The following is a 72,089-nucleotide window of genomic DNA, read 5'->3' as shown; positions in this document are numbered from 1 at the left end:
GGATCTTGACATGAAGAGGTCATCCTTGATAACTGAAGTGGGCTGTAAATTCAACTGCAAGTGTCCTTATAAGAGAGAGGCAGAGGGAAACTGGACAAGAAGAAGAGGAGAAAGGCATGTGAAGATGGTGACAGAGATTGGAGTGATGTGACCACAAGCCAAGGCGTGTGGCAGCCACAAGAAACTGGAAAAGTAAGGGAGTCGATACTGTCCTAAGGCCCCTAAAGGAAGGCTAATGTGGCTTTTAACATTAATAGTAAGGGACAGTGACCTAAGATAAAGCTGAGAGAGAGTCAGGGACTAGATCTGGTAGGCCATGTTAGGATTTCTTCATCCTAAAGCAAAGGTACAGTTGTTGGATATTTTAAGCAGGGGAATGATCTAAACAATTTTGCATTCTAGAGAGATCACCCTGCCTAGAGAAGGGCTGTTGTGTGGAGGGCAGCAAGAGAGGATGTAGAGAGCTCAGTTACAAAGTACTTGTAGAAGTTCAAGTAGGTTATTTGGTCATGCAAGCAGAGCCCTCATGAATGAGATTAATGCCTTTTTATAAAAGAGACCCTGAAGACCCCTCCCTTGCCCCTTCTACCATGTAATGCCATAATGAGAAGATGGCAGTCTATGAACCAGGAAGCAAGTTTCCACCAGGTACCAAATCTGCTGGACCTTGATCTTGGGCCTCCTAGCCTCCAGAGCTGTGAAAAATAGTATCTGTTGTTTACAGGCTACCCAGTCTATGGTATTCTGTTATAGCAGCCCAAAGGGACTACAACAACTGGCCAATGAGCAAGGAAGGAGTTGGTTTCAAAGCCCTAGATTCTTTGCTTCCATATGGGACATGTTAGAGAGGCCAGTGTATGTCTAAGGAGATATGTCAGCTTCAGAGCTCTATATGGCATCAATTGAAAGCCTTGTTGCAACTTCTCCTCTTTTCAGTACTGCTTACCTCACTATTTTAGAGGTGCTATTTCAGTGAGTCCTATCCAATAAATGCATACACAATAAGTGTCTGTCATAGAGTTTATTTTCTGGGAACTTATGAGAGAGAATCTCTAGCTTTTAAAATAATTTAATTCACTTATACTTATTTGATTACTCATATATCTAGCTGTTTATGCCATTTTTATGACTTTGCTATGCTTAATTTGCTTTTATCATTTCTGCTTTATAATAGATGGAGCATATTTCTTTATTTCCATCATTTCCTAGGTGGCTTAGAGATTACATCTTATTTCAATTTATGTAATTATTACCTATAAGTTTCTAGTAAAAATTTGAACATTTTTCTCTATCATTCGTGAGACTGAATAGTATCTATAAAAGAAGAATTTTAGCACCCTTTGTCAACTAAAATGATTTGAGATTTTATTTTCAGAATTCTTTTTTGTTTGCATGTTATAAAAGAAAATTATAGGAAGTTAACCAGGTTTTCCCAGTACCTTTTAGTAATCTCTCTTTCTTTGATCCTAGGTAGTTTTTGTAGTGTACATTAACAACAAAAAGCCTATATGTTTCTTTTACCACTTCAAGGACAACTTTGGAGCTCTACTCACACCACAAGTAAATTTTAGGAGCTAAATGTAAATAAAAAGTGGGGCATGTGGGTGGCTCAGTTGTTAAGCGTCTGCCTTTGGCCCAGAGCGTGATCCCAGCATTCTGAGATCAAGCCCCACATCAGGCTCCTCTGCTGGGACCCTGCTTCTTCCTCTCCCACTCCCCTTGCTTGTGTTCCCTCTCTCACTGGCTGTCTCTCTCTGTCAAATAAATAAATAAAATCTTAAATAAATAAATAAATAATAAATGTAAATAAAAAGTAAAATGATAAAGATGATAGAAAAGAATGTAGAAAACTTTATACATTTTTTAATGTAAAAGACTTGCTAAGCAAGACACAAAGCCTAAAAGTGATAAAGAAAAATAACTGAGTTTGACAACGTAAAAAAGTGAAACTGCAATATGATAAATATCATTTGCAAAGTTAAAAGAGAAATGACAGACCTGGTGGGGGGAGAGAAAGCCTTACTGTGTATGTAAAGGAAAAAGGATTATTTGGGTGCCTGGGTGGTGTAGTTGGTTAAGCGTGGGGCTCTTGTTTTCAGCTCAGGTCTCAGGGTCATGAGATCAAGCCCTGCATTGGGCTCCATGTTCAGTGTAGAGTCAGCTTGAGATTCTGTCTCTCCCTCAGCCCCTCCTGCTTGTGCTCTCTCTCTGGGAGACACAGAGACAGAAAGAGAGAGGGAGGGGGAGAAGAAAGGAAGGAAGAAAGGAAGAAAAAAAGAGAGAAAAAAGAAAGAAAGAAGAAAGAAAGAAAGAAAGAAAGAAAGAAAGAAAGAAAGAAAGAAGAAAGAAAGAAAGAAAAGAAAGAAAGGAAAAGGATTACTTCCATAATATATAAAGGGATTCAACATATCAGTATTAAAAAGACAAATACCCAGTAAGGAAAAAAACAAAACGAAACAGTAAGCACTATAAACAGACAATTCACAGAAGTACATGGAACAGTAAAATTTTGGAAAATTATTTTGCCTTAATTGAGTTGAAAAAGCTTAATAGTTAATGAAATGCAAATTAGAACAATTAGGATATTATTTTTATTCATCAGATGGGGGGCTGAAAATGTTGAGAATGCAAGGAAAGTAGTATTATCATGCATTTTTAGGTTGTTAAAATCTATACAGGATTATTTTACAGTACATATCAAAACTTGGCAGTGACATTTCTAGCTATCAATCCTATTCAAACATTTTCAAATATGCATAAAAACGTATTACAAGTATTATGGCAGAGACCAATAGCTACCCAGTAAAATCCTTCTCTCTTTCTAGCTGCGTACTTTCCAGCCACTGTGGTACTTAGGAATGAATGTAGTGATTTACTCTCCAGTGGCATGTGAGCAGACCTGGTGTGTACTGCACTCTTCTGGTGCAGGGCTTTTAAGAGAAGCAAGTGTGCCTCCTCCATGATCACTTTCTTCTGTAGGCTGAATACAAAATGAGAAGTGTCTCTAATGGATAGTAGAGCTCCACGATGGAAGCATCCTGGGTCCCTGAAACCCTTTTTGAAGAAAACCGCTTGGTGATCTGGAACACCTGCCTTGGACAATCATGTGAGCAAGACATAAAGTTCTATAATGCTTGAGCTATTATACATTTTTGCTTTGAACGTTACAACAGTTTTGTGTTACCTAACAAACACAATATGTTCCCTGCGGCATTCTATTCATTAGAGTAAACCAGAAAGAGCTACAGCCGTCTATCAATACAGGAGCCGTTAAATTAATTATAGTAAATCTAAGTAATGTTTTCAGCAGCTATAAGAATGAAATTGCTAAAAGTTGAAATTTTCGTGTTGGATACCTAACAGTTTCCTTATGGATCATTAACAAATTACTTTTAAGTGTCATTTTTAGTAAGAATGAAAAACAGATGAAGCAATTCTCATAAAACACACAATGAAACATTTTTAAGAGTTATTTTAATTCTTGCTTGCCACTTTTTTTTGGCCCTTACAAAGCAAACATCCCATACATGCCCCATGGATCCTCACTGAAGATCAATTGAAGATTAAAATAATAGCTACACGATCTTCCTCTACCCAAAAAACAAACAAACAAACAAACAAAAACATATCTTTGTTCAGGAAAGAGATAATAACAACAAAGGCTGAAAGATACTGTGCCAGTTGTTTTATTTTTTAAATTATAGCAGCTGCTGGTTCATTTCTACACCTAAGTCACGTAAGAAAACTACATGGGCCTTTTGTGAAGTTTATGATCCAGGAATACCTTTCTCAAAGACCTGAGAGACTTATCTTTGAGATGTAATTATCATAAGAGGTGACATTCCCAGCTCCCAGTTTCTGTGGGAGGGTAAGAGCCTAACTTCAGGGGCACCTTGATCCTATTTGCAAAACAACATCCTGTCACAAAGATATGGAAAGTTCATTTTTCTCTGGATAAAGCCAATTAGCTAACACAGATGATCACCCCAATTACCAGGTAAACTTAGGATGAACCATGTCTGACAAATAGAACTTTCCAACCCCAGACAAAATCCAAGAGAATTCTAGAATCTGCTTCTTTTGTCAAGACTTAACATCAGTAGTAAATAGTGAAGACTACCTTTCTCTCCATTTTCTGCCAATCCTGTCTTCTCTCCCCAATTTACAGGCAGCAGTTTTACTCTCCTCCATACTCTCTTCAGACGTAAGTTTCACCACATATAGACACTGCTGGAAATGTGAGATTTCAGCAAGTAATATATTGTCTATTTAAATTCTGGAAACTGGGGCGCCTGGGTGGTGCAGTCGTTAAGCGTCTGCCTTTGGCTCAGGGCGTGATCCCGGCGTTTCGGGATCGAGTCCCACATCGGGCTCCTCCTCTGGGAGACTGCTTCTTTCTCTCCCACTCCCCCTGCTGTGTTCCCTCTCTCGCTGGCTGTCTCTCTGTCACATAAATAAATAAAACCTTAAAGAAAAAAAATTCTGGAAGCTGTTATCTCAATATTCCCGTGTTTAGTATGGTTTAGAAACCTAAGAAATGGAAATTAAATTAATAAAATAATTAAACATCTAAAATATTAAGAGAAGAGGGATCTGCATTTATGGGTGTTATGTGGTCTTTTAGCATCTACTATAAAATAGCTTCTGTGTTTCTTCTCAGTCTGCTTCCTTTTGCAGGAAGAAACCTGAATATCAGTAGTGTCTATTCACTTACACCACCCCAAGTGCGAGCACTAATAAGAGAAATATTCTAGTGCTGATAAAGGCATCATTGCTGTGTGTGATTTCTGTTATAAGTTTTTTCTTTGAAAATGTTCTGTGACTTTCTTGAATGTCACAAAATTAAATTATTAAACTCTATATGCTTACATAAAAGATGTTAAGATAATAGCCCTGTTATTAATATAGTGCCTTATTGTATTAGAATATATGATTGGCCCTACAAAGTTTCTAAGTGGCCAGTGGTTATGTAGGAAGACAATGCAGCAAGAGTGGTGGTAAAAGTGGAATTTGTGCACCAAAGGAGGTTAGGGTCAACAACTGATATGTGTTTGCATAGTAGACTATATAAGATTGAGGAAAAAATGGGAAGCTACAAACATTTTGGTGCTATACTAACTTCTTTTGTGTGTTGCCAACAAGATTGACTTTACTGCCTTCAACACACTTCACAGGATTGTGGCTACTGTGGTTCTGCCCTGTATCTTGTTCCCATTCTATCTTGCATCATGTAGCTACCCGATAGGATGACAATTTATATCAGGAAAAAAAAATAGGTAATGTGTTCCGCCAGGTAATGCATGCATGTTTTAATAGTAAAATATCAGAATTGATACTAGAACTTCTTTTAAAAAGTATTAGTGAGTCATTCTTTTAAAAAAAGTCAAGTTGAAAGATAACTGGTGACAGATCTTTCAAAACCGCTTTGATTAGCACATCGATTTCTGCCAAATCTGCCAGTAAGCCCACGTTCATCAAAGAGTGATCCACCAGTAAATGATTATTTAAAATGCACTATCCTAGGCACCCCCAGCCCAACTGTATGTGGGTTTGGGGACGGGGCCCAAGACAAATTGTTGACAAATATGCCTGGTAAGTTTATAGACAAAAGTGTGAAAAACATTGCTCTAAGAGTATTCAAATGAATTATAACAACAACAACAAAAACCCCAGGAGCTAAAGAAGTCAGCGAATTTCCTTTAAAATTGTAAAGGGTTTTAATTCCGAAAGGATGAGACCAGTGGTTTTTGACATGTACTGAAAGTAGTAAAAGAATTATTAGTATACCCTTGGGTACCCAGCTGCCACATTTTTTTAAGAATCCAAATATGGTCTGTAGCTTAACTAATAATATTGGACTAATGTTATTTCCTGTTCTTGGTAGTTGTCCTACGGTTATACAAAATATTTGTGTTAGACATGGTGGGGCGGGTAATTTAAGAGAACACTTTTTACTATTTTTGCAACTTTCTGTAAGTCAAAAATTAATTTGAAATAAAAAAATTTTTAAGCCACTAACACCTTTGAATAATTCTCAGTAAATCTTATCACAGGAATAATAAAATAAGCCCAGTATTTTGAACTACTATGGCTGTACTGTCAACCTTAAAAATGAAATGGCTGGTTATTTTACCAGCAAAATGAGTTTATGAGGAAATAGAGAAATTGCAATTCAGGATAAGCAAACTATGGCACACCTTAGGCAAGTCTGAAAAAACAAAGGGAAGTTTTTTCTAGGTTCATCCCTTTCTACCATACCTAGTTCATAGTATAATAGAGCTATGGTGACAGTTCTCTTCCTAGACTAAGTCATCCTTCTAAATTCTTTTTAGGCAGGTGAGGAAGGGAAGTAAATAGCTCTTCCTGAATCTGCTGGGTTTTGGTTACTATTTATTTATTATTTTTTTATAATAATTTTTATTTTGATATGTTAGTCACCATACAGTATATCCTTAGTTTTTGTTGTAGTGTTCCATGATTCATTATTTGCGTATAACACCCAGTGCACCATGCAATATGTGCCCTCCTTAATATCCATCACTGGCCGATCCCAATCCTGCACCCCCCTCCCCTCTGAAGCCCTCAGTTTGTTTCCCAGAGTCCACAGTCTCTCATGGTTCATTCCCCCTTCTGTTTCCCCCCCCTTTCATTCTTCCCTTCCTTCTCCTACTGATCTTCCCATTTCTTATGTTCCATAAATGAGTGAAACCATATGATAATTGTCTTTCTCTGCTTGATTTATTTCACGTAGCAAAATCTCCTCCAGTCCCGTCCATGTTCCTGCAAATGTTGGGTAATCGTTCTTTCTGATGGCTGATAATATTCCATTGTATATATGAACCACATCTTCTTAATCCAGTCATCTGTTGAAGGACATCTCGGCTCTTCCACATTTAGCTATTGTGGACAATGCTGCTATGAACATTGGGGTGCATATGGCCCTTCTCTTCACTACGTCTGTATCTTTGGGGTAAATAACCAGAAGTGCAATGGCTGGATCATAGGGTAGCTCAATTTTTAACTTCTTAAGGGACCTCCACACTTTTCCAGAGTGGCTGTACCAACTTGCATTCCCACCAACAGTGTAAGAGGGATCCTCTTTCTCCACATCCTCTCCAACATTTGTTGTTTCCTGCCTTGTCTATTTTTGCCATTCTAACTGGCGTAAGGTGGTTTTGATTTGAATTTCCCTGATGGCTAATGATGAACATTTTTTCATGTGTCTGTTAGCCATTTGTATGTCTTCATTGGAAAAGTGTCTGTTCATATCTTCTCCCCATTTTTTGATTTGATTATTTGTTTCTCATGTATTGAGTTTGAGAAGTTCTTTGTAGATCTTGGATACTAGTCTTTTATCTGTAGTGTCGTTTGCAAATATATTCTTTCATCCCGTGGGCTGCCTCTTTGTTTTTTTTGACAGTTTCCTTGGCTGTGCAGAAGCTTTTTATCTTGATGAAGTCCCACAAGTTCATTTTTGTTTGTTTGTTTGTTTTTCTGCATTTGGAGATGTGTCATGAAAAAAAGTTGGTGTGGCCAATGCCAGAGAGGTTGCAGCCTATGTTCTCCTCTAGGATTTTGATGGATTCCTGTCTCACATTGAGGTCTTTCATCCATTTGGAGTTCATCTTTGTTTATGGTGTGAGAGAGTGGTCAAGTTTCATTCTTTTGCATGTAGCTTTCCAATTTTCCCAGCACCATTTATTGAAGAGACTGTCTTTTTTCCACTGGATGTTTTTTCCTGCTTTGTCAAAGATTAGTTGCCCAAAGAGCTGAGGGTCCATTTCTGGGTTCTCTATTCTGTTCCATTGGTCTATGGGTCTGTTTTTGTGCCAGTACATGCTGTCTTTGTGATCACAGCTTTGTAGTATAGCTTGAAATCTGGCAATGTGCTGCCCCCAGCTTTGTTTTTCCTTTTCAACAATTTCTTGGTGATTTGGGGCCTTTTCTGGTTCCACACAAATTTGTGTGGTTGCTTTTTAATTTGAAATAATCTTCATGCCAAGGTAGCGCATCTTGGGACCACCTGCCATTGGCCCTTATAAAACCAAATATGTATTAATTATTAAAAATCACAATATCACAACTGGATTAAGAATATATTACTAAAATTAAGAATATATCATTTCACATGTTTCTTTTCACTTTTTTAAAAATGTGTCTACTAGAAAATTAAAATACATGTGTGGCTTACATTATATTTGTTAGATAGTACTGATCTAGAGATGATAGCCACTTTTATTATTTTGGTTTTTTCTTTTATTGAACCTTTTAGAATGTAATGAGAATTTTGAAATTCATCCTAAGTTTGGTGGAAAGCCATTATAAGTTTTTAAAACAGAAAATGATGTGATCAAACTTATATTTCAAAAACCTCCAAGTGGCTGCTGTGTGAAGCAAGAAACTAAATGTCAGGGCTGAGTAGGAGCAAGAAACAGAAAGTTAAAAGGCTGTTGTGATTGTCCAGGTGAGAAAAATGGGTTTTGGGACTGCAAAGGTAGTAAGAAATTGTTGAAGTCTGGTATATTTGAAAGTAGAGCTAGTGGGATCCACTGATGGATTGAATGTTGTGGGAAGTTTGGGGCCTGAGCAATTGGGTGCATCATGGTGCCATTGAGGTAGTAACACACTCAGAAAAAAATATGGAATGAAAGTTGGAAATCAAGACCTCATTTTTAGACATGCTCCATTAGAGAGGGCTTTTAGGTCTATTGGGAGCTGTTGAATAAGCAATTGCTTAAATAAGACTGGAGTTCATTGAAAAGGTTGTAGCTGAAAATAAAAATTTTGGCAGTTGAGAAAATTGGAGAACAATTATTTTCACTAAATACCCAGACAAGTTGACAGGTTTCCAGTTACTGAATGAATAAGTCACAGGGTTGAAAAGTACAGCGTAGGAAGTACAGTCAATAGTATCGTAATAGTGTTGTGTGGTGACAGATGGTAGCTACACTCGTGGTAAGCATAGCATGATGTATAAACTTGTGAATTCACTATGTTGTACCCCTAAAACTAATGTAGCATTGTGTGGCAACTATATTTCAGTAAACAAACAAAGTAAACTGCAGGCTAACTGAGGCGCCTTGACAACCATGCACAGGAAGCTAATTGTAAATAGCAGAGGCTCAAATGAAATAAAATATTTTAGGAAGCTACTCTGCTATTATTAATGCTTTCATGTTCATTTTTCCAGAATGAGCTCTATTCCACGGAAGTAAGAACAGTTAAAAATGGCTACTGAATGAAAGAAGCTAATGTCTCTAGAATTTTGGAGCTTCAGAGAATGAAAGAAGTAGCCAATGATAGTCTTTTCAAAAGGAAGCAGATGATTAATTTACAAACAATTAACAAGTGAGGTTGGGTTTAGGCAAAATTCTAGACAATGTTACTATACTAGAAAATTTTTAGATGTGAGATGTGAGAGAAACAGAGGAGTCAAGAGGTTTAGGGCCCGAACAACTGGAAGAATGGCATTGACTGAGGTGAGGAAGATAGTGGGTATCACATGTTTGGAGACAAGACACATTGTGTTTGAATTGGTTACCAGACATCTTAATGCAGATAGAATAAGCAATTGGACATAGGAATTTGGATTTGAGGGAGAGATCTGGGCTAGAGATAAAAATCTGGAAATGTCATCATGCAGATGGTATTTAAAACCATGAACTGAATGAGTTCACCAAGGAAGAGTAGCAAGGTCTTAGCCCTGGAGTCAGCCAACATTAGGAGGTGAAGGACAAGGAGGGCAACCAGAAAATGAGACTAGCCTGCGAGTACAAAGTCTGAGAGTAGTAGGAAATCAGGAATATGCAATGCCTTCAGAGAAAAAGAAGGTTTAGGAAGGAGGAAGCCGAGATCAACTGTGCTAAATGCTATTGATGAGACATTTAAGATGAGAACTCTACAATTAGATTTAGCAACATGGGGGCTGTTAATGTCCTTGCCAAGAGCAGTTTTAATGAAATTTCAGAACAGAGTTTGATTGAAATGTACTTAAGGAATAACAGAAGGAGGGGGGCCTGAATGGCTCAGACCGTTAAGCGTCTGCCTTTGGCTCAGGTCATGATCCCATGGATCTGGGATGGAGCCCTGCATTGGGCTCTGTGGTCAGTGGGGAGCCTGCTTCTGCCTCTCCTCCCCACTCATGCTCTTTCTAACTGTCTCTGTCTCTCTCTCTCAAATAAATAAATAAAATCTTAAAAAAAAAAAAAAGGACTAACAGAAGGAGAGGTATAGGAGATAGTAAATATAGACCAATTTCTTCAAAAACCTTTCCTGCAAAGTCTTGGAGCAGCAACTGGTGGAGAAAGTGGAGTCAAGATCATTTTTTGGGTGTATGCGTGTTTACTGTTTGGTTAAGATTGAGGAAGTAACAAAACGAAATGACTAAGAAGGAAAGGGAGAGAAGAGTTGCTGGAGCAAATTACTTAAGTAGATGAGAGAAGATGGGATCTAGTGTATAGGTGGAGGGATTGGCTTTCAATCAGAGCACCTGGGGCAACAAGTAGGAAGGACAAAGGTGCAGGAGCAGCTGCTGACGTGTGAGTAGAGGTGGTGGAGGGTTTCTTCAGAATGCTTCAATTTTCTGTGAAGGAGGTGAGAAGCAAGACCATCTGTGGAGAATGGGATGGAGAAGGAGGTGTTAGGGGAATTGAGGAGAGGAAAAGCTGTGAAACAGACATATAAGAGGATGGGAGGATGAACAGCAAAGGATCATGTGATGTTGGGGAAACGCGGAGAGTGTACTGGAAGTTTGTGATCCTGAATTTGAAGTTAGACCTGTCCGTGTGGTTTTGTATTTTTCTTCAAACATGTTCAGTGGCATGGTATAGAAAAAGAGTAGGTGGAGATTTGGATTTTATCAGGGTTGTGGTAAAAAGCAAGTTTCATAGGGTAGTGAAGCAAGAGAGAAGTATAGGAGTCAAAGGCGTGTGCGGAGCAGTAATTACAGTGATTGTGGTATTTTTTCAAGCTGGCTACAGCTGTGCCAAAGAGGTATTGATTAATGGATCAGTGTCAACTAAGGAACATCTAATTGCATGTCAAAGACCGCATGTCCACTTGAGAGTTGTCCACTAAAAACTTCATTAGGACAAAAAAATTATAGTCATGGTTATTAAAATTGAGACCAACAAATATTTATGAAGTATATCCTTATACTGGAATCCATTCCACAAGTACCGTGTAGAAATTGATACAGATGTGTTAGAAAACCATTAAAGACAGTATGTATCAGGAAATAAACAGGCACAAGGATAGGATCATCATATAATCCATGTCTTTTAATCTGTATTTGATTGTGTACCATGTGGGAAAATGTGGAGAGCAAGATTATTTATCAAGCAATATGAGTTACTTGGAGGTACTGTTGTAAAACCCAGAGTTATAAAAAGTAGGGCATAATGCCAGTTAGAATGGCAAAGATAGACAAGGCAAGAAACAACAATTGTTGGAGAGGATGTGGAGAAAGGGGATCCCTCCTACATTGTTGGTGGGAATGCAAGTTGGTACAGCCACTCTGGAAAACAGTGTGGAGGTCCCTTAAAAAGTTAAAAATTGAACTACCCTATGACCCAGCCATTGCACTACTGGGTGTTTACCCCAAAGATACAGACGTAGTAAAGAGAAGGGCCATATGCACCCCAATGTTCATAGCTGCATTGTCCACAATAGCCAAATCATGGAAGGAGCCGAGATGCCCTTCAACAGATGACTGGATTAAGAAGCTGTGGTCCATATATACAATGGAATATTACTCAGCTATCAGAAAGAACGAATTCTCAACATTTGCTGCAACATGGACGGCACTGGAGGAGATAATGCTAAGTGAAATAAGTCAAGCAGAGAAAGACAATTATCATATGATTTCTCTCATCTATGGAACATAAGAACTAGGATGATCGGTAGGGGAAGAAAGGGATAAAGAAAAGGGGGGTAATCAGAAGGGGGAATGAAACATGAGAGACTATGGACTATGAGAAACAAACTGAAGACTTCAGAGGGGAGGGGGTGGGGGAATGGGATAGACTGGTGATGGGTAGTAAGGAGGGCACGTATTGCATGGTGCACTGGGTGTTATACGCAACTAATGAAGCATCAAACTTTACATCGGAATCTGGGGATGTACTGTATGGTGATTAACATAATATAATAAAATAAAATTTAAAAAAATAAAAAAATAAAAAAAAATAAAAGCCACTCATCACTAATTGGAAAAAAAAATTAGGGCATAATACATTCATGAATGCAATATTGTTTTTTTTTTCTGCCCAAAGTAATTCCTTTTTAAAAGTTTCTCATGCATTGCTATGTTTGCTTACTTTTATTACTACCTTCATTCTTTATTTAATAAATATTGAGTATGCACCATAAAAAATATACTTTCCTATGAACTGTGAAGATTATAAAAATGAATCCGTCATGGTACCTACCCAGGGGACTAGTTGAAATCAGATCTATTCACACATATCTAAGAGAGTGTATGTACAGAGATATTTTAAAAATGGTAAGAAGCCAGCTGCAAAGAATTTGGCAGTTTCTTAAAGAACTAAACATGTGCTTACCAAATGACTATTAATGCACTCTCGGCTATTAATCCCAGAGGAATGAGTGTTCACACAAAGACCTACACACCAACACACAAATGTTATAGTAGCTTTATTCTTGATAGTCAAAAATCGTACATGACTCAAATGCCCTTCAGTGAGAGAATGGTTAAACAAATCGTGGTACATCCATGCCGTCGAATACTACTCAGCAATAAAAGAATGAACTCTTGACACACACGACTTGGGTTAATGTCAATGGAATTATGTTGAGTGAAAAAGCTAACCTCTAAAGTCTCATACTATATGATTCCACTTATATACCGTTATTGAAAAGACAAAATAATAAAGATACAGAAGATATTAGTGGTACCAGGTGTTAGAGACTAAGGACAGGGATGGGGAGGAAGCCCAGTGGCTATGGGTAGCTTGAAGGATCCTTGAGATCAAAGTATCCTGTATCTTGTCTGTGGTGGTAGTTACACACATCCACTCCTGATAAAATTACGTAGAATTAAATACACACATACACATATAATTGCATGTTTTCAAAACCAGTGAAATCTGAGCAAGATTGATGGATTGGAGGATTATCTCAATGTCAGCTTCCTGATTGTGGTATTACACTGTAGCTAAGCAAGATGTTTACCATCGTGGCAAAGTAGGTAAAGGACACACGGACCTTTCTGTATTATATTTTACAACTGTATGTAAAACTATGATTTTCTGAAAATTTTTTAAAGTTTTTTTTTTTTTTTTAGATGGTAAGGAATTTCAGGAAAGAGGATGCTATATCCTATCCACTTGAAGGAGTCAAGGGGGGCTTCAAGGAGGAGTCATCATTAAACAAGAAACCAGCCCATTCCGTTAGTCTAATTATCTCTTCATTTCAAAAATATTTATTCAGGGGCGCCTGGGTGGCACAGCGGTTAAGCGTCTGCCTTCGGCTCAGGGCGTGATCCTGGCGTTATGGGATCGAGCCCCACATCAGGCTCCTCCGCTATGAGCCCTGCTTCTTCCTCTCCCACTCCCCCTGCTTGTGTTCCCTCTCTCGCTGGCTCTATCTCTGTCAAATAAATAAATAAAATCTTTAAAAAAAATATTTATTCAAACTATTATGATCAAGTACCAATTGCTTAAAACAAGATTATAGTTTAATTACAATAGTTATAATAGCTACCATTTCTTGAACATCTACTATGTTCTAAGAGCTGCGCTAAGCACTTTCAAACAATATCTCATTTTAACCCCTGCGATCAATCATTTGAGGTACATATCATTATCCCTGTCTTACAAGTGTGTATATCAGGGCTTAGTGTGTTTAATCATCAGGCTTAAGTCACACAGTTAATATAAAATCTGGATTGTTTCTTAAAATCAATGGGTAAACAATACTAAAGCTATGTTTTCTGTGTAATAAAAAAATAGAACAACACTAATTGGAAGCTTATTACATACAGAGCACTTTACTAGGTACCACATGTGGGAAGAGGGATAAAAGATAAAGAAGGAATTCCATACCTCTTGTACAATTAATAAATATTATTCCAGTCACGACTTACTTCTTAGCTTTCTCCAGCGAGACAGTTAAAATAGACATGTTCAAGAATGCAAACCCTTTACATGTTATCTTTCAGAAGAAGTTATTTTAAAAGTATGATATACTATATTATCTATTTCTCTGTGCACATAAAGTTTGAACTGTTCCCATATTTTTACTGTGACCCAACCTCTGTTTCTCAAATTTTTTGTAGAAGAAAGTATCAAAAATATTTCTCTGAGGACTATGATGCCTTTGTCAAATTAAACTTCTAAAATTTCTCCTTAATTTAAGTCTCTTCAAGTTTGTTTGCAGAAGAAATTACTCATATCACATGTTATAAATTTTTAGTTTGGAAACTCACCTCCAGAAGTCTGGAAAATATTAATCATGACATCAGTTTATACGTATTCATTTTTAAGTGACTTCAGAAAGAGGAATTGTATTCTTTTGGTTTTATAAGACCCTAAGACAAAATTTCTGCTAGGGTTTTTATTACTTGAAGATCCATCTTTTCCCCTAGATCTTCCTACAGCTTGCAGGTGCCACCTAGAGGCCCAACTGCAGAATGTACTGAAACAGGGAAATCCATTTGGAAAGGAACAGAGTGATTTCGTTGGAAATGTACTTAAATCTTTGTTTAAAATTCACCACTTGCATCAATTTTGTTTTTTTCAAAATATCTATTAAATGAAACAAAAATAATTTATGCAAAATATTTCACACTGCCAACTCATGTCTTTCCATTTTATTTTAGCCAAGCACTTAAATCTTACCAGTTCATATGCCAATATTATTTGGGTCAGTAAAAGTCAAATTTTTCCTACTGATGTTGGTTTTCAAAGTTGTTATAGTCCAATACAGAACTTGGATGAGTGGCTGTATACAAGGAGGCAAGGGTAATGGAAAATCTCACCATGTTAACATAGCATATACAATGGCAAGAGTTGTAACTAACTTTATAATGGCCTGGATCATTCACATGCTGTGTCTCTAACTGCTCAGCAGTTATTTACCAAAACTAAAAAATGAAAGTGGTTGATATTTGGCTTTTACTCTTCAGTTTTCTCTGCAAGCAGTTAGCAATTCAGTGCTATAGTAGACATAACAGAGAGGCAGCTTCCAGGATAAATTCCTATGATATCTTCCCATCTAAGCCCAGAGAAGTCTAAGAGGCCAGTGGTCCAAGCATGGGCCAGAAATGCAGCAGCAGGCAAAGATGTGCCATCATATCAAAATGGAGCTCTGGCCTCCATTTGCATGACTGCAACTGCACGCTAACACCTGGACCTTATTCCCTTCAAGGCTTTGTTTTTGAAAGAGCTTTAAACACAAATACAGAAGCACTTGGTGATAATCCTATTTCATTCAATAGTTTGGACTGATTCCCTCTTCATTCTCTTCTATTCAACAATAACAAAAAAATCTTAACACATAAGGTATACTATTATTCTCAAGTGAATTTTCATAGCCTCAGATTTTAAAAGAATTTGCAATACATTGAGTAGTATTATTTTCCCAACTTCCCCTTCTTCATGAACTATCATAATATCAAGTAAAGGGATGATATTTTTATTATTATATATTGATATCCTCAACAGTACAATATTAAATAAATATTATTTGCTTTAACTTAGAACAAGTACATTATATAGAGTTTGTATAATCATTATAGGCCACAGAAAAACAGAATCGTCCCCACATATATCTCTGTAGTTGTTAGCTAGAAATGAAAATAAAATTATATCTTGGTTTCTGTGCATTTCCTTAATTCCCAGTCTTTCTCCGTCATTAAGTATTTGGTGTTTTGCGGTCAGTTTGCTTGACCTCTCATAATGAATGTGATAATTTTCCTCATTCCATTAAGGGAAAAAAAAAACTCCTAATGCTTTCTGTACATAAAAATGTCGTTCTTTCCTTTTTACATTTCCTTTTACTCTGTCCTGCCCCTTGAAAGGGGAGATTTACTGAGATGAGAGAAGCTGGGGAAATGAAAGAAGGAATCACTTCAGATTGTATATATGCATAAGAAATTTATGTCAACAAGTCAAAATTTTGATGACAAAACTTCTAGAAAACAAATGACTGTAAATTGGGACAGAATCTCTCTGCAGAAGCAGGATGCTCAGAGTGGAGGAGAGCTAGGAAGGAAATACATGTATCGAGCAGTTTAGTTAGATGGGTCAGGTCCGGGTGACCTGCAAGACTCCTGTGATTCTGTATCTCTGAGAATGGCCCATACACAAAAATGTGTTCTATTTTACTAGGTTTTCTCTCTTAGATGCCAGTTTTGGAACGGATCCAGTCCCGGAAAGCAGTCACTCTCGTGTAGACCCCAGGCTTATTGGGTTGTGCACATTCATCTCCCCAGCTCACTATTCCAGCAAGATACCAGATATCTCTAGCATCTGGACTAACCAGTGGTCCTCCAGAGTCACCCTACAGGAGAAGGGAGAGGTTAGATTAGTAATTAATAATTCAGTTCTTTATGGCAGTATTCTTCATTTTTCTAACTTGAGTTTAATGAAAGGGGTGGTTTTCGAAAGTTTTCAGTGCGCTCAAATGCAGAGGCAATCCCCCATGTCAGTAATTCACATAAGGCGCTCCACTACCTAGAGAACCGGCTTACATTCAGGGGTCAGTACGCTGAGATTAAAGGCACCATCTCTTGGGAGAACAGTCCTCTTATCTGGTATATCTGAGAAGATAATTCCTCATATTCCTTATCAGTGTGACACAGCTCCCAAAAGAAGGGTGGAGAGTCTATTGCTGATAAAAAGCACAGACACTAGAGTCGGACACCTGGTTTTAAATCTCAAGTTTGGCTCTTCCAGCTGGTTAAGACCTTTAATTTACATATTTAATGGTCCTAATAATACCTACCTCCAGTGATAATTTTGAAGATTATGTAAGACAGTAAGTATAAAGGGCTTAGATAGAGCCTGGCATAAAACAGAACTTAGTAAATACATATTTAAAACCAGAAATTCCAATTGTTTATGCCTGGTGAATTCTAGAGGGCTGTTTCTTTATACAGGTCATAAAAACAAGATACAGGCTGATTTTTCCTCAAAATCGTGGGGTCTCTAATCCTGACCACCCTTTAAGTGTTCAGCACTCTATGGAGTTCTTAGTTAATTACATATTTATCTCATTAACTCGTGTAATTATGGCAACAAAATGTGGAGTGAGGTTTCGTTTTCTCCATTTTTAGCAATAAGGAAACCAAAGCTCACAGAAATTAAATAATTTGCCCAAGGCATATGCTATTCAGTGGCAGAAATGAATTTGAATCCAGAGTGATCTAAGTCACAGGTCAGATTTCTTCACCTGCATTATATTAACTTCCTTGTGCATTTTCTTTTGTTCATGTAAAAATATTAACTAATACCAATGCTAACTGAATTTGTAATACTGTGTCTGCAATTTTTAAATCAATTAACAAGAAGTGTTTACCTATACCCTCAAAGTCACAGGAGTTGTCAAAAGAGTGTAAATACATGGGCCTTGCCCTCAGGTAGCCTACAAATCAATCATTTTGATAATTGAACCCCAAGACTATATGAAAACAGAGCAGATTAGGATGAAGAAATGGAAAATTCCAGAGATCACAAAATTTAAATCTATTTAAAAGAAAGGTGCAAAGGAGTCTGAGAATAAAATATTAGAGAAAAACGAGAGCAGTGTACCTAACAGCCTTACTTACAAGGTGCATCAGGTGACATCCACCAACAGGTATCAAATAGGAAAAGATAGTTTGTCCTGCTAAAACTAGTTAGCTTACACATGACTAGTGGATGGGGGAGTTATATCAGTATAAGATATAGATTGTGATGGTTTGTGTGTTGTGTCTTAGGCAGGGAAGCCAGAACCATGAGAGGATAGTTATGATCTTCAGAAGAGGAAATAGCTCTCAACTGAGCTGTTGCACAGGCGGACGTCCTTGGGGCTCAACCTCTTTTTTTTTTTTTTTAATTTTATTTATTTATTTGAGAGAGTGAGCAAGAAAGAGCACAAGCAGGGGGAGGGGCAGAGGGCAAGAGAGGAGCAGACTCCCCGCTGATTAGGGAGCCTTGGGGCTCTACTTTAAGAAAATATTTAAAAAGTGCCTATGCCCTGGACTCCCTCTGCCAGAGAAGCACATCACAGCCTCACTCTGTTCATGGATCCTGGCACGCTGCCCTTTTTCCTCTGCTCAGGGCTACCCTCTCACGTGAATTGTCTCAGCCCCAGCAAACTGGTACTTCCACTCTGTCATTTCTGTGCGTTTCTAACAAACCCTAAGCCAGCCACCAGCCGCCCTGGGCATTCCGCCTGCCCACACGGTCCAAGTTATTTTTCAAGATATAAGTTTGCTGCTGTTGTTAATTCTCTGGTTACAAAGTTGCATAACCTTTGAGGGGTCCACTGGTCTGTCTCTAGACCTATTTTTCCATAAATCCTGTTCTTTTCAGTGAGTGGTTCAGTGAGAAACAAAGTTTAATCAGGAATGTACTTATCATAACAGAAACTTTTGAAACTAGAAGCCAAACCAGGAAGAAGCCAATTTCGTGGTTAAGATATGACATAAAGAAGTAATAGACTAGGGTGTTAAACAGAAAGAATGGGCACAGAGATACATTTGGAAGACATGGTAAAGAGGAAAAATAACTCCTAGGACTTAATTGATTGTATGTGAAGAAGATCTAAAAGTAAAAGAGGACTTCAACAATAATGAAACCCAGTAACAGAAAGGAGAAACTTGAAAATGGAGAAACAGATACAGGCATACCTCATTTTATTATGTTTTCTTTATTGCACTTTACAGATACCATATTTTTTACAAAGAGAAGGTTTGTGGCAATCCTTTGTCCAACAACTCTATTGGTGCCGTTTTTCCGTTTTGTGTCTCTGTATCACAGTTTGGCAATTCTCATATTTCTGACTTTTTCGTTATTATTATATTTATTAAGGGGATCTGTGATCAGTGATCTTTGATATTACTATCGTAATCGCCTTGGGGTGCTATGAACTGTGCTCATATAAGAGGGGAAACAACAAATGTGTGTGTTCTGACTGCTCCACCACCCTGCCGTTCCCCCATCTCTCTCCCTCTCTTCAGGCCTCCCTATTCCCAAAAACGCAACAATATTGAAATTAGGCCAATTAATAACCCTGCAATGGCCTCTAAATGTTTAAGTGAAAGGAAAGTTGTGTGTTTCTCACTCTAACCAAAAGCTAGAAATAAATAAGCTTAGTGAGTAAGCGTGTCAAAAGCCAAGAGAGGCTGAAAGCTAGGCCCCTTGCGTCAAACAGCCAAGCTATGAATGCAAAGGAAAAGTTCTTGAAGGAATGAAAACAGCTACTCCAGTGAACACACGAATGATAAGAAAACAAAACAGACTTATTGCTGATATGGAGAGAGTTTTAGTGGTCCGGAGAGAAGAAAAAAGTCACAACATTACCTTAAGTCAAAACCTAATCCAGAGCAACTCTCTTCAATTCTGTGAAGACTGCAAGAGCCCAGGAAGTTGCAGAAGGAAAGGTCAAAGCTGGCAGAGATTTTTCATGAGGTTTAGGGAAAGGAGTTATCAGCGTAACATCAAAGTGCAAGGTCACAAGGCAGCTGCCGATTTAAAAGCTGCACCAAGTTATCCAGAAGATGTAGCTAAGATAATTCATGAAGATGGATTCACTAAACAACAGATTTTTCTATTTTTTAAAAGATATTTATTTATTTATTTATTTATTTATTTATTTATTTATTTAACAGAGGAAAAAGCCTGAGAGAGCACAAGCAGGGGGAGTGGCAGAGGGAGACAGAGGTAGCCGAACAGCACTGAGGTGAGGAAGAGTAGGGGATCCAAGTAAAAATTTTTGCATATGACATTATTGATGACTTTTGAGATTTTAAAATATAAGGAACTGGTCAAGTGTCGAACATTGTGGGCACTAGACATAAAATGGGGGAAAAAACTGGTGCCAGAGATAGGAAAAAATTGGTTTCCAGAGATAGGAAAGCAGGGTTTTATAATCACAGAGCGAAACTTGGTTCCTTCTCTTTAATTCCCTAAATTTATAAGGAAAATTCACATCTAATACCATCATGGAAGTGGCAATGCAGAGTAGAGGACATAATTGCAGATGAAATTATATGACTTCTGGGAGTCACTTCAAAATGGATCTGAAAAAATAAGGGTGGGGAAGGAAGAGCCGAGGAGAGCATTGTGTTAAGGTATAGAGAGATGAAGTAAACTGGGCCACAAGTTGATAATTGTTGAAGCAAGGTGATGAGTCCATAGCGGTTCATTATATAGCTCTCTCTACTTGTGCATACATTTGAAATTTTCTGTAATAAAACATTTAGAATACTAAAGAAGCGTACAGCTGTTCCTCTTGGACTTTCAGGAAGGACGTTACCATAAGTAGAAGCTGAGATATTTGAATGAAGATCGTAAACGATGATCACAAATGCAAAACCACAAGTTTTAGTAAAGTTAGAGGTAAGTAGCATGAAAGAGATCAAGACAAGAGAAGATCTAGAATATCTAAACTATGATTCCATGACTGTCAAGAAGCCAAATACATACAATTGATTCTTGCTATTCACAGCAGTTATTCTTTATGAAGTTGCCACAAACCCTGAGTTAGTGAATACTGAATCATTGCTCCTGGGGGAAATAAAGGGTCTGATTTCCACGAGCCTCTGGTCCTATTTTCATCAATTGATCAAAACATACCCATATTTTATGTATGTTTCTGTTTAAAGACACATTATTTAAGATCTATTATTAATTGATTAATGTTGAACTCAGAGCCAACAGCACTGTAACTCATGCCTGAATGATGCTTACCTAACACATATTTTCTCCATATGGCACATCACAGCCTTCTTGTACTTTACTTCAGCACTACGCTTGGGGACTATTTTCACCAGCAAAGCCACCAACAAAAGGCACAAAAATGCAGAAAATGTGATGTTAAATAGACCAAAAAAGGAACACAAAGTTTATGGTATGAAAGCTGAAACAAGAAGGCAACGCATCTCCTTTTTTGACCTCAGGTGGGAACATGCACATTGGGTGACTCAAATTTTTTCCCCTCTGCATATGTTCATGAATAATCACAAAAGTGCCTTGATGATTGATTTGGGGCCTACAAACAAGTTTTAGCAAATAGATGAATTTGTAGGTCCAGAATTTGCAAATAATGACGATTATGGGTATATTTTCAAGTGAATCTTTTACTAAATTGGTTTTATTTTAGTATTTTATTCACAGGATCACTTGAATTTTCTGTAGAATTTTGTACTGGGACCAATCTATATTGTTCCATGTCTTTCTTCAGGAGTGATCGGGGTCTCAGAGGGGACAAAGAAACACAATGAGTTAAGTCTAGTCTTGAGTGTTTGCCAGGAGTGTGGAGAAAGGTCAACTGGTGAAAGAGTTTAATGCAGCAAATTGAACAATGCTGAATTGACTGACCCACAGGTAAAAGCTGGGAAAGGACAATGGTGAAGTCAGTCATGAATTAAGGGAAGTAAAGCCAATGAAAGCAAAAAACCCCCCAAAAAACCAAAAAACAAATAAACCAAAATCAGGTGCAGTGTGTATGTGAGAGAGTAAAAACATCAAAAGTTGAAAAACCAATTCTTAGAAATGAATGATATACCACTGTATGGACTTACATTGGAAAACATACAGAATAACATGTCATTTCAAAAACCAATTTGAAGCTTAGAAGAGTGCACATTAAACATAAGATCTATCAAATCACAAAATTAAAATTATAGGAATATTTACGGTGTACCCAAGGAATCAGTATTGGCCTTGATTCTATCAGCAATGTGGATGAAGACATAGAGGTCATAGCTGTCATAGCAGGCAAAGTCATATTGACAGTGCTAGCCAATGTACTGGAAAGCAAAAGCAGGGTTCAAAATAATGTCTATGCTCTGGACCAAGAGAGAATAGAATTATTTATTTTTTTACCCAAACTAAATTTTTTTACCCAAACTAAATTTAAAAGATATCAATTTTTTTAAAGGTATCAATTTTAAAATCAATTTTTTAAAAATTGGACTTTAGAAATAAATATAAAAACTTCTGAAAGTTAGAGAAAAGAAGCCAGGTGAGCTAGGACTCATGGAATGATACAACAGTGAACTCCCTGAATTTGCTTGTTTGCTCCACTTATCCTGAACATAGAGTTTAAAAAAAGTCAATCTAGCAACCTGCCAACAGATACAGATGAAAAAGAAGCCCCAAGAAAATCTTTCTCTCTCCAGTCAAAGAAACAAAAAGGGAGCAAACTATGGAGGACAAAAAACTTTTAGACAATATCTGCTCTACTCCAGCCAAACATAGCAAAAACTGTGGCTCCATCCCAACCCCCAACAGCAAAAGCGAAGTGGGGAGCCTAGACTTTTATCCCTACCAGGCTGTAAGAAGGCCCAATCCCCCACCAGAGAAGGCTGAGTTGGAAACCTGACTTTCATTTCTGCCGGGTGATAATAAAACTGTCCTCTCTTTCCTACGGTGACCAGCTGGGGAGCATAGATAACAAACCAGTGGAAATGAGGCCTAACTCTCTCACTCAGTTAGGGTCATGTCAGAGGAGACCTAGTAGAAAGTCAGGGCTTTCCCCGCTGCCAACAGTAATGAGGCCACTACCCCATGATGTCTGTGGAGGCCACAAAGGGAGCAGTAACAAGGTTCTCCCAGCCAGAGTGGTATCAGAGGAAGCTTAATACAGAGCCTAAAATTCCACCTCCATCCAGCTCTTCTCCTCTACCTGGGTGTCAAAGGAGGATGAGTAGGAAATGAGGTAGCACCTACCTACTCCATCCAGGGTTATGTAAGAGGAAGTGTGCGAAGAGAGAATTTAAATAAGATCCAGAGTCTTATAATATTCAAAATGTCCAGGATATACCTGGAAATCACTTATCATACCAAGAACCAGGAAATTCTCAACTTGAATGAGAAAAGACAATCAACAGATGCTGACACTGAGATGATACAGATATTGGAATTTTCTGACAGAGATTTTAAGGTAACCATTACAAAAATGTCTTAATGGGCAATTATCACCATGCTTGAAACAAATTAAAAAATAAGTTTCAGCGAAGAAACAGTAGATATAAAGAAGGATCAAATGGATATATTAGAACTGAAAAATGCAATAATCAAAAAAACTGATTGGAAGGGCTTAACAAGATAGAGTTGACAGAAGAGAGAATCAGTGACCTTGAAGACAGAATGATAGAAGAAATTACCCAACCTGAGCAATAGAATCAGGAATGAGGGAGAAAAGTAAACAGAAGCTCAGGGACCTCTGAGATTGTGACAAAAAAACTAACATTCCTATTTTTAGACTCCCAGAAGGAAACAAAAAAGAAAGTGCAGCTGGGAAAGCATTCAAAGAAATAATGGCTGAAAATTTCCCAAATCTGTCAGTGGACATAAATGCTGAGTAAAGATATTTTATTTATTGCTAAAAGTAAACGTCGAGCTTTACATCAGAAGCCGGGGATGTACTATATGGTGACTAACATAATATAATAAAAAATCATTAAAATAAATAAATAAAATAAATAAATAAATGTATCTCATTAATAAAAAAATAAATAAATAATAAATAAATAAATAAACTGAGTAAACCCCCTGAATAGGATAACCTAAAGAAATCCAAGCCAAGACACATAATCAAACTTCTGATAACTAAAGTCAAAGAAAAATCTTGAACACAGCAATGCAGAAGTGGCAGCTCATCTAGAGGGAAAACACAATTCTAGTAATAGCACATTTCTCACCAGAAATCATGGAGGCCATGATCTAAATGTTAAAAGAAAAGAACTGTCAATCCCAAATTCTGTATCTGGCAAAATTATGCTTCAGGAACGAATAAGAAATAAAGACTTATGCAGACAGAAAATCTGAGGGGGGCGCCTGGGTGGCACAGCGGTTAAGCGTCTGCCTTCGGCTCAGGGCGTGATCCTGGCATTATGGGACCGAGCCCCACATCAGGCTCTTCAGCTATGAGCCTGCTTCTTCCTCTCCCACTCCCCCTGCTTGTGTTCCCTCTCTCTGGCTGTCTCTATCTCTGTCGAATAAATAAATAAAAACTTTAAAAAAAAAATAAAAAATAAAAAATAAACAAACCAGAGGCAAACTAAGCCCTAGAAAAAATATAATCACTANCAAAAAAAAAAAAAAAAAAAAAAAAAGGCTAAAGGAAGTTTCTGAAACAGAAAAGGAATGATAAAAAATGTCTTAGAAAACCAGGAAAGAATAAAGAACAAAACTATGAATAAACAGACTTTCCTTCTACTCTTGAGTTTCTAAGTTATGTTTGGAACTTAAAGCAAAAACATTAACGTGGTTCTCAATGTATATAGAGGAAATATTAAAATTTACATCAATATTATCATTATAAATGGGAAAAGTAAAGAGGCTTCAGGGGAGGTAAGTTTTCTATTCTATACTATGCTCAAACTAGTAAAATTTCAACACCAGTAGATTAGTGATAAGTTATGTATATACACTTAGAGGAATCACAAAAATTTTTCCACAAAGATAGCCTAGTCAAAAACACAAATAGATAAATAAAAATGGAATTCTTAAAAAAGCTACAGTATGATTCTATTTATATAACACTCTCAAAATTACAAAATTGTAGAGGTGGAAAATAGATTCGCGATTGGCATGTGTCAGTGATGAAAGTGTGATACAGGATTGACATCAGCCATAGCAACTGCTTTCTAAATATGTCTCCAGAAGCAAGAGAAACAAAAGCAAAAATAAACTACTGGGACTTCATCACAATAAAAAGCTTCTGAGCAATGAAGGAAAAAAATCAACAAAACTACAAGGCAACCTACAGAATGTAAGAAGATTTTTGCAAATGACAAATCTGATAAAGGGTTAGTATCCAAAATATATAAAGAACTTATAAAACTCAACACCCAAAAAAATGAATAATCCAATTTAAAAGTGGGCAGAAGACGTGACAAAACATGTTCCCAAAGAAGACATACAGATGGCCAACAGACACAGGAAAAGATGCTCAATATCACTCATCATCAGGGAAATGCAAATCAAAAATACAATGAGATATCACATCACACCTGTCAGAATGACTGAAATCAACAACACGAGAAACAACAGGTGGTTCCTCAAAATGTTAAAAATAGAACTACCCTATGATCCAGCAATTGCACCATTAAGTATTTACCCAAGAATACAAAAATACTAATTCAAAGGGATACATGCACCATTAAGTATTTACCCAAAGAATACAAAAATACTAATTCAAAGGGATACATGCACCCCAATGTTATAGCAGCATTATCTACAATAGCCAAATTATGGAAACAGCCTAAATGTCCGTCAACTGATGAATGGATAAAGGAGATGTAGTATATACATAACAGAATATTACTCAGCCATAAAAGAGAATGAAATCTGCCATTTGCAATGACATCAATGGAGCAAGAGAGTATTTTGCTAAACGAAATAAGTCAGTCAGAAAAAGACAAATACCATATGATTTCCTCATATGCAGAACTTAAGAAACAAAAAAAAGCAAGCAAAGGGGGAGAAAAAGAGAAAGGGAGGCAAAGCAAGAAACAGACTCTTAACTAAAAAGAACAAACATGGTTACCAGAGGGAAGGTGGCGGGGTTAAATAGATGATGGAGATTAAGGTTAGATAGGTGTTGTGATGAACACCGGGTGTTGTATGGATTGTTGAATCACTGTATGGTACACTGGAAACTAATATTACACTGTATGTTAACTAACTGGAATTTAAATAAAAACTAAAGAAAAAAAAGACAGTGATAGAGAAGTAGGTGTTACTATAAAGGAGATCTTTGTGGTGATGAAATAGTTCTCAACTGCAGTGATGGTTACACAAATCCGCACATGTAACAAAATGCCGTAGAAGCACACCTTGCACCAATGTCAATTTCCTCGCTTTTATACTGTACCATAGGAATGTGGGATGTAACGTTTGGGGAAAATAAGGCGAAGAATATATGAGACCCCTCTGTAAACTTTCTATAAATCTATAATGATTTCAAAATAAAAAGTGAACAAGAAATTATGCAGCATACTAATAGGTCAAATCACGTACCTGGCATGCATCTTTTTTTCCTTTCAAGAAGCCAGCACATAACATTCTGGGAGTTATGGCACCATTGTAAGACTGGGGTTCGTTACAGGTTTGAGTGTCTATGAGATCCACCTGTACTTGCCAAAGATGATTTTGACTACTACCTAAAGGGAAAGAATAGTCTTTGTATTTGTATATATACATATATTCTATAAACCTCAAGAAAATCATACTTATCGGATGAGATGGCAATACAGGATATGTCTTTTTTTCAGGTACAGTCATATTTTGGGGAATAATTATTTCCTAACTACTTTAAATGAAAAGTTAGGTACCTATGAAAGAATCTCAAGTTGTTTAAGTGACTTCCATCCCATGGCAAAATTTAGAAGGTAATTTCAGCGGGGAGAATGGTGGCCTTATGATTCTCTCATCATCACAATTGGGTGTATTAATGATCCCCAAGCTCTTATGTGGTTGATTCCCTGGTAAAAATTTCAGCCAATATTTACTATTTTGGACACCTTACCAAGCACCATTACTACAGTAGTAGTGAGGCACTTTATGGTAACCTCAAGCAATGAAGGAATATATGTGTCTTCTGAATGATCTAGTTCACAAATAGGGTCTGACTTGCCCAGGTCCATATGCCCAACCCACCAACATATTTTGCCATAATGACATTCCATTCTTTAAATGCCTTAGAATACCAAATTGGGTTACTATGGTTTGATTTCTCTTCAGATGCTCACCATCATTTTGCAGTGCTCCAAATCCTGTCACAAACATCTCATTGCCTGGGTGGAACTCATGGGATGCATCAGGGAGACAAATCCTATGTACTGCATTTGTGTAGGGAACAGGGCTAGAAAGCTCTGCAACTGAAATATCATAGTCATGTGATGGATACTTATATTTTTCATGGACAAATATCCTTCTAAGGCCTTGTTTTATCTTCGGAGGCTTTATTGTTACTCCAAAGGAAACAGTCCATCTGTCTGGGTCCTTATACCTGAGGAAAAAGTACAAAGGATAAATTCCACTTTAGCATACTACCAATGTAATGGCTTATATTAAATAATTTAGGCTACTGGTGTCAATATTAGTTTTCTTTTTAAAATTACAGTTTCTCTATATAGAAACAAACTCTTTCCAATCTGAGAACCTGGCTCAGGAGTAACAGGTAGAAAAGCCACAGTGGCATGGTTCTTAGGAGACACATTCCACTCTGCATCTGAGTTGTTCACCCCAGATCCCAGGGTTTTTGACATTTCTAGGAATCAGTGACTCCAAGAGAGACATGGAAAACACCTTTTGTACAGAATGAAAGAACTAAATGTCTTCTATGCACCATGTTCCCTACCTACAAACATACACATTTCTCCGCAAATGGAAAAAGCTACACATAAACATAACAAAGCATTACTATCCTGTATACATAGGCATTTTGTGTTAGGTTGAAAGGTCTCCATTCTTTGGAATACAACTAGTCAACTCATCCCTTAGCCCCATCTCTGAGAGATATGCAGCAGAGAGATATGGCTCTTTAACATCAAGCTCAAAGTCAAAATATGACTTTAAAATTTCTTTAAAACTCTTGCTTCCTTTCACAAATTGTTATTTCTTTATCAAAGGATAATTTATCTACATGTACTTTGATGCCATTTCCATTTCCAGACTATTAAGCCTCTTACTAAGTTTTATGTGTGTCCCACTCTTTGTGATGTACATTTTGTGAGAGTGTATTGAAGATATCGTTATATTAAACTCATCTCTTTCCAACTTCATGAGGTATTTCCTTCCTGCCCAGCCCCAACGCTCTTTGCCTACCCCCAGTCATTCACAAGCCAGTCATTCAGGACTTACGTTCTAAAGCAGTGAGCAGCACTCACAAGCCATGTGCTATTAATTAAAGTTGCTCCACAGCGATGGCTTCCATCCCATTGCAGACTAGCTTGCCACGGCCATTCTCCCTCTTCTACCTCTGTCCCACCGACAATCCTGAGACTCTGACTTGGAGTTTTACTCCTTCGTGTCCCACAGCCTGCAAAGAAAGATGATGCCTTACTTAACAGTTGCTTTTAAGTATCAAAATGTGTCACTATCTCAAATTTCTTTTGTACTTTGTGCTCCAATTGTATCAAACATTTTCTCCTGTTCTTACTTTTCCTTCAACTATAGCAGTTCATTAATTTAACAACTATTTATCTTGTAAGATTTAAGTCAATCATTACATCCTCTAGGATGCCTTCTTTAACAATTCCTCTCCCCCAAACTGGATTAGTTATAGCTCTTTTGATACTTCCATCATTGTCATCTTCATCATCAACATCATCATCTCTCTACGTGTGTGTATATATATACATAGCTATATATGTCTGTCTCTATGTACATGTATATATACTAATATAGTTACCAGTACTAATTATATATACACCAGTTATATATGTTATATATACACTATTTATACATAAAAATTGTTTGTAACAGGTTTTGTCATAAATATACACTAAATATATATAGTGTGTATATATTAATTATAATATAGCATATATATACAGTATGTATACATTACTTATACATATACACATGTATTACATGATATTTATATATAATATATATATAGTTTATAACAGAGTTTCTCATCCTTGGCCCTACTGACATTTTGACATGGATAATTCTTTTCTGTGGATGGCTGTGCTGTACATCACAAGATATTGAGAAGAATCCCTGGCCTATATGTGTTAGATGCCAGTAGCATCCCCCCCTGCAATCATGATAACCAAAATGTCACAATGGGGCATGACCATGTGGAGGTCAAAATTGCCCCTTCTTGAGAACTATTGCTTTAGAATTATGTGTTCATGCATTAGTCTCATACATCTAATCTCATTAGGGTATGAGCTGCTTTAGGCAGGGATTATATAGCTCATCCATTTTATATCCCTTTTGCCTAATACACCACTAGCACACAACAGTTTCACAATAAATACTGGTGGCAAGAATATACACCATTGAAGTAACAGGATTATTCTTTGGTCTCATGTTTAATCAAGTTTGTGAATTAACCAATATTCTAAGCTGGTGAGTAGCATATTTTTTTCCATCCTTTAAGATAAATATATTATGTACTAATTCTGTAATTATCAAATGTATCCTCTAAATCATGGTGGGGTACTCTGCTGTAGAGGAAGGGAAATACTAGGCCTAGAGTCGGTACTTTTAAAATATGGGTGAAGATATTATCTGGGCCTTCAGTAATTTTATCGATATATACCCCAGCCCCATAATTGCCTGAAATTTCCATAGTATGGGATTAATAAGATCAGGAAGATTTTATTTAGTGTAGAATAACAATAAGTTTCTACTTGTAGCTGAAAAATACCAACATATAGATTACTGTTATATAATCTTTCGAAAATGTTTGTGAGAGTGTATTGTAGATATCTGCAGTCAGATATCTTTTCTCCCTTCTTTAACGACTGTAATACTCACTTCTACTACATGTCTGCCACAGGCATCTATATAGCCACTCCATAGTTCTCCCGACTTTTTTGTTCTTTAGTAATAGAATGTGCCTCAAAGATAAGATAAAGCATCCTGAGCTGTGTACAGACCAATCAAATTTTATTCTGACCTTATAGTATCACACGAAGTAAGCCTTAATGATCTAGTGTTAACTTTTTACATTCAGGTAATACAATTTTAATAAATATATTACACTTACAATTGTTCAGAAAATTGTCTGTTTCTGTCTTGTTGATTTCTGAAATACACAGAAATAGTTAATAGAACAGGACCAGCACATCAGAATTTCATAATGTCTCTGAGTACTTCAAATAGGAAAGGCTGGTTAATTCTATTAAAAGACAGGACCTTTAGGTTGTAAAAAAACAAAACAAAACAAAACAAAAAACAAAACAAAAACTCAACACTGTTAGTTTATCATAGACAGAGCATGTTGCCTTGGGAAAAGGGAGATCCGAACACTGTTTCTTAACTTCAGTGTGGGTAATAGTCACATAAGGAGCATCTTTATACTGTCAATTCCTGTTCCTTTTCCCAGTAATTCTGATTAAGTAGTTTTGTGAAATCACAAATCTCAGAAGTCACAAAACTCAGAAATCTGAGTTTCATACTAGAAAATAAGATGCAGTATTTCCCCTTTTTGGGGAAATACTATTCTAAATCACAGTACTGATTCCCTAAATGCAATGATATTTTGACTATTATTTCAGTTTTTTCTTTACTAAATTCATAAGAATAGTCCCATTTGTATAACATACATGAGTGGCGGGTCTATAAATCCATCCCTCATTTAAAAATAATGTTATCCTTTTCTAATTCTTCTTTCTGCTGAAATTTAGAAAGACAATTTGGCCTTTTTTCAACTCTAGCCCATGGCTCCTTAGCTTATTGACTTCTTAACAATCAGGCCCTAATCCTATGCAAACACTAAACCAACCAACAGATACATAAAACTCTAAGCATTTGGGTGCCTGGGTGGCTCAGTCAGTTAAGCATCTGCCTTCAGCTCAGATCATGATCCCAGGTCCTGGGATCGAGCTCTGCATCAGGCTCGCTGGTCAGCAGGGAGCCTGCTTTTCCCTCTCCCTCTGCTGCTCCCCCTGCTTGTGCTCTCTCACTCTCTCTGTCAAATAAATAAATAAAATCTTAAAAAAAAAAAAAACAAAAACAAAAACAAAACCAAAAAACTCTAAGCATTTAATGTCCTGATTCAGTAGATTTCCAAAGACCAAAACTGTTCTCTTTGAATATGGCAGAATAGGAGTTCTAAATACAAAAATTTCAATGTCAATTTTTCTTTTAGTATTTAATAGTGTTGATATGCTAGAAATCTATATTCTAGGAATTCTTCTTTTGACCTTCTCCATTCTGGCTATTTTGGGGGAAAATGGCTCAGATAAGGAAGTGACCATTTATTCTCAGTAAATATTAAATGTCTTCACCACTGATCTCTCCATTTCAAATAACCTGTTCTCTATCTCAGCGTCTTCCTAGAGAAAGTTCTGGCTGTGCATGCTGATACTACTAACAGGGCCAGCTTAATGGATGTATATCTACATTGGGTCCCAGACTCAGCATAACTTTCACGTGGTTTAATGCTCACTGTATTGAAGTTCTTGATATTTTTTTATTTCATAACTTGTGCTTTAAAAATGAAGTCTAGGGGCACCTGGGTGGCGCAGTCGTTAAGCGTCTGCCTTCGGCTCAGGGCGTGATCCCAGCGTTGGGATCAAGCCCCACATCAGGCTCCTCTGCTATGAGCCTGCTTCTTCCTCTCCCACTCCCCCTGCTTGTGTTCTTCTCTCACTGGCTGTCTATCTCTGTCAAATAAATAAATAAAAATAAAATCTTTAAAAAATAAATAAATAAATAAATAATAAAAATGAAGTCTGATAGAATAATGGGGCATGGCAAGAACAGAGGAGATACACACAACATATGTGTCCATGGATTCTTGGCACCCCACTTGCATGTATCATTTGTGATACCCTATGAGCTCAAGAATTCCAGTGGATCCACAATGTTCAGCAAACTCAAAATACAAGATAAGTGTGTGATGTCTACCACTAAGGAACCAGGGAGCACTGACAGTCCCAGGAGGCCATGTTTTCTGTTTGAAGCAGAGCTTGCTTAGAACACAGAAAGAAGGCAATAGCATTCTAGTAGACACCTAACGACCCTATTATATCCTCTCTTGCTCCCATTTCTTCTTTATATTAACCAATAGCTTCTGCTGAAAATAATGACATAGAGGACTTTTCAGTTCTTCCTCACTTAAGCTGAAGGTAGAGAGCAATGGTAAAATGTGCACATATCAACAAAGGAAATAAAAATTGTCAAGCTAGACTTGTATAGTGTTTCCACTGATCTGGGAAGAGTCAAATTCATGCATGTGTGAGGTATGAAATACAGTTGTATAATTTTCATAATTCCACATATTTAAATGCTTTTATGTTTACACTTGAAATTGATATTTTACAATATGAAGATGAATAATACAATTCTTGCTAGTAATTTAAAACTTCATTTTTTTCACTTAGAATGGCATTAATTAGTAAACAAAAATGCCATGACAAGTCAAAAGAGACTGTAGAAGAAATAAAAGTCATATTTTAATACCCTTAACAGCACATTTTTGATGCTTTTTGAAAAGAGTCCAACATTTTGCACTGGGCAACATAAATTATGTAGCTGATTCTAATTACTCAAGCCTCCCTTCCTAAGCAAGCAGGGTAAGTGATCATCCCGTCAGGCCTCAAGTTAGGTCTATTAGCTTTTATGTTAGTACCCTACGTTCATACTTTCTACGTGTTCCATATCCAATACTGTGTCCACTAGCCACATGTGCCTAATGAGCTCTTGAAACATGGCTAGTCTAAACAGAAATGTGCTATAAATATAAAATACACATGAGATTTCAAAGCCTTAGTAGAAAAAAGAAAATATAAAATGTCTTAGGAGTAATTTTTCTATTGACTACTTGTTGAAATAATAATACGTGAATTTCACATGTTTACTTTTGCTTTCTTAATGTGGCTACTAGAAAATTTAAGATCATATGGTTGGCTCACATGATATTTCTTTCTTTTTTTTTTTTAAAGATTTTATTTATTTATTTGACAGAGATAGAGACAGTCAGTGAGAGAGGGAACACAAGCAGGGGGAGTGGGAGAGGAAGAAGCAGGCTCCCAGCAAAGGAGCCTGACGTGGGGCTCGATCCCGTAATGCCGGGATCACGCCCTGAGCCGAAGGCAGACGCTTAACCGCTGTGCCACCCAGGCGCCCCTCACATGATATTTCTATAGCATTGTTCTATTGCACACAACTTGACTCTTAACCAAACTTTTACTTCTACTGAGGATCTCCTATGTTTCTTACTTTCTAGTAATGAGGACCTATCCCTGCTTATTTCATTCCCCTACACCCAACAACAACAAAAAAAACTCAGACTTTAATTAGTTGTAAAATAAATATGAATAAAACAAGTATAAATAAATTATAAGTTTTTCATTGGTAAATGGGCTAAGAGAAGAAGCTATAACTAGGTATATCAATGAAACTTGAAAGTAAATATGTGGATGGCATGAACCTTTCCACACATCATACTATCAGAACATAAAATTGAAGCATCGAGAAGAAGGAGAAGAATATACAAAGCCACTTTCTCCATTTATAATCGGCTGCTATAGCTGAAGTGTAAGGCCCAACGCAGGAAAAGAACTCAGGCCCAGAGGTAATGACACACTTGCATAGGAGGCCTAAATTTAGGGTAGTATTAAAAATAAAATATTTCAGCAGGACCAATTTAACCCCAAAGAAATGTTCTGTTGGTGGCAAGCCTCCATAATTAAAGGACATCCAAAACAATTTTTAAAAATCAGTGCCTTAGGGGCACCTGGGTGGTTCAGTCATTTGAACTTCCAACTCTTGATTTTGGCTCAGGTCATGATCTCAGATCATGAGACCAAGCCCCACATAGGGCTCTGCACTGGGTGTGGAGTCTGCTTGAGATTCTGTCTCTCCCCCTGTCCCTCTCCACCTCCTCCCTCCCCCAAAATCAGTGCCTAAGACCAAAATTAACATGGAGCTGTTCTATGTGAGAGAATTAAACTAAATAAGAGAAATAAACTTACTTTTAATTTCAACTGATTCAGGATCTAATTTGGGGGGTCCTACAGCATCTTGCAGCTTTTCAGGTAGAACATGTTGAATAATTTTATCAATGGCTTCAGGATCCTCAGTAGAGCGAACTCTAAAAATCAGCAGCATATGAGCCAACACTCCATGTTCCTCTTGACTGCAGACCAAAAAGATAAAAAGAAAAACGCAATTTTAAGAGATGTAGTTTGGAATTCGATTTATGGTAATGTCACAATCTATGTTCTTTTAATCATCCATTTGAAACACGCACATAAAACAAATCCATAATGTAATTTAAAAGATCAAATTTGGGGCTCCTGGGTGGCTCAGTTGGTTAAGTGTCTGGCTTTGGCTCAGGTCCTGATCCTGGGACCCTGGGATTGAGGCCCACGTTGGGCTCCCCACTCAGCAGGGAGTCTGCTTCTCCCTCTCCCTCTGCCTGATGCTCTGCCTGCTTGTGCTCTCTCTCAAATCAATAAATAAATTAATTAATTAAATATTTTTTGAAAGGTGTGAAATTATTTTAAAAAATAAAAATAAAAGATCCAATTTATTTTCTTCTATATTCCTATTGTTTACCACATATAAACTTCCAACTCAGCCTCCCTGATAGTAAGCTAGTATGCTCACGGTCTCCCTTAATACCAAGATACATAGTTGTTAATATAAAAAGACACTCTCTGGTCAACCATTCAATACTATCAAATATAATGTGTGGTCAATATGGAGTCAACTCTGGCTTTGGTTTCAGTCTTAATTCCCAGTGGCTTAAATCCAGTGATATCTCCTAAGCAACGTCATGGTCTCCTAAACAACTTCTTATCCTAAGGATATTAGAAAGCTTAACCAAATTGTCTTGATTTTATGTGATTATATTTTCAAGATAGAGCATTAATCAGCCTTAATGTTATTAGAATGAATTACTTCTTAGAATCACCCTTGACTTCTCTTTCTCATTCTCAGTAAGCTACTCTACCCCCTTTACTTCACATACAATCAGTTCTCAGAGAATCTTACTCTTCACTATACACTGTGTTGACTACTTATATAAGCTGTAAATGGGAATATAAATTAGAACCTTATTTTTAGAGGTCAATTTTATCAGTTATACATTTGATGATCCATTCTCTCTGATACCACACTCTCTTCAAATATTAATCTTGTGTGTGTGAAGAGATTTATACATATGTTTATCATAATCTTGTTTTTAAATCAGAAAAAAATATGTAACAACCCAAGTGTCCACCAAAAGGACATTGGCTAAAACAACCCTGACACCTACTTGGTTAAATGCTATGCAACGAATTGTTGAGATGTGTTATTTGTGAAGGGGGAATTATTGGAGAGGGAGTTTTGCTTTCTATTTTATGGAAAAGTATGTTATTTGAATTTCATATGATTTTGTATTACTTTTGTAATCTGAAAAAGCAAACAGACTTTAATGAGATTATCATGTATCTCACGCCCTTTCACTCACTCAGCAACCCTGTATAACAATTATTTGTTCTGTCTTCTTTCTCTTAAACTATTCCTATACTGGCTGACTAATACAAACAAAAACAAACAAAACCTGCTCTCTACCCTAGCTATTCAATTTATCTCTCACCTTCTTATCACAGCAAATCTTCTTGAAAGGATAAATTACACTCTGCCTCATATTTACTTTCTTGCAGTCTGCTTCCTTCCCTTTCATTCCACTGAGTCTTTTCTCTACACTAAATGACTTCCTTATTGACATATCCAATGAATTTTTTCCAGTCATATTACTTGGTCTCATGGGAGTATTTTGTCAATGTTGAAACTTTTTGTCTTTCATGTCAGTGGTGCCTTTCTCATGATTTCTCTTTTTTCTTTCTCCTTCCCTGTATATTTCCTAGGCTCCTATTTTTTCCACATCTCCTGAAGTATTGTTTTCTTCAGGCTTTCTTCATCATCATTTTTTTCCATGCATCACCCTTTTTCTCAGAAATTCTACTTACATCCACACATTCTAGTACTTTGAGTTGATAATGAACAAAGGCACATCTTCAACTCAGTTCTCTTTCCTCCCCTGAGTAAGACCCATATTTCAGGCTCATGTGGTCCCCTAGTATCTCAGCTCAACATCTTTCGGTATGACTTCATCTTTCCTACAAACTTGCATTTCTTCCTATTGATTTCAGAAGAAATACTAATGAGTAGGAAGATTACTAAGATGAAGAAGTAAACAAATTGGAAAGTGATTTGAAAGGTAAAACTGGCAGAACTTAGTTATTCATAAAATGTGAGGGGCCCAGGAAATGGAGGAGTGTAGAATGATGTCCAAGTTTCTCACCAGTGTGATTGGGTTTTACATGAGTTAGAGAATTTCCTGTGGAATTTCCATGTGGAGATGTGCATAGGCAGGTATACAGTTCTAGAAATCAGCAATACACTTTAGATAGGAAATATTGAAATTTAGATATCAATAGCATATGCAGTCATGTGGGTACATTAAGTTCCCTTGAGAGACTGAAAATTTAAGGATTGGAGAAGTAGATACAGATTCAGAGAGAATAGTATTTTAAATGCCAGAGGATAGATGTCAGCTAAGTGATAGACTGAGAAGGAACTCTTAAGAGTTTTGTCATTGAAATAATATTGGAAACAGCTCTCATTCTATTTTTGAAAAATACAAATAATTTGTAATAAAAAAATGTATTATTTAAGATCCTCATATAATATTTTGCTTAAAATGTTATGTTCTGAACTTCTATTTATGGATGGTTGATTATCAGATCTGGAATTTTCTTAGGTAAATATTTGGAGCAGAAAGGGGTAGAGAAGAAAAAAGTAAAGAAAATTGATAAAGAGAAGAAATAAGAGGTTAAGACAAACATCATCCACTACACTATTTTGTATAGGGGACGACTGGCTATTAAACTAAGGGATACAGCTTAGGTCCCTATCTATGCTAAATAGTTCCCCAAAAAAACCAATTCAATAATGTAGACACCAATAACACCTCTGTCTCTTGATATCAATCACCATGCAAATACTTTCTTATAGATTTAGAGAATGAGTAAAGCAAATTATAACCCATAACTTAGAACAGCTGTCGAATGTTGGTTTAACTGAATTATATCATATCATAACATTTCAAACAGTATTTATTACTAAGTTCACAGCTTCAGCTTTAAATTGTACTCAGAAGTCAGCATTTTAGATATACATACCTGAATCTGATAATGTGAGACTTGACAAATTCTTCTCTCAATGGAGATTTATGAAATGCATCTTTCACCTGTTCCAAAAATATTCAAAATATGTCAGCAAGAATAAGTTTCTGCAAGTCAATTTAAAGCTCTATGGAAAATTTAAAAACAAAGCAAACAAAACAGAAAGCATTAACTAACATGTCACAATGCACTCAACTTGAAGAATCTCGAAGAATCTTTTCTGGTTCTACTCAGTGATTTCAACTAAACTCTGCCTTAGAAGTTATAGAATCTGGGAGCCATAGTAGTGGGGCCAAGTGTGACATCTGCTGTGCTACACTCAGAAAGATACTAAAAAGAATAAACACATTGGTTTTTTTTGAAAAGGAAGAGTAAATATTCATATCCTGAGATACAGATTTCTGTAGGTAAGTAAAGGAAATGAAATAATTCCGCCAACTGATGGTTGGTTCATAGATATGAGTGTGTGACAGTGTCACATGGATGGTTCTTAAAACTGGTGAAAAAGTTGCCAAATTTCCTGGCATAATCTGCAACCAATTCAGTATTCAAAATGCTCTTAGAAAGACCCGTGTGAACTAGGACACTTAGCCTACCTAATATGTTCTGTTAGGTTTACTTCAATAAGGTAGAAAAATGTATCTTGTGGAGATATTTCTTACTACTATAATTAAGGTGTTATACGCAACTAATGAATCATTGAACTTTACATCAAAAACCAGGGATGTACTGTATGGTGAATAACATAATATAATAAAAATATTATTATGAAAAAGAAAAGAATTCTAGCCAACTTAAAGTTTTGTTAGGAGTCAAGGTAAACATGTCAAATATTTCTTGATTTCAGTGTGTGAATATTTACCAACTGCAGTTACAGCAAGCTGGTGATTGGCTGACAGAAACAATGAGTCTTTTTATTCTTTCATATCTTTTGTTGACTCCTCTGTCTTTGTGCCCAAGGTCAGTTACCTCAATTACGAGACAAATCAGCACAGTATGAGTGAGTCTTTTAATGACCACAATCACTTGGATACTCTTGTTTAAGGGCTTATATTTAATCAAATAATTTCAAAATTGTTATTAATTTGGAAGAGTGTTGAAGAGTCTTATCTATATTCCTTCATATGTAAATCATTCTGGATGTTATAAAAATTTATTTTAGTGAATTGCATAAAAAACAAGGAAAATAGTTGCATCTTTTCTTGACCCTTTTAGTTCCATTTTCTTTCCTTTATTTTATTTATGGTTTTAGAAAAGAGCTTATTCAGATATTTCCCTGATTCAGGGTTTACAAGTACAAATTCAACCAGAATTTGACCTCCTCAGGTTTCTAGTGTATCAGGTAGTTTCTAGGTGGATAACTGCCATTATGTTCTTACTCAGAATATTGGATATGGAAGGCAATTTTGAAATTATCCAGTCTAATGCTCTAATTTGCACATACGGAAATTTGTCCAGAATGAAAATTGGTAGTAGATGGTTCTAAAACTAGGTGTCTCAACTTCTAGCTTAGGGTATTTTCCATCACATAATACCACTAACAACCTCGCAAACTGTCAGGAAAGGTGCAGATTATTCTCTAAGTAATCTGACAATGATTAGAAATCATCACCCACGCTCTTGCTCTCTTGGCCTATACTGATATTTTTACCACTTTTTAAAACATTTGATTCATCTCTGAGGATGAATGTTAAAGCCTTAAGAATAAAGATGAATATCCATGTGTCTTCTTTAGACTTATGTACCCAAAACTAGTCCAAGGTCAGATATATATGTATATGAAAATACTACTCAAGTATGTGACTGAATAGTTTCAATCTTGTGGTCTTTTGCGCACGGTGTCATTTATAGGATACAAAAGTCATATTTTGGGTCACCCTCACATTCCCAGAATTTCTGGACTCTGCTGATCAAGACTGTAGCACTGGCCATGGAAGAGTGAGTGGGAGGGACATGAAGGAAGGGCTAAAGGTCACTTAACTTCAGCCCTGCAAGGCATACTCTCCCAAGTCATGTATTGTCAGTTTTATTTTATATCTTTCTGGCAGGGCTGCTTCCCATTTTTCAAAGATATGCAAGATCAGTTGAATGGATGTTATGGAAGCTAGGTACCAAAAAATGGATATAAAGTGATAGCAAATGCCCTAGAAATGGAGGGGGAAAAAAGGGCTTACCATTGATTCAATTTTCTGGCTCATTTCTGTGAAATTTTTAGAACCCTCTCTTCCAAAGTCGCCATACAGTTTGTTACTTGTAAATGACAATGTGCTATAGTAACTGTAGGTCTCCCTTTGATCTATTAAGAAAGAAGGAAAAAAACCATCATACTTTTTATCAGATGTATGCAAAGCATCATTATTTCCATGCTTGGTGGTTGCTAGAAAGATGGGTATTAAGGAGGGCACATATTGCATGGTGTGCTGGGTGTTATACACAAATAATGAATCATGGAACTTTACATCAAAAACTAAGGATATACCATATGGTGACTAACATAACAAAATAAAAATTATTATAAGAAGAAAAAAAAAAAAAGAAAGACAGACTGAGACCAGAGAGAATGGCCCTACCCCAGGTCATCATCTCAATCACCTTGCTCTGAGCTTCATGGTTATCTCAGAATAAAAGACAACAACATTCATCATTGTAAGATTTAGAGTATAAAAGCCATAAGAAATGCTTGGGTTCCTGCTGGCTATTAGTCATGTTTTATCCATTCCTTAATTAGTCACAAGAGACTGCAAGTCACGCCATCTGAGCATACAAACAAGAATGGACTTGGAAGTTTCCCAAGAGTAAATGCACTTTTACATTCCGAAAGTAGATTTCTCACAATTCATTAAATTACGTATCAATTTTGATCAAAAGGACTGTAGTGTAAGAAAATTTATTTGGGGTAAAGAAGATGAGGGTAGGGATGAAAATGCTTGTGGTTCAGTTAGGGAGCTAGAGCTGCCATCTGGCATAACCATCCAGGGACACTTAGTTTCACCTGGCTCCCTTGTCAATCCATTTATTTTCTTCTACCAGCCACAGGGATTGTCTTGTTTTGCCACTGGGTACACTTTCTGCATCCAGTTTAAGCATCCCAAGTTTTTGGCCCAAAGAAAATTAATGCAGGATTCAGCTACCTTTCTATACATGAAGCAAGCTCAAACCCTAAGAAGATTCATTCATTCAACAAATATTAATGCTGACTACCTTTTCTATGAAAGACTTTGTGTTGAGTATTAAGAATATTATGGTGATCAAAACAGTTGTGTACAGTTATTGTAGGATAATGGAGTATGCTTCACCCAACCTCAGTTTCTCTCCTCCTCTTTTCTCTTGCTTCTCATTCTTTTCTTTTTCACTTGACCCCAGAGGAAAGGGAAACTAACATTGGGCATCTGTGTCCCAAGCATATCCACATATCTCATTTAATTTACCATAACTCCCACAGGAAGGCAGTATTGTCCATATATAACAGAAGGACTACAGTCTCAGAAATGTAAATAAATTGACCAGTCCCAACATGACATAGCCAGAAAAGACAGAACTGGATTTCAAGTCAAGGTCTAACTCTCAAAGCACAAACCTCCCTTACGTATCATTTCTTGGGGTGGGAAAACCAAACCCGCTCACTGAAGCTGTAGGAGATGCCTCTCATACATAAGAGTTATGGAAAAAACCACTGGTAAATTTCAAGAGAACATCCGGGCTGTCCAGAGGATTTAGTTGGATTGACAAGGCTAGGGAACGGCCCGCAATGCAGAAGGAGATGGAGGGCAGCCTGAAAGGTCAGGACCTCCTGGGAATTAGCACCAAAGTGAGAGGCTAGGGAGGTTTTGCCTTTCTCCCTCTTTCCTTACCTCCTTTTCACTGAATGGCCTTGACCTGAATGGCCAGAGTGACCTGAAATGCAGGCAGGTCCCTGGAAATATACATAATCTCAAGTAAGGTTTTTAATTTATTGAAATATTGAACATTAGGTCTAAATTGGACCTAAGAATCTGCCTTTCTAACAAACTCCCATATGTGATGCTGCAGGTATCAGCCATCGTTGAAAAGTTAGTGTCTAGAGAGGAGAACTGACTCTTCTACATATTAGTTCTGTTCTTTTTTCAATTATTAGATTGAGGGCATCTGGGTGGCTGTCGATCAGGTCATGATCCCGAAGTCCTGGGATCGAGCCCTGCTTTGTGGGAGTCCACTTCTGCCTCTGCCCTTCCCTTCTGCTCATGCTCTCTCTCTCTCTCTGGTTCTCTCTCTCAAACAAATAAACAAAATCTTTTAAAAAATTATTAGATTTATAAACTTGAAACTGCCCTTTATAGAAGCCAAAAATGGTCAAATACCAACAATTTCATATGCTTCAACCAAATGAACAACTCATCTGTAGTCAATATTTTACTTTGCTCAATAGACTCAAGTCACTAAGTGTCAAAACATATTCCCAGTTGCCGGAATTATATGTCATGTATAGTTGTTGGAAAATATTATCAGTGAATATTAACAGAAAAGTAAGAAAAATAAGGATGAACATTTGTTTGCTGAAAATTTTCTAAAAAGTTTGTGAATCTGTAACCTACAAGGATGTTGCTCATAATAGAGTCACCTTCTGTCATTCAATTCACAGAGGGACAGAAATGCAGCCTCAAAGGCCCCTGAACACCAGCTATACACACAATGCTATGCTGTCCTGGGCTTTATGCCAAAATGATGTTTTTTCAAGGTGAGTTACCTCCATCTTAATCTGTCTGTTTCTGTAACTATTTAGTTTAGTTTCATTATTTAGGTATGCCAACTCCTAAATGTTCATGTGCTATATCCACTCTGTTCTTTGTCTTTATATTCAAACAGAGGGCAGGTCACATATGTAAGACAGTAACCTCTACCACAACAGTCACTGTTTATCCAGGTGCACTGTGTGGGCAGTGGAAGTTGAGTGTTCCATACTACTGCAACTGATCATCCAAACAATAGGACCCAGGAGCGGATTACTGGAAAAATCTTGCCAGGTTTTCACTGTATGCATGTGAGCAAGATGGCTTGGGAAGAGGCAAAGGGAGAAGAACCGAGGAACATTTTTTCTCACTGAGGTAATGAGACCTCTAGCTTTAGTAGGAATTCTTTGTGATGTCAGACAAACTGAAGTATGCCCTCATAAAAATATCATAGGTGTGATTCATTAATCTTTATCATTCAGTATTCAAAAAATATTAATTATTTAATACTTGCCAAGATCCTGCTAAGTTCTGGAAATACAAAAATGAACAAAACACAGTGCTAGGCATCTGTGGAGAAGAATAATGATGCTTACGATATGAGACTTGATATATTCCTAATGGAACTGTAGAATTATAAAGTTATTTTAGCCATTCTTTTTTTTTCTTTTGAATTTAAAACATTCTCCAGAGAAATAACCAAAATGTTGATACTCCGAAATTTAAAGACTTGTGTGTGAGTAAACTCTACCAAAAAAGTCTTTAAATATTTTTTTCTTTAAACTACCCAGAAATGATCTACCTTGCTTTAGAAATTGAGATTGTATTTGAGATTAGAATTGAGGTTATGTCTGTCGGTGGAAGAATATAACCAATTTACAGATCACCATGTCTCTTTATAGGAAAGCAACTTGTGCAAATTCCCAATTAAATTAGAATCAAGTAATTAGCTTCTTTGGTTACAGTGTCTTGAGCATCAAAGCATTAGCTAGTCACTAAGGGAGATATTAAGCCAATAGGTCATAGTGGAGTCAACTAATTATAACTTGAGGCAGAGTAGAGAGAAACTTCAGAAGCGTTGTTATACCCAGGAAGAACAGTCTTGAAGTACCCTGGGGACCTTTCTAATAACAAAGCAGACTCATGGTTCATCTACCTTCGAGATACCTGATTACCACAGAGTGAACCTCTTTATAATTAACCTTCTCAGTATAACCTATCCTCTCTAATCACATGCAATACAACCCAAGATGAGATTTAAGATAACAGAAATAGGCACTTACTAAACCATATATAATTATGAGCATTTTTACAGCTTACTAGTACAGAATAGAGTCAACTTTTCTATGATTTTTGATTATGTAATTAATTTTTGGACTCTCAGGATGTATTGTTGGAATAATTTTAAATCAAGGTGATTGCCCTACATCCTCAAACAACTCAACGTGTTTGTCTTTAGCTCTCCTGTGGTCTTCCCCTATTTAATATTTGATTATCAGTTACTAATGAATATAAAAACTAGCATGCTATTCCCAGCAGGAAGTATTGCTACATCAAAGATAGAAGAAAGAATTATCCTTGGCTTGTGAGGATTAAGTGAGAGAGACAAGGCAGGTAAAGAATTCTTTGTACCAGCTATGCAAATGAGTTGCAATCGTGAATGAATAAGCCTGACGCAAATCAAAACCAGAGTGCACATGAGGAAATATTTGGGGGTAAGTCACATGATGCCAGGGCAGCCCATACTTACTGTATCTCACGTAATGAACGGTAAGTCCAATGCACACTGCCAGGACAATCAGGGAGATAAAGGTGATGAGGCCAATAACCCAGGGCTCCAAACAAGCTCTCTTCCTGTTCTTCACCACAGCTGGCCTGAGAAAGAAAGCAAAAAATGGGTTATATCACAGGGTGCACCACACCCACTCCTTGTAAAGCAGATATTTCTGGGGAATTCAGGACCCTCAGGTGGGAGAGTACTGTCTTGGTTTAGAACACAGCCTGGTCCCAGGCTCTGAAGCCAATCCTGGCTCTGGTTGCCTGAACTTACGCAAGTCATTTGACATCTCTCTGCCTGTTTCCTCATCCATAAAGTGAAGATGATAATGATAGTACCTATCTCATAGTATTGTTGTAAGTATTAAAGGAATTACTATATATAAAGTGCCTACAACAGTGTCTGGCATGTAGAAAGTACTTAGTTAAGTGTTAGTTATGATTTACTAAGGTGGCTACATCCGGGACACTGAGTTAGGCACAATTAGAGCTATGAAAATGTACAAAGCCTGTTTTTACCACTGTAAAATCTTAAATGGCCTATGAAATATGTTACAGCTTAATCTGTAGTGTTCCAGATAGAATTTCTATTTCTACTTTATTTTTCTGATTTATTTCCAAACAAACTTTGAGGATACACAGAAGAGATAACCACAATTCCCTTCTAGAGAACCTGAGTGCTTGCATTCTAAACTCCACTCCAGGAAATTCCTTCTGCATAAAATTCTCTCAACCTCTCCCATTTATTCTGCCTTCAAAAGCATGTTACTGAAAAATGTTGGTCCGTTGGGTTTTTATTTAATTAGTACATTGCTATTCCCTTGAGTTGCTAAGCAAGCTCAAAAGCTAGAGAAAATAAAATAATAAGTCAGAGTTGGCTAAGGAGTTTGAATATGAAGCTGTCATTTTAAATTTCTTGAGGTACTTATCATGCTGGTAGAATCACTGGCAAGTATGCTTATCTCCAGAGTGCTGTCTGATACGTGAGGACTGGAAGTGCGGTGTGATGCCGGAGGAGCACAGGGAGTTCAATCACAACAAGGAGGATTGTGAATCCAGCTCCTTCCTTAGTTGCTGTGCAACTTGGACAAATCATTTAAACTCTGAGCTAAGTTCTTCATCTGTCAATAAGGGACAGTACACCCATTCAGTCTAACGCACATGGTGGATTGTGGGATCCTGAATGAGATCATGAATGTGAAAACTTCCCGCAAACTGCAAAGCAATAAATTTTTGTTTAGAGAAATCAAGAGGACTCTGTTTCCAGTTATGGAGGAGCAAGATGTGATATCATTTTGGGACCTATCACATCATAGCCTGGCTCTGTCTCAATGTTTTATTCCATTGAACATTGTCACGAAGTCAATACTGCCATCATTGCCCCATAACTCTGCCCCTCCTGAAGGCACTGGTATATAGTGAAAGGCTCTAGAGACTCTACTTGGTATCCTCCCTAGTTCCTATGATTTTCCTATAGGACTATAGCCAAGGACACTTCATCTTCCCCTCCCCAGTCTCTTCAATGCTCAGTTCTCCCTTGAGTGATATTCCAAACACCTGATCCTACAGTGGCAATTACTGCAAGATAAAAGGTCATTAATTTTTTTATGTGCAAATGTGCCTAAGAAACCCCAAAAATGATCCTTGTTCCTTCATCTCCAAATGCTTGCTATTCACCTGTTGCAGAAGAAAGGAAATGTGTATAGCAGACATAAGCAAAACTTTGGGGGAAATAAGAGGGTGGGGAAGGGCTTCTCAACTAATGTCAAAACATGCCAGATGAAAACTATGAATTTGTAATTGTAGCAAATGTGCTATAATCATCAAAAATATATGATCACTACGTAAGTTGTGAAATACGGCAGAAGTTCTAGTTGTTCTATAACTTTCAATCAAGACAGAAAAGTAAAACAATGCAGCCATTAAACTGATGAGGTAAATCTAGAAGTATTAACATGGAAATAGTCAATGATGTATTTTAAGGAAAATATGTTGCAGAAAAATATGCATTCTATATTCCAGGTTTTTTTCAATACTTTTTTAAAGAATTTATTTATTTATTTGAGAGTGAGAGAGCTCAAGCAAGCACAAGTGGGGGGAGGGGCAGAGGGAGAAACAGACTTTCCACTGAGCAGGGAACCCAACATAGGGCTTGATCCCAGGACCCTGAGATCTTGATCTGAAGGCAGATGCTTAACTGACTGAGCCACCCAGGCTCCCCCATCAAAAACACTTTGAATAATCAATTAGGAGAGTCTGATTCTGAGTCCTGCCACCAACTTATTTATTGTATAATCTTGTACCAGTAGATTCAATTCTCTCTTATTTTCTCCATGTCAAAACCAGAGAAAATAATTTCAGACCTCTTAACATGATGAACTATGTAGAGATAAAAACAGTAAAGTGTTTTTTTTTTTTTTTTTTGCTTTGAGCTCACAAGCAGAAAATCATCAGCAAGGACTATTGTTATTATCATCATTATTTTAATTATTAATAATAATAATAATGGCAATGCTACCGAGATGTTTGTCATTTGAAACATTATCCTTTCCCTTCCCAGTCTGTATGGCATTGCTTTGCAAACTGATCCACCCTGCTTCTTAATTACTTTTTTTGTTGCTCTCTCAGCAAGAGATTAAATAGTGAATTACTCCAAATTACGTGTGGTAGAAGTGTGCTCAAAAAATAGGTAAAACAGAGAAATAAGTCCATTTTACATATCAATAGACAATTACATAATTAACCCCTCCTGTACATAAATCCTTGTCATTATTGTGGCCCTTTGAAACTTATCCGAACCTTTTCATGTAAAATCACCTTCAGACAGATAAGTTCTAATAGTTTCAGTGATGTGAAGTTTCTTTCTTTCTATGAGTTTTCCTTTCAATTTGAGGAGATGTATGATTAGATGATGAATATAGCAGGTGAATATAGCAAATAAAATATGGGTACATATTTATAAGCCTAAAATTGCCAGAAGACAAGTAATATGTCCGAGTTGTATTATCATCATCACTTCTTAATGCGTCATTTTAAGAACAGTACTAAAAAGGAAAAGCAGCAACAGCAACAAAAAGGCAAGGGCAAGAAAAAGATACTAACACAAATAAACCTCATGGCAAGCACTGGAGAGTAAGCCAGGGCTCACAGTGCTTCAAAGCAAAGTTTATCAGAACAAACCCCCACATAACACCACCATCGTAGACTGATTAACAGTGGATCTCGAACTCTTTGCTCGTTGTCTGTAATGGTAAGCAGTGATGATATTCCTAGTCTACATGTTTCACCACCCCCGTCCACCTGAGATGTTTTAAATGAATATGTGCACAATATCTATAAAGCCGGTGGTTCCAAAGCATTATTATCAACTACTTAAACCAGAGGTCAGCAAATCTTCTGTAAAGTTGCAGACAGTAAATATTTTAGGCTTTCTGGATCACACATTCTCTGTTGCAACTACTCAACTGTGCCCTTGTAGCCATAAAGCAGCGGTAGACAATACACAAGTGTGCACAGCTGTGTTCCAATAAAACTTTATTTCTGTGCACTGAAATTTGAATTTCGTGTAATTGTCACATGAACAGTTTTCTTCTTTCGATTTGTTTCCAACCATAAAAGTATAAAAATCCTTCTTAGCTCAAGCACTGTACAAAACAGGTGGTGGGCCATAGTTTACTGATGGTTGACTTAAGCAATAACCTACAAGTCAATGCTAATTGTGCTGGGAAGCTATAATAATCTTTTCACTTTCTACTCTCATCTGCATGGCAAATTCAATGTAGTGTTTCTCCAATCCCATTGCCACTGACTTTACTCTGGAATTCTAACTAAAATGTGTTCTGTGGCTTAATAACAGATTTCCCTTCTTTCCTCCCAATCTCTGAATCATTCTCCAGTCCAGTAAGTTATCTTTCTAGAAGTGATGTAGCCAATGGCTGAGACTACTAGAAACCCAAGTTGGCCTCAGTCAGCCTGGCATTCTTCTTTTCCCCATGAACTTTCAAGCTCTTTGCCTTTGATTCTGCTTGCCTCCTATGTGGAGTAACAGAGTTTATGCTTTGCCTGCATCTTAAAAGCTCATCTGTATTTAAGAGCCTCTTCAAAAATCCACTCCACTTCAGTTAGGTCGACCCTGAGCATCATGTTGAAGTACGTACTTCGAGCTCCTTAAGAATAGGGACTAGGCCTTACTTATCTCTATATTCTCCGACCACATGCTCAAGATGAGTTCAATGAAGGGATTGGATTGAAGTTGACTAAACCAGATTAAACTGATCATTTGTCAATACCACAATATGGGTTTCCATCTCTCTCAGGCACTTCTGGTTTGCCTTAGTCTTAGAAAAGAACTTAGCATATTACTCACAAGGAAAGACAGGTCAGACATTGTGGGGAATAATTACTATTTAAGTAAAACCCAATTTCCATAAAACACTTTAAATAATGACCAAGCTTTGTGGTTAGTATTTCTATATCATCTGCATTTAAAATACATGATTTTCCTGGATGCCTGGGTGGCTCAGTCGTTAAGCGTCAGCCTTCGGCTCAGGTCACGATCCCAGGGTTCTGGGATCCAGCCCGGCATCAGGCTCCCTGCTCAGCGGGAAGCCTGCTTCTCCCTCTCCCACTCCCCCGGCTCGTGTTCCCTCTCTCAGCTGTGTCTCTCTCTGTCAAATAAATAAAATCTTGAAAAAAAATACATGATTTTCCAACTGTGATTTGATCTATCCACTGCAAAGTGTTGTTATTGTACTGAAAGTGACTAATGCAAATGAGGGGACATTAATTTCAGGAAACACATTATTTGTGGCTATTGCATGTCTATATGTTACAATATTAAAACAAAAGCATAAAGAAAGATACCATCATGAAGTAACAACCTAGTACTTTATGACATTGCTAATCCCCTAAAACAGTGCTTAGGATTTCAAGTATCAGTAAGTATTTATTCAATTTTTATTATGTTTTTGGCACCAGCTTATTTCTTTAGTTTATTGAGTTGTGCCTGCTTGTCCTATCCACACAAATACTTTATGTGCTTTCTTCTCTGTGGAAGACTCATAACAGCAGGCATTGGAGAGATCTTTAATCTTTCTTACACTTTGTCGAATAAGACTATAAAAATTCACAGGAAGGAACTAAAATTTGTATATGTGTGCATGGATCATATATTTTCATTGCTTTTAAAAAAAAAGAAATACAAATTACTTCTTCTAAAATTACAAAGAACATATTTCTGTCCTGTTAACTGTTACACAAACATATCTATAAAGTGTCTAATAACATCAGCCAGGTCCTTGGACTGAATTATGTGTGCATTCTCAAGTATGATAACTATGAATAGTTCTCATAGATACGTTAGAATTGCAAGGTGGGAGTCTAATTACCAGAAAACCGTTTCCATTTTCTCTTTACAGCACTAATAGTGAGAAGTTCATTGTTTTTATTATAAATGTTTTAATTTATACTCCACCTTGTTCTAGATTAGCTTAAGGTAACTTATAAGGGGAGATATAAATATAGATATATAGAGTAATATGCTTATGTATATATGATTAATACTCAGACTACATTAATTCCCATCTAGACATTTCCTTAAGTCAGGCCACAGAATCTGTAGCTTTCTAGCAGCCAACTCAAAAACAAAAATAAAAAACAAAGCAAAGAAGCAAACCCTGTTCAGGTACCTTTTTCATGACAATCATAGGATAAACACTGAGCAATTATTCAGTAACAATACAATTCTTTTCCTCATAAAAAATTACTATGTAATGTAATGAACTATATTCTCCACAATATTCCTAGCATTGAAACAAAAATTAGTTTTATAATACTCTTAGTGTTTCCTTCAATATTGGCAAATGGCATCAATTACTATTTAGTAAAAGCAGTTTGATGGTGTGGGGGAGGGGAGCAGTATGAATCATTCATACCAAGCTCTATGATAATTTTTAAAAATATCTGACAACACTTCCTTAACTATTATTGAAATGGCTCTGTAATGGGATTTTCACATTATAAAGTATCTAAAGATTACTGAAATTGTAGGCATAAAAACAGTATTACTTAGTACAGTAGTAAGTACAGTACTTTTAATACAGTAGTAAGTTTTTAATAAACATTGTGAATAAGCATTGTGACAGAAAACCCTACCACTCGTTAACTGTTAACTTAACCAAAACCCATAGCTTAACCATTCCTATATTTAACCAACCATAACACTCAAGTGATAACATCTTTCCTCCCACCTACTTTAAAAGGAAGTTGTGAAGATCACATATGCAATCATCATACTTTATTAAATACATGTATGATATCACTGGCAAGTATTAGTAGCAGCTCAACAGTAAGGAATGTCTCTGATCTCCACTGTGTGATGATCAAGGTATTTATTAAGCTCTCAGCCAGATATGGTGCAGAACAGGAAGCTACAAACTGAGGTTCAGGTTGACACTTTGCCTGAACTCTAGAAGTGTATAATCACAGAGATGCGGTACAACAAAATTTAAAGATACTATTAAGTATTTAGGTATGAGTTTATAGACTTACAAGCTGAGCTATTTTCAACCTTAATTCTGCTAATATATATTTGCTTTCTTTTCCTCAAACTCTTTCTACTTCAAGATAATAAATTGCCACGATCTGAGTAAGGAACTTTAAAAGGAAAAGTTTCCCACAGAAAAGTTGACAAAGGATGCCTTTGCGGCTGGTCATAAGGAATTCTACACACTTAAAAATGTGTAAGAAAAATAAGAACAGGGAGTGTATAAGTTCGTGGTGGCAGGTGTTATCAGAAGAAAAGTAGTTGAGAAACCTAAGCTTAGAGACACTTTGGAAGTTGCTAATATATAGCATAGACTTTCAGAAGCTTTTTGTAAGGTTAGTCTTCCTAACACATCTTTCTCATGACTTTGTTTAGATGCCTCCTGCGAAAATTGGCATGATAGGTAGAAACAGCTCTGAACTGTAAGACCAGCGACCTGCATCTTAGTCCTAAAGGTTTTTGCTTAAGGATTAAGTCCTTTCATCTAAGTCTGAAGTTTCTCAGATGAGAAACCTGAAAGCATATTCCACATCACATAAGTTCCAGCATCCCTTAACCCCCAACTTGTGTGATGGTGAGTGTGCTCTCATGTTCTTCATCTGTTAAAAAACAATGAGGACTTTAATTGATCTAGACGCTCTTTAATTTCCACCAAAGTTAGTGTTCCATGCCTCACATAACTTAAAAATGCTTAATATTTTATCATTAAAATTAAGCATTTACTAAACATTTAGCTTTAACATAATTTTTCCAATGCACCATTTTTCTGGTTGCCACATGCCAGATAACTGAAACAAAGTAAGGAACTGCAAGTGATTTTAAATAATCCAAGTTTCATATAAGGAAGTCGTAAATTTTATTACTTGCCTCCTAAGCCAGTTTTAAAATCCCTAGATTCATGAAATTTCATTTTATGTAAAACAGTGATGGCCCTTAAAATTGGAATGTGTCAGTTGAAAGATACACTAAGACTCTATGGTGTTCTCCAGATTGCTGTTTTCCTGGCAAACAGCGTAAGCTACACACAAAGAATCCCCCCAATAATCTAGAAATTCCTTTTTATAACAAAACCCTATCTGAATTAATTTATCAATGAAGGGCAATTGGAAAATGCACGGATTCTGTTAATGTTTAAATTATTCTTCCAGAAGTGAGATTTTTTGATTAATGAATTTCCTGCCCCAGTTGCTGACCTATAATATATGGAAGTATTGAGTCTTAACTTTTGAATGGAACATGAAACTAATACCATAAAATTATAAGGTATTATTTTATCCAAAAGAATAAAATATTTTCAGTTACCAATGCCCATGGCCTTAATTCATATCTACATGCTGATGGCTACCAGATCCATAATTGCAGCTAAGTTCATTTGGCTAATCTTCAGATTCATATATCTACTGCCTACTATCCATCACAATAGGATATACCTCTCATCATTCAAACTTAACATGTCTGTGGTAGATACTTATAGGTGCCTACCCCAAATATTTTTTCTTAATAATATAATCTTTGATATTTGGTTGAGCACATGGCCATCTTGGAAAATAAAATAGTATCCCTTGTACATAGGAGTCACCATGTGAATAAGTTCTGACTAATGTAGTCTTTATTCCAGGGGGTAGAATCCTGATGGGCATTTCAGAGCTAGAATGCATATGTGGTAGCTGGAGTTCAGACAATCATTTTGGACCATGATTTGGAGGACATATATTCATTGCTGGTGGGACAGCACAATAGTGGAAGCCTAGAATTACTTTGTGTGTCTCCCTATGGGCCTATCTGCCTGTCTCCGGGCTTGTTTACACTAATTCCATTTTTTATAAGCCACTGTTACCATGAATTTCTTGTCCCTCATATATAGCTAAATCTGATGCTTTTACAATATGCAAAACAGATTAGTTGCAATCAAGGTAAATTGCCACTTTTATGTAATTATCATTGGGAAAAAATTATCTTTGGGAAACTAATTTTTTATAGTTTCTGTATATGGGAAAGATGATAAAATATTTTTACTTAATATTCTCTGGCAACTGATTTTAAGATACTCTTGACTATACTCTATGACTTCAAGCAAATGACTTCCATTTCTTACTTGGTGGATAAAAGTCTGAGCTTTGGCATCAAACAGTTTGGATTTAGTCCTGGTTCTGCCTCTCATTCACTAGGCGGCTCTGAAATTACTCACTCTCTCTGATTCTACATTGCCCTACCTATGAATGGGGCTAATGATAGGACCTAAGGATAGGGTTCTTCTGAGGGTTAAGTGAAATAACACCCATAGAGCAATTGGCGTCAGGCCAGGCATGCAGTCAATGCTCAGCAAATATTGCCTGTTGTCGCGATTTCCTCCTTCATAATGAGAAATTAATTTGTTCTCAAAGTGGGCTGAAAAATCCGTCAAATTGCCTCCTGTGTGCCTAAGGGGATAAGAAGATAGAGGAATGAGGCTCCCAAGTTTAGTGCCACTTTACCCATAGCAACTCTGCTCCATGTGTCAAGGGTTTGCATTAGGCCTTATGTGCAAAGTGGAATTCAACTGAGAAAGATGTTCCAACTCCAGCTCCACCAATCACGTACTCAGAGATTTAGAGATCTCCGTCTTCCTAATCTTTGGTTTCCCTACCTGTAAATTCACGGTAATATTAAAATTATCTACCTTACAGTCTTGTTGATAAATACCAAATAAGAAAATAAGTGATGGAATCATCTATACAGAATATATACTTGTTTTTTCCTGCTATATGTACCCTCTCTGGATTTTGCTAAATGCAACCTGACATGTCAGCTTTTAAAATGAACAACTAATTTTTAAAAGGCCATATATTTCTGTACATATTCAAATGTAACAATAGTATTTCCTGAGTCATGTAGACACCTGTGTTAATTTAACTCTTCTACTTGAAAGTATAGGATAAGGTTACAGGTGAACAGGAAGAACAGATTATATTTCCAGTGTTGATTGACTCACACATTCCTGTAACCACACGCAAATTACCTAATCTTTGAAGGTTGTATCCCCTACTTTACAGAACACAGATAGCAATGCTTCCTGTCTACCAGCCTTGGAGGTCTACTGTGAAGACTATCCATTGAATAATAGCATTGTTCCTTGTAAAGATAACTTTTATATCTTTTGACACAATGAGACAGTTAAATCATCCTAGCAGTAGAACCACCGAAGTGGATACAGGAGACATGAGGATGGTACACCACCTACTTAAGAACATAGGCTTCGAGCCAGGTGGACCTAGATTAATTCCCAGTTCTGCCATGTATTACCTCTGAGCAAATAATGTTATCATCTGAACCTCAGTTTCCTCGTCTATTAAATGGGTATAATAATATAACATTAGGCTGTTTTAAAGATTAAACACACATGATGTTTTAGAATAGTAGTTGGCACATAGAATAGGTAAAACAAATGACGGCAATTATTATTTTGTTCTACACTGACTTACAGTTTGACTTTATGTTTTTTTTAAAGATTTTATTTATTTATGTGACAGAGAGACAGCCAGCGAGAGAGGGGAACACAGCAGGGGAGTGGGAGAGGAAGAAGCAGTCTCCCAGCGGAGGAGCCCGATGTGGGACTCCATCTAGTAATGCCAGGATCACGCCCTGAGCCGAAGGCAGGCTCTTAACGACTGCGCTACCCAGGCGCCCCCACAGTTTGACTTTAAACAAAATGCTAAATTCTTCTGTCTCTGCTTGTGCAGCTTTGAAAAAGAGATATCATCTGACATCTTCAGAAGAAAGATCGCAGGGTAGAGTTTAGTCATAGTACATGGTACTTTGGATTCCCCTAAGCTTAGTTCTATTAACTCAGAATTACTATATAAACTCTCACGAATTGCCCAACCAAGCAGACCGTGTGTATAAGTGAGAGAAGTTTTCGCTTGCAGATTCTGGCATGACTTGGTGTCTCGACACCCATTTTTTTTTCTCAACCTCGTAAAACTTTCCTATTCTCTAATCCACTCAATTCAAACGTATTAAGTTATGCTTGAAACTGTGAGAGCATTCTTCCTAATTCTCACCCACCATCTTCCATGGAAATATGTCTGAAGGAGTGTGTTTTGAGAAGATCTTTGTGCAGGTTCTCTAAAACCTAATTCTGACCAAGCCGTGAAAGGCAGCCAGAGTACCCGTTTCACCACCTTCCGTCTTAGAAGACCTGCTCCACAGGTGCCCAGCTCACCTCATTCTCAAGCACTAACGTCACCAGGCATACTATGAATCTCAGTGCTGATATGGAAGCACATGATGTTGCCTTTTCTTCTTGAATGTTTCTATTTATTCCTTCCTTGAATTGAAGCAATGACATATTTTTGGAGGAAAGCAGACAACAATGAGAAAATAACAATAAGGTCCACTGAGACAGTTATAGTTACTACAGACTGATGAATTCCTTCCATGAGAAGCTGCACCAAGTGAACTTGATTTTCACGCAGTAGCAAATGTGGTAATCCTTTTTAGAAAGCAGTGATGATGCAATTGAGGTGCTATACTCTCAGTCACTGATCACCTTTGAGATAGTGTAGAGAAGTTAGGTCACGTTTTCACCTTGTTTAAATACAAAGACAGTTGGAAGAAAATTTAAAAAGAGAAGTCGATGCCTTCTTTAAAATGTTTCTAGAAACCTATCAGTGAAAGTAAAATTATACCACCACCCTTCCTCTTTCAGCATGTTTGCACATTATTTCATATCAATCTGTATATGATCTGTTTTTTTGCCTAGACACTGTACAGTCAGCTATGCCTTCACATACATGCGCATTTTCTCCAGGGGTGTGTGTGTGTGTGTGTGTGTGTGTGTGTGTGTTTTCCTTTTCTCTGTCAGAATGCAAACTTTCCAAAGACTCTTCCTTTAGCTTCCCACACATGATAGACAATGTGTTCTGGTAGCAAGACCATAGACTTCAGAGACAGGTAGACCAAGATCAGATTCTAGATCCAACACTTACTAACGAGGGACAGCCTGAACTGCACTGATTTCGTCTTTTAAAGGAGCGATCGCAATAAGTGTTTCGCAAGGTATTTCAAAAATTAAATGAGATAACATTTTACAAAATGTACAATACATAAAAGGTGCTCAACAGGTAGTTTTCTTCCACACAGAATTTAATATACAATAAGAACTCACTAAAAGTTGTTACGTGGACAAGGACGGATCATAGCTGAAGAAGTGAGGCCCTATCAAAACTTGGAGCAGGATACCCTAGCAGCTCTGGGCCTAAACCTCAATATGGTGACCCTTCAGTGTCACTACTGACTGACTTCAAGTGGGGGTGGGGAGGGGGGATATGCTTGATTGGTTTTATGTTAAGGTTTCCCTGTAAACAGATTTTTAATCTAAATCAAGACCCTCCTTGTTAGAAGTCAACTCCCCAAATCATGTTTTTTCCTCCCTTCAGTTTCCCATACCTCCTGAAATTATCCTCTCTTCCTTAATCATCACGACACTGCATAAATGAATGCTCTTCTCCCTTGGAGGGAAAGGTGACTAGGGAGAGATCACCACCGATTAAGATATAATTATGCCAATTTAAATAAAACAAACGGCTACCTCTTTTAAAAGCTGACCTATTTCATTTCTGCTTTAATTCCTTTCTGTCTTACACAGTCCTTTCTTTTTTATGGCTTCACACTGCTATCAGTTCTTCTCGACCTTTAGTGTGACTAAGAATTATCTGTGTAACTTTTAAAAATATGATTCCCATGCCTCACCCAGAGATTCATGAGAATTTCTGGGATGAGAACTAAACTTTTCTATTTTTAATAAGCACCCAGTGAATCTAATGGAGGGGGTCCATGGGTCACACACAGACTGAGATGTTGCTCTGACCCTACTGAGTAAAAATTAAAGTCATCTTTTTTTTTTAATTTGAATATTACTCATTTCATCTTTGTGTATCTAAATTTGTGTAGATATTGTCTATAAATTCAGTCTGCTCATCCTTAATTCTTGTCAGTTGTTGCTGGTGACTACTGTTAGCATATATACCCATCACCAATAAATATTTATTTAATAAATATATTCTCTTCCCAAATGTCTTCCTATAAACTTATTCCTGATAGTTTTCTTTAACCTTCTGCTCTCTGTATTTTTATAAAACCCATGAATTACTCTCTTCATGCCAAAAGAAGACTAAAAAATAAGACTTTGGGGAAAATGGTAGCATACGAAGAATAATAATTACCTGGTCCCAAATTTCTTCTTACCTTTAAATTCTAAAATGGTGGTTCTCATATAGAACAAGTAAAGTGAGGGAGACGGCTCTTAGAAATTTGGCTAAAGAGGAAGGAGTGTACCATTTGATAACCCGCCTCCGTGTTTCTTATATGCCATCCCAGTTATGAACAGTGTCCTTAAAAAGAAATTGTCTACATATTTCAATGACACTTCTTTCTTCAAAGCATTCTGGTTGTGTGCACTTAGTCCTGCAAATGTGCGTAGTAAATTTAATCCCTTTCCAGTCTAGCCCCTTCTCTTAACATCTCCTAGGTTGACAAACATAGATATGCTCCACTTTTTATACAGTTTTAGATCAGGAAGGAGTTCTTTGTTTTGTTTATTTTTTTCTTTGAGAGATATCTTCCTCTACTCTGAAGTAGGACCAAAAAATAGGTACATTTTTTGCTTCAAATTAGAGAGTACACTCAGAAAAATGCATTCCAATACTCCCACATAATAACTACTCTACACAAATTCTAGACTCACTCATATCTAGCATAGACAAAGCCTGAAATCCATTTAGTATCTTGAGTTTGATAGAGATTATATGTTTAAATAAAACCACTCTTTTCCCTATAGTACTATTCTTAAAGATAATGTAGTAAAAAGAGTAGGACAGAAAAATCATCATGGATTATTGAGAAGTACTCACAAAAGGCAGGGAGCCTTGAGAAGTCTGACTAAATTTGTTACGTCTGTAGCTCTTAGTTGCTTTATTAACATGTACAGAAGAGTATTAAACTTTTCATAACAAGTATATGGAACTTTCTATCAGTGACAGAGCCTGAGTGTTTTTCCCTATTAAGATTCCCCTGGAAGTTTTACATTTTCCAAACTATTCTCTTCTCAAACCAGAAGTTATTAAAAAATGATATGCCAAAATATGAATTTGAGAAAATAGAATTTTAATGTGAAGACAAAATTATTTTTCAGAGCCCAAACTAGTACATGGAAACCTTATTACTGTTTAGTTTCTAATTTTGAATGAAAACAACCTCAAAATAATTATGACTTATCTGTTAGAGAAGTGATTGTAGCCAGGCACATCATTGAATTTATTTTAAAATCAACTATAATAATTTAATCATACTATCTTCTTAAATTATTTCTTACTCTTTCAAAACATCTATGGTTTTTAAAATTTAACTATTTAAACAGAAACGAATGTAATTTTGATCTGCATGACCTCACATTTATTTTTTTCTCATGTATACCTCTGAAAATAAGAGTATTTTCCCAATAAAACAAAGCCCAAGCTAAAAACAAGTTCTATTCTTGAAACTAATTAACTTGCTAACTAAAAGACAGCTGTCAAACCTGACGTGCTTTTATCTTTTGCTGAACTCATCTGAAAGTATATAGAAAAATATTTTAAGATAAAATCAAAGATGACAGGGAACACTAATATAGAAAAAAGAGAGATGTATTTCTTAACATAATTTCATGTTAAATATCAAAAGTATGTTTTTATATTAAACAAATAGTAAATTAGAGATCTACACATTCCCTGGTATGGTTCATGCCACTTTAAACTACAAATAAACTTCAGACAAAAGAAAAAGGAACTCACCGATACATTGCTGACCAGCAGGGAAGAGTCCTGTGGAGACCAAGGTCTGCAGTCAACTGTGTGCATCCAGGCTATATCAGCAATGTCATGGGCTGGATTAAGGTGAAGAAAGAAGTCAGTAATGATCTAAATAGAACCAGTCTGACAGGTCTTGACTAGTGTGGTGGGAACTGTGTGTGTGACTAGTAAGACAAAGTCAAATTTTATACGGAGTGGGAGAACATAAGTTATTTTTTTTTTTAAAGATTTTTATTTTATTTATTCGACAGAGATAGAGACAGCCAGCGAGAGAGGGAACACAAGCAGGGGGAGTGGGAGAGGAAGAAGCAGGCTCCTAGCAGAAGAGCCTGATGTGGGGCTCGATCCCATAATGCCAGGATCACGCCCTGAGCCGAAGGCAGACGTTTAACCACTGTGCCACCCAGGCGCCCCAGAACATAAATAATTTATAAACACTTTCTAGGAGTGGGAACTTAGAAGCTATTGCCTTAAGATTATACTAGCTTAAAAGTGTTCATGTAAACCAGAATTTGTATAAAGTCAGATGGTTAAATCTAGAAAGAAATTTTAAAAATCATATCACTTAGCTTCCTCATGTTTTCAGTGAAGAAACATGTTAAATGTTAAATGACAGTCAAAATCATATAATTTATGACCCACCAAATCAGGAGTAATACCCATATTTTTTAAAATTTATCTAGGGGCGCCTGGGTGGCACAGCGGTTAAGCGTCTGCCTTTGGCTCAGGGCGTGATCCTGGCGTTATGGGATCGAGCCCCACATCAGGCTCCTCCGCTGTGAGCCTGCTTCTTCCTCTCCCACTCCCCCTGCTTGTGCTCCCTCTCTCACTGGCTGTCTCTATCTCTGTCAAATAAATAAATAAAATCTTTAAAAAAAAATAAAAAAATAAAATTTATCTAACATGCTTTCTACTCTACCCTGCATATAATGAAAGTTTTCCTTTGGTATTGACTATAAGTCAGCAGTTGAAAATATAATAAAGACTAGAAAAGTATTAATATAATAAAAAAATTTTAAAAAAGAAAAGTATTACTATCTTAAAATTTTGTGACATAATTCTTCTAGAAAAGTCAAGTAGTTTATAAATATTAACCCCCAATTGAGACAGTATATTTCTTTCATTATACTGGAGACAAGCACATCAGCCAACACTGAGTCATTACTGTCTTACTTCTGAAGTGTAAGTAGTGTATTTAAAAAATGTATGTTCATACATGTATATGCAGATATCTGTGTATTTGTGTCAGGCATAATCCTCAAATCACCATCCTTAATCCCCATAAATGATGTTAGTTGTTTCTCCTCTGGGCTTTTATGGTATCATAACCCTTACTGCATTGAGCTAGAATTTTTTGTTTCCTTGTATCTCAACTCTACTAGACTGAATTCTTAACAGATAGTAACTCTATTTTTAGTATATATGGGACTGCAAAAATATGCATGGAAAGAGAACAAGAAGGCAAGAGGACGAGGTTATGTGTGACCAGTTCTAAAAACCACCATAAAGAAGACAGATTGGTACTACTATTCATTCATTCATTCATTCATTCATTTTTTGGCACTGTTGAATATTACCACACATCCATTTAGCCAATGGTTCATCTAAACTGATGCAGAAGCTGGGATCCATGGTGAGTGTGTGGTTAGGCTACCAAGAATTAGAATCACACTCTGGAAGTAACCAAGAAACCTGTACGTTGGGACATACTGTTCTTGGGAGTAGAGAGAGCATCAAACGTACCCTTTTTGTTCTGGCCAATAGATTACTTAACACTGAAGAATAAATAGCATGTACATTTACTTGAAGTTATTGAACATACAGTATCAGGTTTCTGTCTACTCACTTAAAAGTACAATTTAGCCAAAAATAAAGAGGCAACAATAGTGAAGTAAAAACTTCCAGGTTATGAGATTAAATTGTTCCTATTATACAGCCTTTAAAAAGTGAAAGCCTCACTAATAAAATGTTAATACTGGCTTAATAATGCTATATTCTATTTTATCTCATATTTGATGGAAATATTGATTATACTCTTGCTTTCAAGGAAAAACAGATCTTCAGGGCAACTTTGGGTCAAAACCTGGCCAGACTCATTTTAACAGACCCTCATAACCTTTTTCTTTACTAAAATCCAGATTCCAAACTCAAATAAATTCTTTATATGCTCCTATGGTTGTGTATACTTACGGTTATGTACACCTAAAGATGGAGATGCAGAAAATGAGAGGGCTTTCATGACTTTTTAAAAACCTTATGGATATGTGCTAGAACTATAGGAAACCAGAGATTAAGGATATGCAATTAGAGGACAAGTGGATGTCAACCAAAAGATAATCAATCCTAAATACATCTTTCCTATGTTAATGGCCTTTATTCAGGCTACTGAAAGAGCATTTGTGTGTGTTATCAAATTTCATGATATTGCTTTTACTTTAGTAGACATTTGAAGACTAGAGAAAGATGGAGGAATCAAACATTAGACTAAATTATCCACCAAATGGAGCATTTCATGTATTTAGGTATTTCTTTACCAGTTAGAGTTGTAGGATACAAAAACGAAGTCAATCATTATTAACTTTATTGATCTCTAAGAGGAAAAAAAAAGGATTTTAGAGCAAAAATTTGTGTTTCATGCAAATATTTATTTTCTTGATTGCTGTTTTTCTAAAATCATAAATTTTATTTTGTCATCCTTTTGCCCTAAACTGTGGTGTAAAGAAAATGTATTCAAAGTGTTATCCTCCTCTTCGTGACTGAGATCAGGGCAGTCTGTCTTCCATGTGTCTTTCCGTGCAATGTGGAAGCAGAGTCAGGAGGAATATATTTGTGGACTTGAATCTCTTGGAAACCCACAGTAGATACGTTACATTGCATAACTAGTAAAATAACAAGGTGACCACAGACATTTTTACTAGCCAACAAACTATTCCACAGTCCTTCCTATACTTAGCAACGTCATAGCAATGAGGCATCTGATGGCCATAAGCATGAGTATGCTAAAGAATATAGCGCCAGTGTGCCTAGTCATGCATGATGTTTATCATTGTTTAAATATCCCCTAGCTTGAATCAAGTTCTTTTATGCCTGATAATATATAGATGCTTATGCATAATAACAGAATTAATTTATGGAAGCCCTCAAAGTTATACCTAGGTTATGTCTCTGTAATGCTAAAACAATCCTTTTATTGGTCAGTTTATTGGGTTGTGCATTACAGACTGACCAATGTTAAACCAGTGAATGAGCGAGTTATCAGAGTAGACACTGCTATTGTCATTTGTGGCTCCATTTCCTCCTGTCATGTATTGTTTTGAAGGTACTCATGCACCTTAATTTGTTCAAGCTGAGAAAACAAAGAGCATCAATGTAATTAACCTTTGGACTCTATCCAGTAAGAAGAGATAATGTAAGAATACTGCTGGAGAATCAGCCATCACTGACTCTCCTTTCCTCTGTCTGATTTTCTTGGCCAAAATGTGATTTATTTTTCACTAACCTATTGGTACCTGTCTCTGAAACCCTTCCTTTTGCCCCTTTTTATAAGCCTTTTCTATTGAGTGTCATCATGCTGTGGTTGTTTCTCAGCCCATCTCATCCACTACTTTTTCAATGGAGAAGACTACACCAGCTAGTCCAGCTTTGTCAACCCGGTATTGCACTCAATAGGGTTCCTGGTATTGCTGCCAGGCTGCCTCCATAGGCGGAGGAAGAGGCAGATGAGGATAGATGACTTCCTCACTCTCAGCTGGTTAGAGAGTGCCACTCCCACTCTGAACATCTGGCCTTTCTCTGCAAAGAGTGTACTGTACTTGAAGCAAAGCAGTCAAACACAAATGCCATAGATGGAACTGTTTGCCAAAGAAATTTCTGGTCCTTCCCTTTCCCTTAACTGCATCAGGGAAGAATCCTTATCTCTAACTTGGCTTCCACACGGTTTTTTTTAAATTGTTTTTGAGTAAGGGGACTGGGACAAGAAATCTATCATGTAGTTAAGTATGCAAGAAATCTTATTAATCCAGTTTTGTTCAACAGCTGCTTATCCAGATGATTTTTTTAAAGTCAAGTTTAGTTTCACAAAATCCTTTTTTTTCTTAAATTACTTAAATAGGAGAGAATTTTGTATAACTATTTTTATAACAAATTCAAAAACGCCTGAGAGCATAACTTTGAAGCTAAGGTTGGTGACAGATATTTTAGGAGATATGTTTATGTGATCAAGAATGTATAATTCCACTGGTCTAGCTTGATCCACAGTAGAACTCTAAGTACCTAGTTAGAGGTACCTGTGTTCCCTCGATGAACTTTCTGAAACACCACTCCTCTCAGAAGACCTTTAAATGAACAGAATAGGAAATAGTCTGAGTTCATAGCCTTGACAAAGGCCTGGGGAGTTAGTATTATATGTTGCTGATTGAAGGAAGATCACATTTACTTTGTTAAACCAAGAAGGCAGTTGACAGAATCAATACTTTATCAAAACTGAGGAGTTGGGAGCACACGGGTGGCTCAGTTAGTTAGGGGATCAAATCCATTTCAGCTCAGGTTGTGAGATCAAGCCCCACATCAGGCTCCACACTGGGCATGGAGTGTGCTTGAGATTCTCTCTCTCCCCTTCCGTCTTCCCCTCCCCCCACTCTCTTGCTCTTTCTCTCTGTCATAAATAAATAAACAAACAAACAAGTAAAATCTTTAAAAGAACTGAGGAGCTGGATGAAATTTTACATCTAAATTTTTTAAGAATTCCTTGAGATTATGACTTTAGATAGGAGCATTTGACTCCCTAGTAAATCCAGTGTGGTTTGTACTATGTTTTATTGCTCGGCTACTTCTGAAATGTATCTCAACAGGAGCATAAAAGCAAAAGAGTTTTATTTTCACTTCAATCAAAGCTTCCAACCATATGTGTTGAATCTCCTGTTTGAAACCCTTCATAAAATCTTGGCACATTACATCATTATCTACTAATTTCAGTTATTAGAATTTTTGTCTAGTTTAAAACTCCAATTGTGAATCTGATGTAAATAAGATCACCTTCCTTCCCCTCAACAGAAGCTTAAATTGTAGCGTTGACTGCCTGGGGTAGAGAAGTTGGAGGGTCTGGCTCCTCTCTCCTCACTACTTAGTTCCTCTAGTTTTGGGATCAGAGAGGGAAGATAGGGGTAAGAAATCTCACATAACCAGCCATGTTTTGATGTGCAATAGTGCCCCAGGTCTTTCTGTGGTTCGATCCAGTTTTGTCTATGGCTACTGGTTTCTACTATTGAGAGCTCTGTGCTGGTGATATGCTTGGTTTTCTTTGGATGGTGTTCAGCTTTACCCTAGCTCTCTGTCATTGAGGAATTCATCAGGGAGAATCAAACATGTCCATTTTGGGCTCTGACACCAGTTCTGCCCCTAACTCCTTCTCTTGCTGCAGTTTTCCTTAACTTAGAAGCTATCTTGCCTCTTTCCTCTGTGTTGCTCTGCATATAGCTATGGTAAACACTGAGATTGTTTTCTGAACCTTCAAGAACCACAGAATACCAGGGTTGGGTAGAGGAGGCTATTTATTCCCTGTCAGTAACAAATTATTCTAGACTGCAGTTCCTTCCTACTCTGTTATTGTGAGCTACTCCAGTGACTAAAGCCATGTTTGGTTCACAAGTGCCTCTTCAACGTCAGGTAACAAGTGCTTAACTTCTCCAAGAAAACTCTTACCACAGGACTCTGCCATAGCAGCTCCAGGTACACTCGTGTGTTCAGCAGCTTATCATCCCTCCAGCTGAGGAAGGAGAGACCAATCTTTCCTCTGGCACACACACACACACACACACACACACACACATGCACACACACGTGATCCTTGCACATGATCCTCCCAATGGACTTCCATCATTTGGCTTCAGGAAGATAAAAAATAATCTCTTTTTCCCTGGGGAAGAGGAATAACATTTCCTATGAACACTGTGCTCTCCAGGAATATGCTGTCTTTCACACTCTTTTCCCTAGTTTTCTCTTTATACATATTGACAGCTGGGTGCCTACTCTTGGCAGGGTACCGGGTCTGGCCCCAATTTTTGGCATCTCTTCAGAGTTTCTCGTAGGAAGGGTATTACTTAGCTTTTCTTTCCAGTTATGAACAACAGAAAAAGTCCTTCTATTCACTATCCTGAAGACTTCCTTAGAAATATATCTAATTATGGTCCCTAATTACCATAAGATTTTATACTTCCTGGAGTATTTTTATTTCTTTATTTTATTTTTTATAGGCACAATATATGTATTTTTTAATTTAAATTTTAGGTGGCTAACATACAGTGCAATATTGGTTTTTGGAGTAGAATTCAGTGATTTATCACTTATATACAACACCCAGTGCTCATCACAAGTGCCCTCCTTAATACCCATCACCCAACAAGCCCATCCCCTGCCCACCTCTCTCTATCAATCCTCAGTTTGTTCTCTATCATTAAGAGTCTCTATGGCTTTTCCCTCTCCTTTTTTTCTCTTCCCCCTTCCCATATGCTCGTCTGTTTTCTTTCTTAAATTTCACATATGAGTGAGATCATATGGTATTTGTCTTTCTCTGACTGACTTATTTCACTTAGCATAATGCACTGAAACTCTATCCATGTCTTAGCAAATGCCAAGATTTCATTCTTTTTGATGGTTGAGTAATATTCCAGTGTGTGTGTGTGTGTGTGTGTGTGTGTGTGTGTGTGTGTGTATCACCTCTTCTTTATCATCAGCCCATGAACATTTGGACTCTCTCCATAGTTTAGCTATTGTTGATAATGCTGCTATAAACATCGGGGTGCATGTCTCCCTTTGAATCCATATTTTTATATCCACCAATGCAAGACGGTTCCCCTTTCTCTGTATCCTCACCAATACCTGTTGTTTCTTGCGTTATTAATTTTATCCATCCTGACAGGCGTGAGATGGTATCTCATTGTGGTTTTGATGTGTATTTCCCCGATGATGAGTGATATTGAGCATCTTTTCATGTGTCTGTTAGTTATCTGGATGTCTTTTTGGGAAAAATGTATATTCATGTTTTAGGCCCTTTTCTGAACAGGGTTATTTGTTTTTTGGGTGTTGAGGTGGTAAGTTCTTTGTAGATTTTGGATACCAGCCCTTTATCAGGTATGTCATTTGCAAATATCTTCTCCCATTCCATAGGCTGCCTTTTAGTTTTGTTGATTGTTTGTTTTGCTCTGCAGAGGCTTTTTATCTTGATGAAGTCCTAACAGTTCATTTTTGCTTTTGTTTCCCTTGCCTGTGGTAATGTGTCTAGTAAGAAGTTGATGTGGCCAAAGTCAAAGAGGTTTCTGCTTGTGTTCTCTTCTAGGATTTGTTGGTTTCTTCTCTCACATTTTTCATCCATTTTGAATTTATTTTTGTATATGGTGTGAGAAAGTGTTCCAGTTTCATTCTTCTGCATGTGGCTGTCCAGTTTTCCCAACACCATTTGTTGGAGACTGTCTTTTTTCTGTTGGATATTCTTTCCTGCTTTGTCAAAGATTAGTTAACCATATAGTTGTGAGTCCGTTTCTGGTTTCTCTATTCTGTTCCATTGATCTGTGTCTGTTTTTGTGCCAATACCATACTGCCATGATCACTACAGCTTTGTAATATAGCTTGAAATCCAGAATTGTGATGCTTCCAGTTTTGTTTTTCTTCTTCAGAATTGCTTTGGCTATTCATGGTCTTTTGTGGTTCCATACAAATTTTAGGATTATTCTAGCTCTGTGCAAAATGCTGGTGGTATTTTGATAGGGATTGCATTAAATGTGTAGGTTGCTTTGGGTAATATAGACATTTTAACAACATTTAGTCTTCCAATCCATGAGCATAGAATACTTAATTTCTTTGTGTCCTCTTCAATTTCTTTTATAAGTGTTCTACAGTTTTCAGAGTATAGCTCTTTTACTTCTTTTTTTTTTTTTTAAAGATTTTATTTGTTTATTCGACAGAGAGAGAGACAGCCAGAGAGAGAGGGAACACAAGCAGGGGGAGTGGGAGAGGAAGAAGCAGGCTCATAGCAGAGGAGCCTGACGTGGGGCTCGATCCCAGATCGCTGGGATCACGCCCTGAGCTGAAGGCAGACGCTCAACCACTGTGCCACCCAGGCGCCCCAAACTTCTTTAGTTAGATTTATTCCTAGATACCTTATTATTTTTGGTGCAATTGCAAATGGGTTTGATACCATGATTTCTTTTTCTGCTGCTTCGTTACTGGTGTAGAGAAATGCAATAGATTTCTGTATATTAATTCTATATCCTGTGACTTTGCTGAATTCATTAATCAGTCCTAGCAACTTTTTGGTGGAGTCTTTTGGATTTTTTACATAGAGTATCATATCATCTGCAAATAGTGAAAGTTTGACTTCTTCCTTGCTGATTTGGATGCCTTTTATTTCTTCTTGTTGTCTGACTGCTGAGGCTAAGATTTTCAGGACTGTGTTAAATAGTAATGGTGAGAAAGGACATCCTTGTCTTGTTCCTGACCATAGGGGAAAGGCTCTCAGGTTTTCTCCACTGAAGGTATTAGCTGTGGGTCTTTTGTATATGGCCTTTATGATGTTGATGTATGTTCCCTCTATACAAACTTTGTTGAGGGTTTTTATCAAGAATGGATGCTGTATTTTGTTAAATGCTTTTTCTGCATCTATTGATAGGATCATATGGTTCTTATCTTCCTGGAGTATTTATTAATCATGATGTTCCAACATTTCTGTTGATCCATTAACTGTATCTACTATTAATCCAAAATTACTTGTCTATTCCCACTGTATCTCCAAATACTAGATGTTGCACCTATTTGCTCTTGACCCCTTAATTCAGTTCTGCCTCATTGCCTTTACATTTGCTGTTTCCACTTTCTAGAATCCTCATTGATTTTTCCAGACTTTCTCTATCACTTCACTCATATCTATGCTCAAAAATCATTTCCTTAAGAGCCATTCCATCTGAAACAGTCTGTCCCACTAATATCGCCCATCACTCTTCATCCTTTAGCCTGCCTTCTCTTTCTTCAAAGTATTTATTAATAGTTAAAATTATTTACAGTATCCTCCATTATAATGAAAGCCCTTAAGATTGAGAACTTTATGTTTTCACTTTGACTCTAACCCTAGGACCTAGATAGCACCTGGAACATGATGGGAATTCAAAAATACTTGTTGAATGAATTATTTATTGAGCATTTCTTTGTACCCAGTCTCTTTGTGTCACAATAGAAGACTACTGGTATAATTAGATAGCAGGTTCTTACACTCAAGTAAAAATAGTAATAGGTGACATTTATAGAATGTTTGCCTGTGCCACATCCTCTTCAAAGCACTTCATACGTTTTAATCTTCACAACAAGCCTGTAAAGTAGCCACTATTTTTAACTCCATTTTGCAGACAAGGGAACTACAATACAAGGACTTATATAATTTTTGTTAATTTTTATTTTATTGTGGTAAGAACAGGTAATGTGAAATCTACTCTTTAAACAAAATTTTAAAAGTATACTGTATTATTTTTGACTATACATGCAATGTTGTACAACAGATCTCTAGAGACTATTCATCTTGTTTAACTAAAACTTTATGCCCGTTGATTAAGAATTCCCCGTCCCTCCCTTCAGACCCTGGAAACCACCATTTTCTTTGAGTCTATGAATTTTTGACTATTTTAGATACTCATATATTTGGAATCATGTAGTATTTTTCTTTCTGTGACTGCTAATTTCACTTACCATGTTCTCAGGGTCCATCCATATTGTCACATATTTCAGAATTCCCTCCTATTTAGGGCTGAGTAGTATTTCATTATATTGATATACCACATTTTCTCCTTCCTAAGCAAAATTTAAAATATATTCATCAAAAGTTTATATTGCATCATAACCTTCAAAGATATCAATACTTATTTCATCTCAGCAAAAGGAATGGTATTATTGTAACCTTTTTAATTTTTTAAAAGTTTTCAATATTTAAAAAAACTTTTTTGAGTACAGTTGACACATTATGTTTCATTAGCTTCAACCTAGTGATTCAACTTCTCTATATGTTATGCTATGCTCACCACAAGTGTAGCTCCCATCTATCACCATACAACATTATTACAACATCATTGACTATATTCCCAATGTGTACCTTTTATTCCCATGACTTACTCATTCCATAACTGGAAGTTTGCATCTCCCACTCCCTTTCACTGATTTTGCCCATCCTCTCACGCGCTTTTTTTCTGGCAACAATGTTTGTTCTCTGTATTTATAGGTCTGATTCTGCTTTTTGTTTGTTTATTCATTTGTTTTGTTTTTTAGATTCCACATATGAGTGAAATCATATGGTATTCGTCTTTCTCACTGTGACTAATTATTTCACTCAACATAATCCCTTCTAGGTCCATCTTTATTGTCACAGATGGCAAGATTTTTCTTTTTTATGGCTGCACAGTATTCCTGTGTGTGTGTGTGTGTGTGTGTGTGTGTGTGTGTGTACCGCATCTTCCTTATCCATTTATCTATTGATGGATACATAGGCTGCTTCCATATCTTAACTATTGTAATAATGCTGCAATAAACATGGGGTGCATATATCTTTTCAAGCTAGTGTTTCATTTTCTTTGGGTAAATACCCAGTAGTGGAATTACTGGATAATATGGTATCTCTATTTTTAATTTTTTGTGGAATCTCCATACTGTTTTCCCCAGTGGCTGCACCAATTTACATTCCCACTAACAGTGCATAAGGGTCCTTTTTTCTCTACATTGTTGCCAACACTTGCTCTTTCTTGTGTTTTTGATTCTAGCCATTCTGACAGGTATAAGGTGATGTCTCATTTGGTTTTGATATCCATTTCTCTGGTGACCAGTGATGCTGAGCATCTTTTCATGTGTCTATTGGCCAGATATCTGTATGTCTTCTTTGGTGAAATGTCTGTTCAGGTCCTCTGCCTATTTTTTAATCAAATCACTTGGTTTTTTTGGTGTTGAGTTGTATAAGTTCTTTTTATATTTTGGGTATTGATCCTTTATTAGGTATATCATCTGCAAATATCTTCTCCCATTCAGTAGGTTGCCTCTTGGTTTGTTGATGATTTCCTTCGCTGTGCAAAAGCTTTTTATATATAATCCCAACAGCTTAATTTTGTTTTTGTTTCCCTTACCTTAGGAGACATATCTAGAAAAATGTTGCTACTGCCTGTGCCGTCTTCTAGGAGTTCTTGGGTTTCAGGTCTCACATTTAGGTCTTTAATCCATTTAGAGTTTATTTATGTGTATGATGTAGGAAATGTTGGTCCAGTTTCATTCTTTTGCTGGTAGCTGTCCAGTTTTCCCAGCACCATTTGTTGAAGAGACTATCTTTTCCCCATTGCATATTCGTATGTCTTTGTCATAGATCAATTGACCATATATATGTGGATTTATTTCTGAGCTCTCTATTCTGTTCCATTGACCTATATGTCTATTTTTGTGCCAGTGCCATATTTTTTTATTACTATAGCTTTGCATTATATCTTGAAATCTAGAATTGTGATAGCTCTATCTTCATTCTTCTTTCTCAAGATTGCTTTGACTATTTGGGGTCTTTTGTGGTTGTATAGAAATGTTAGTATTATTTGCTCTAGTTCTGTGAAAAATGCTATTTATATGCCACATTTTCTTTGTCCAGTCATCTGTTCATGGACATTTAGGTTGTTTCCATGTTTTAGCTATTGTGAATAGTGCTGCAATGAATATCATAGTACTAATATCGCTTCAAAATCCTATCTTCAATTCTTTTGGATAAATACCCAGAATGGGATTGCTGGAGCATGTGGATGCAGTAGCTCTATTTTTAATTTTTTGAGGTACCTCCATACTATTTTTCATAGCAGCAGCTACACCATTTATCATTTCCACCAACAGTGTGGAAGAGTTTCAGTTTTTCCACATTCTCATCAATGTATTTTTCTTTTTTTTTAATAATGGCCATCCTGACAGGTGTGAGGTGATACCTCACTCCGGTTTTGATTTGCATTTCCCTGACAGTTAGTGATATAGAGTTTTGTTTTGTGTGTATGTGTGTGTGTTTTGGCCCTTCGTATATCTTCTTTGGAGAAATGTCTTTTCAAATTTTTAGCCAATTTAAAAAATCAGGTTATTAATGTTTTTGCTTGAGTTATAGGAGTTCTTTGTATATTTTTAAGATTAACCCTATATCAGATAAGTGGTTTACAAGTAGTTTCCCCTATTTCATAAGTTGCCATTTGACTCTATTGATGATTTCCTTTGCTTGGTAGAAGCTTTTTAGTTTGATATAGCCCCACTTGTTTCTTTGAGTTTGTTATTATTGTTGTTGTTTTGTTTTTTGTTCTTTGGGTTTTTTTGGCCAGGATTTATGTAACTCAACCTAGATGACATAATGGTAAGTATCTAAGCTAGAATTTGAGCCCAGTCAGTCTAGTACTAGATTATAGGCTGGGTTGTTAACTATCATAATTTAGTAGTGCATTTTTTAACTTCTAGGTTGGTGGTTTTCCAGCATTAAAGTATTCTTCATAAATCGATAAACTAAAGACCTGAAAGACTGGCCCTCTTGAATCTATAAGACTAACCAGAAGGAGAATATATGTAAATTATCTCAACTGTCTGAGAGGAGGCACTCACTGCTCAACATTCAGTCAAAAACACAATGTCATAGTTGGTTTCTTTCTTAAACTTACCTACCTGTATTTTTATGAAATGTTTCATTCTAAAAAAAAGAGATAAGACTGAATATTTAACAATATTAATGATTTGGTGGATGATAATGTAAAAGACATCTTTTTTGACTTTTTAAATTTAAATTTAATTAATTAACATAAAATGTATTATTTGTTTCAGGGGTACAGGTCTGTGATTCATCAGTCTTATATAATACCCAGTGCTTATTACAACACATACCCTCCCCTAAAAGACATCTCCTAATACCAGAAGTGTCCAAGTTAAATGAGCTTAAGTGGGGCTATATGAATTGAAATTGAACTGCAGAGGGACACCTGTGTGGCTCAGTTGGTTAAGCATCTGCCTTCAGCTCAGGTCATGATCCCAGGGTCCTGGGATCCAGTCCTCCATCAGGCTCCTTGCTTAGTGGGGAGCTTGCTTCTCCCCCTCCCTGCCACTCCCCCTCTTTGTGCTCTGTCTCTCTCTCTGGCAAATAAATAAATAAAATCGAAAGAAAGAAAGAAAGAAAGAAAGAAAGAAAGAAAGAAAGAAAGAGAAAGAAGAGCTGCAGAACATAACAATGACTATTTAAATAAGTTCTAGCAAATTGTGTTTGGCACATATGTCTCTCAAGTTACAAAATGATTTTAATTATAATGACAGAAAGGCTAACTTCTATTACAGTCTCTTTTAAGGAAATAACTTTTTTTTTATTCATCTTTCATTCCACAAAGCATCTAGCATAATGCCTAGAACAGCAGACTCACATAAAAACATTTATAGAATGACCAGAAATATTATTGTAAAGTATGTTGTTCCGCTTGTTTAAAACTGGACCTAGTGAACAACTTTTTTTGTTTCCTTCTAACATCATAAACAAGGCTATTTTGATCTCTGGAAGCCACAACTTCCTGTTACCAACCCAAATCCAAATATACTACAGTAATATGTTTTTCTACCTATTGGTGAATCTTTGGGCCTAATAAAGTTAAAACAAAATACACAAGTGATAATGAGATCCTGCCCTATGTGTAAAGTATCTGGAAGTATGGGATATAAAGTATTAAAAATGGGACCCCCAAAGAGGCTGTCAGAATGGATATGCCCTTTCTTCATGGTCTGAAAATATTTAAGGGAGAATATCTAGTATCAAGAGTCACCTCATAACATTTTTGTGCCTGATATATACCTGAAATGAAAAAGAAAGGAGGACTAAAGTTGGAAAAGAAAAAGTCTAGACATCAAACAGTCTTTTGATTAGGTAATTTGAGGTACAGGACTATATATCCATAGAAGGGTATGGGAAGGTAGGCACAGGCCTTTCTTCATCAGTTTTCTTAATTCAGCTCCATTACTCAGCCCTGATCAACTGTGTGTGAACAAGGCCTATCTCTCTCCACCTTAAAGGAGTTTACTAATGTTTTGGTGTGTTCGTTACTGAATTACTCAATAGGAAATGAGTCTCATATCATATTCACCTAGTCAAGACAATTTCAGAACAAAAACGAATGTCACCAACATTACCTCATTCT

General features: G+C 36.7%; 1 protein-coding gene across 1 annotated transcript; it reads right to left on the bottom strand.

The window, feature by feature from the left end:
* Positions 1 to 14,813: 14,813 nt before the first annotated feature.
* Positions 14,814 to 57,938, bottom strand: LOC100467027 (transmembrane protease serine 11E). Its single transcript, XM_019810137.2, has 10 exons — positions 57,874 to 57,938; positions 43,496 to 43,620; positions 39,214 to 39,335; positions 37,037 to 37,104; positions 33,836 to 33,999; positions 29,902 to 29,940; positions 28,041 to 28,218; positions 26,927 to 27,186; positions 26,196 to 26,338; positions 14,814 to 16,521 (listed from the first exon to the last, which is right to left on the bottom strand). Exons 1-10 carry the CDS (start codon positions 57,879 to 57,881, stop codon positions 16,360 to 16,362), a joined length of 1,269 nt encoding a protein of 422 aa, XP_019665696.1. The 5' UTR covers positions 57,882 to 57,938; the 3' UTR covers positions 14,814 to 16,359.
* Between the last annotated feature and the right edge of the window lie 14,151 nt (positions 57,939 to 72,089).

Source organism: Ailuropoda melanoleuca, chromosome 11 (assembly GCF_002007445.2).
Source record: "Ailuropoda melanoleuca isolate Jingjing chromosome 11, ASM200744v2, whole genome shotgun sequence".
Taxonomy (NCBI): Eukaryota; Metazoa; Chordata; class Mammalia; order Carnivora; family Ursidae; genus Ailuropoda; species Ailuropoda melanoleuca.
Note: the sequence above shows the minus strand (reverse complement) of the source record. Positions and strands in the feature narration are given on the sequence as shown.

What these genes read in the sequence shown, in the direction of transcription:
- LOC100467027 (XM_019810137.2), bottom strand. An exon ending in TCTCACATTATCAGATTCAG is followed by an intron (nt 34,000 to 37,036) that starts GTATGTATATCT and finishes TTTGGTCTGCAG; the next exon opens with TCAAGAGGAACATGGAGTGT. An exon ending in TGAATCAGTTGAAATTAAAA is followed by an intron (nt 29,941 to 33,835) that starts GTAAGTTTATTT and finishes TGTGTATTTCAG; the next exon opens with AAATCAACAAGACAGAAACA.